Source organism: Pipistrellus hanaki, assembly GCF_964339955.1.
Source record: "Pipistrellus hanaki genome assembly, chromosome: 2".
Classification (NCBI taxonomy): Eukaryota; Metazoa; Chordata; class Mammalia; order Chiroptera; family Vespertilionidae; genus Pipistrellus; species Pipistrellus hanaki.
Window position 1 is genome coordinate 143,170,362 of NC_140504.1, and position 72,089 is coordinate 143,242,450.

The following is a 72,089-nucleotide window of genomic DNA, read 5'->3' on the forward strand; positions in this document are numbered from 1 at the left end:
TGTCATGAGGAAGCTAGCCTATTAGACAGAGGCAACGAGTCATTAAGAAGTCCCTCTCCAAAGAAAATTATTTTTCTATGTGGAAGTCAATGGACACATACCCCGCATCACCAGCGGCTGCCGCTGAGATTATGGTTTTGCTTTACCCGAAGTGGATGATTAAATCACTCAAGCTTGGAGCAGAACAGGAACTTGGAATCTTTACACTGTGCTGTGCTAATCAGGCCAGCAACTCTGCAAGGGACAGCGAGACCTGAACTTCTGTACTGACAGCACTTCGTGGAAGGAAAAAAATGTATGCAGTACCTTAAACTATTCCAGTGCTAATCACTGGTTAGGTCAATCTAAGGGGAAAGCAATATGGGGATACTTGCCTAATACAGGACTTTAATAATGACAAAGATTATTTGCTCATCTTCACCATGCCAACCCCTGCCATGAGCACTTTTTTCTTAGCTCTTACTAAAAATATGAACTAGAAAGAATGAGAAAAAAGCTAAGAGGAAAGGAAGAGTTCATACTGTATCCTAGCATACTGGCTGGTTTAAGTTTTGTTCAAATGCATACACTAGTGAGTGATACCCACAGAGCCAGTAATAGAACATGGGTCCTATGTCATAGTCCAGGGCCCTTCAAATTATAGCAGAAACACAAATACTTAGACTGGCCATCTAGGTTGAGGTCATAAATAGGTCATAAACTCACCTAGCGACTCCACATTAGGTCAAGTTCACAATAAGAATTCCCCAGACACAATTTTCTTGAAATTGGGTATTCTTATCAGTGAACAGGCTTGTTTGTCAACAACATATCTACAATTCTCTTCATCCACTATAGTTCAGTTTCCCAGATATTCTTCCTTATTTAAGTCTGTCCAGAACTCACTGCCCTTCCCATCCATCTGACAAGTAATATATCTTCATATTATTTAATGCTATGAAATATGAATATATTCTTTTCTTCCACTCTCTTTCTTATTTCTTTCCTTTTATTTCTACCATTATGTATAAGGAACTATAATAAATACTGTATTAGTTCAGGCTGCTGTAACAAATTATCACAGGCTGGGTGACTCATAAGCAGCATACATTTTTTCTCTCACAATTCTGGAAGCTGGGACGTCCAAAATCAAGGCACCAATAAATGCCTGGTGTCTGGTGATGGCCTATATCCTGGTTCATAGACAGCTGTATCTTCACATGACAGAAAGAAAGAGGGAGTTCTCTGGTGTATCTTTTTTAGGGCACTAATTCCATTACTCAGGGCTCAGAGTCTAAGCACCTTAACATCTTCAAATATTATCACTTCGGGAATTAGATTTCAAAATGTGAATGCTGGGGTGAAACAAACATGCAGTCCATTCCACTCCTTTTTGTTTGCGTTTGGAAAGCAAACTGCAACCTTAAATTTTAAATTTCTGGATGACCCACAAGTCAGTTCAAAAAATGTAGGATTTGCAATGAGTTTATGATATTCTTATTTATTTGTTTGTTTGTTTGTTTGTTTATTGCTTAATCCCTGCACCTTTTCTTTTTTAAAAATATATTTTATTGATTTTTTACAGAGAGGGAGAGGGATAGAGAGTTAGAAACATCCATCAGCTGCTTTCTGCATACCTCCTCCTGAAGATGTGCCTACAACCAAGGTACCTGCCCTTGACCAGAATCAAACGTGGGACCCTTCAGCCGGCAGGCTGATGCTCTATCCACTGAGCCAAACCAGTTTCGGCATCCCTTCAACTTTTCTTTTTTTAATATAATTTATTTTATTGATTTTTCACAGAGAGGAATTGAGAGGAATAGAGAGTTAGAAACGTCGATGAGAGAGAAACATCGACCAGCTGCCTCCTGCATATCCCCCACTGGGGATGTGCCCGCAACCAAGGTACATGCCCTTGACTGGAATCGAACCTGGGACCTTTCAGTCTGCAGGCTGACGCTCTATCCACTGAGCCAAACCGGTTTTGGCATCCCTTCACCTTTTCAACCTAGCCCCCTACTCACTCCTTTCTGATAGCTGTCAGTCTATGCTCTGTGTGTATGTTTCTATTTTGTTTGTTAGTTTATTTTGTTCATTAGATTTCACATATAAGTGAAATTGTATGGTACTTGTCCTCTAATTTATTTCACTTTGCTTAATACCCTCTAGTTTCATTCATGCTGTCCCAAAAGTTATGATTTCCTTCATTTTTATGGTTAAGTAGTATTCCATTGTGTAAATGTCCCAAAGCTTTTTTACCCTATTGATAGCCATTTGGGCTGATTCCAAATCTTGGCTACCTACAGGAGTAAAAGAGTAACATGCTAATTGACTGTGCCTTCGTGACACCCACCAGCCAATCAGGAGTGAGTATGTAAATTAACCCAACAAAATGGTGAGTTAATTTGCATATATAGGTGCCAAGTGGCTGGGGGTGGGGTGGGACACTTGCATCATTGCTATGGTGACAATGCAGGCATTCTGCACCACTCTAACAGCTCCAGGCCTCTAGGCAGCATGGTAAGGTGGTAAGGTGGCTCCAGGGAAAAGGTGGCTCCAACCAGAGTGAAGGTGGTGCCAGCAGCCAGGGAAAGGAAGGCCCTTTCTTGCATAAATCTTCGTGCATCAGGCCTCTAGTTATAAATAATGCTATACAGGGTGCATATATTCTTCCAAATTAGTATTTCAGGTTTCTTTGGATATATTCCCAGAAGTGAATCACTGGGTCATAAGGCAGGTCCATTTTTAATTTTTTGAGGTAATCCCATATTGCTTTCCACAGTGACTGCACCAATCTGCCTTCGCATCAACAGTGTAGAAAGGTTCCCTTTTCTCCACATCCTTGCCAACACTTATTGTTTGTTGACTAATTGATGATAGCCATTCTGACATGTGTTAGGAGATATCTCATTGTGGTTTTAATTTGCATTCTCTGATGATTGGTGATGCTGAGCATCTTTTCAGATGTCTGTTGACCATCTGTATGTCCACTTTGGAGAACAACACAATTCCTATCAAGATACTAATGGTGTATTTCACAGACCAAATAACCCAAAAATTTATATGGAGCCACAAAAGAACATGAAGAGCCACAACAATCTTGAGAAAGAACAAAGTTAGGGGAATCATACTGCCTGATATCAAACTATAGACATTAATCCACAGTCCCCTAACCTGGTGTAGGGGAATGTTTCTTTATTAGACCTAGAGTTGACTATTAGCTTTTTGTAGTTAGTAACCATCTTTCTAATTTGTCTCAATTTCTAGAACAGTGACAGACATATAATAGATGTTCATTCATCATTAATTCACCTAGTCCCTATTTTTGGAGTGCCTACTCTGTCATGGGCACTGTGCTAGACTCAGAAAACAGAATAATTTAAATACTTTTTTTCTTTAGCTCAAGACCTCTTGAGACTGAGTAAAGTCATATCCTGAGTTTGCTATGAACTTCTCTGATCCTCAAAAGATGGGTGAAAACATCTGATTATGAAAAAAACAAATCTGATTTAGACATGGTAAATTGTTGCCTCCTAATTTTTAAAAAATATTTTTATTGAATTCAGAGAGGAAAGGAGAAAGAAAGAGAGATAGAAACATCAATGATGAGAGAGAATCATTGATTTGCTACCTTCTGCACACCCCTTACTGGGAATTGAACCCACAACATTGTCTTTGATAGCAATCTAACCCGGGACTCTTCAGCTGCAGGCCAATGCTCCATCCACTGAGCTGTTGCCTCCTAATTTTTTGTTGTCAGAATCTGGACCCTAATCTCTAACTATACCCAAGGTAGCCTGATTCCATTACACAGATTTCTGTAGTATTATTTTACTAAATCTATAAGTCACAACACAGAGTTTTAATTCTCCCCTTATTTCTTCCTTCCTGGCACTATTTTCTTTTATTGATGAATAATTTTAATTTAAGAAATTTAAAGGTACTTATTTATATATTTTAAAGTTGCAAAACCTTATTTATAATTATTATACGGATTTAGGTTTTGAACACCTGGAATCAAAATTATAAAGTTTGAAGCCTAGTTATCCTTGCTTTAGTATATGGATATTTTCATTTTCTATGAATAATACCAATGCCTATTATTTTTCAGCTTTCTTCATATTTCAAAATCTACTTAATGAAATATTTTATGATACCCACAGGAGTATGCCTGGTGTTCGTAATTTTTAAAAAATTATTTATTCCCTTTTTATAATAACTTAATCATAGTCTGAAAGGGTTTATATTGCCATATGCTCACTAAATTACTTCAACTTCAAATTTCTTTCTACAAAATTTACTCTTTTTATTTTGGAACTATTAAATACTAGAAAAACAGAGAAGAAAAATACTAAATAAATAAGAAAGAGGTTCTAAAAATGCTTTGTGTTTGTTGATGGTAATGATGCAAATGGTAGAAATAAATGTATATTATCAGCATATACATAACCCAGAGCCCAACTTGGTGTGAAATTTTATTCTTAGGTATTTTTGACATAACATGAAATATGTGGAGGCTGTATGCCACAATGGATAGAAAATAAAATTTAGAGTCAGGCACACCTAATAATAAACAGAGATTCTGGCAAATTCTAGCCTTAAGCCCTAATCCATTTCAAATCACTGACCCCCCTGCTTGAGTTCCTTGTGTCTAGATTAGTAGTAATAATCTTTGAACTTGCAGGATGGTCCTAGGATTACAAGTGAAGTAGCAGATACACAGTAGACACTTGCAAGTTATATTGTTTTTGTCTATTGTCTTTTAAAAAATTAAACTTTTAAAATTTTATCTACCCATTGGGGATCTTTCCTCCTCCCTTTTTTTTTTTTTTTTTTTTTTTTTTTTTTAAATAACTGACTGCTTCTTTGAAAAACAGAAAGGAATTATAATTATGTTATTTTGCACTCCAACCACAGTTATGAATAATATTATTATAAGAAAAACTCCAATGTGATCAATGAGGATTAATTTTTAATAACAAAGGAAAATGTGATATGCCAAGCATTTGCTGAACTTTAGTTGAACAGTCAGGGTCCCAATGGTTAGCAACCTGGAATGGAAAGTGTAGGGTCCTCCAGCCACACTCTACACCTCAATTTAAATCTTGGATAATCAAAGCATTTTGGAGCATGTGAATGTGGAATAACAGATGGTAGTAACTTGACAACTTCGCAGAGAAGGTAAATAGTGATGGCAGCTGATCAATGCCCACCTAAACTTGGAATATAAATAAGATACAAGTAAAAGTGACAAACTTGCACACACTGCTCTTAATTTATGCCACAGAACAGAGATTTTCAATAAAAAAATAAAAAATTCAATAGAATGAACTCTTGATTAACTGCAAGTGCAGAACAAGAAATAGGTGGATTTTTTAAAGTAAAAAGCAATAACTTTGCTCTATGATGTTGAAAATCAGGCACACTCTAAGATAGCATTGTACATCCTCAGATTCTTATGTACTCCCCTCTCAGACTTGAAACCTGGTGCAGTCATATTATTAGTTGCTCAGATTCTATATGTATAGGAGGAAAATAGTCTAAGATTATAATTTATAGAATTTTATTTCCAGCCGGGACTGGTTTGGCTCAATGGATAGAGCGTCGGCTTGGGGACTGAAGGGTCCCAGGTTCGATTCCAGTCAAGGGCATGTACCTTGGTTGTGGGCATATCCCCAGTAGGGGGTGTGCAAGAGGCAGCTGATTGATGACTCTCTCTCATCAATGTTTCTAAATCTCTATCTCTCTCCCTTCCTCTCTGTACAAAATCAATAAAATATATTTAAAAAAAAGAATTTTATTTCCATTTATATTCTTCTCTGACTGAATCTTCATCTACCAATCCATTGTTTTATAACTTTTTAACTCATATTTCCTCTGTGATATGAATTATGGCACTGATTTCAATGTTAGTTGCAATAATTGCCAATAACTAGGATCTTTGGGATCATTGAAAATCTTAAAAACATTAGTCAGAAAAGAGAGGTATAGTCCTCATCCTGCCATAAGTTGTATGACCTCAATAAAGTTATTTAACCTCTTTGAACTTTTTATTAATAAAATGAAAATTGATTTATTAATAAAATGAAAATGAAAAGAAGATCTTTTCTGTAATTCAAAGGTTTTGGTTTTTCTTATAGTTCAAAGATTTTTGGTTTGTAACTTTTTTAAGTCTTACAAGAGAGGTAATAATGGAAGCTACTATTAATGATCTCTAAAACTTAATTAGCACTTACCATATCCAAAGTCTCTTTCAATGTGCTTCACATTGCTAAGCAATTTAATTGTCACAATGAATCCATGTGTATGTCCACTAGCCCTGTTTGATATATGCAGGAATTGAAGCACTGGCAGATTGAGGACTTTAATATATTCACCCAGTAAGGACAGAATTTGAATGTATCTTTCTACAGAGGCCATCTCTTTATATCTACAACTGCTCAAGGAGCAGGATAAAACCTACAGAATACCTCTTCTAGGCGTTGAATGTCTGGGAAAATATAGTTGTGAAGAAATAGGAAGATATCAAAGGATGTTAAATAATAGACATATTCAACTCAATCTACACCTGATGGAACAGACTGGAAAGAGTATGACAAATTGAAAATGTAGAAAAGAAGAGACAGAAAAGCAGTTGGCGGGTGAAGGTATTATGGTCACGCGGTTGAGCAAAAGCTAGGTAGTTCAACTAAAATAGGAAAAATAGAAATGAAATTAACGGGTGAAAATTCCCTAACATTGAAAATGTAGAACATGTCTATAATCTAAGTCATGGTCCACATTTTTTAGCCTTGATAGCAGAGGAAATATACCTGCTATATATACCATTAGAAGATTAGCCAAATTTCATTGAAAAGAGAGATTGGGGGTTAAAGATGTTGAGACAGATTTGGTAAAAAGTTGAGAACTAGTTTCAACTTTTTTCAAACATGGAAAGACATATTTGCAAAGAAGATGGAAGGAATTGAAGAATAAGAATTTAGCTAATGTTGCCGAAACCGGTTTGGCTCAATGGGTAGAGCATCGGCCTGCGGACTGAAAGGTCCCATGTTCGATTCCGGTCAAGGGCATGCACCCTGGTTGTGGGCACATCCCCAGTAGAGGGTGTGCAAGAGGCAGCTGATCGATGATTCTCTCTCATTGATGTTTCTAATTCTCTATCCCTTTCTCTTCCTCTCTGTAAAATAATAATAATAATAATAATAATAATAATAATAATAATAATTTAGCTAATGCAGGAATAAGTCAGTATAATGGCAGTAATGTGACATTGTCTGCCCTTTGCAGGCTCAATGATGGGTTCACAGCTTCAATGGAGGGAGGAGGGTCAGTGGCAGAATTGAGAGAAATATGAACCCAATAAAATGTTCATTTGTCCTGCTTTCACCAAATTTTGTTCTTCTGGTCTGAAGAGAAAATCTCAGACACTAACAAAACAGAGTATCAGGAGGACCTCTGTTCACTTTCATAGCACACAGAGTAAGCTATACAGGCATTGACTTCTCCAAAGGTGGGTTATGAGTAATCCAAACAGTGGCCAAGGACACAAAATGAAGGTGCTAGGTAAGCCTTCCTTAGGCTTTCCAAACGTTTAGACTTCAGAAGTTTAAAATCCTAACATTACAGTGATAGAGATTTTATTATAGCATTCCCACATTTAAGAGAATCCTGAACATTGTCATTTCCTTTCAAGACACCAGTCCTCGTAACATTTACATTTCTGCATAACTTTTACATTTCCTGTACCGAAAGAACAAAAAGCTCCATGCAAAATCCAAAGAACAGGATTCTGTTCTGCCTTTATGGTTAGGTTAAAAAAAAACAAAACAAAAAAAAACCTTCATCTTTTTTTTTTAAAGAAGTTTGCTTATATGTTCACACTATTGTTTGAGTGACATGCTACCCTTGGAGAGATTTTTGTTTTGTTTTGTTTTGTTTTTTTTCTCAGTGTATGGAGACTGGTGGAAAAAAACCAAACCTGTGAATGAAAACTAACACAGTCTGCACCACCTTTTATTCATCCAACTAATGTTTATCACATATTGAACATCTGCTAAGTGTACGCTGCTATGCTGGAAAGAAAAACATGCATAATGACATGTGACATAATCCCTGCCTTTTCTGAGAATTAGAGAGAAACAGACAAAACCAAAATACAAGGAGCACATTAAAAATGCCTTATGTGTAGTATGCATAGCACTTTGGAGAAAGAAAAGATCATTTCTGCCCAGAACCAACTGCTTTACCTCCTCTGGGAGTTCTGTGTTCTTTCACATTTGTGTGTTTTAATAGACTTGCTGTCTTTTTGCATGGAAAAATCCCAAACCACCCATTACATTTGTTTTACCTGGTAGACTTCTTCTACTTCAGTATTTTGCTTAAGAGTAACACTTCCAAAAGGGTCCTAGGCTGGGTTAGGATGAGGATTATCATAGTTTCTTATTATAATATATATTACAGTATAGAACAATTACATACTAGTAATATCTTAAACATTTTGTATTGTATCATGTAGTATTTTCTGTCTTAGTAGGGACAATGTCATAAAATTATTTACTCAGCATTATGCACAAAATCTAAAACATGATAAGCATTTAAAAAAAAAAAAGTCTATATAATGAATAGATAATTTGTTTTATTGGTTCTTCCAGAATGAGTAAGATTTCTACAGAAAGGGGACTCCAAAACACACTAGACAAATTAGAGAAATGAAAAACTAAGATACAATTTCTAAAAAAGGGAAAAAGTAAAGGGAAATAGGAAATATGATTTAAAGGTAGTTTTGCCCTGCTGGCATGGTTCAGTGGTTGAGCATTGATCTATGAATCAGGAGGTCACAGTTTGATTTCCTATCAGGGCACATGCCCAGGTTGCAGGCTCTATCCCCAGTAGGAGGCAGCTAATCAATGATTCTCTCTCATCATTGATGTTTCTATCTCTTTTTCTCTCTCCCTTCCTTTCTGAAATCAATTTTAAAAAAATGCATACTTTTTAAAAAGTGATGAGGATAATGTCACCTGAAGAAAAGTTATTGAATATGGAAACTCAGAAGTTTATTACTGACAAACACTAGAACAATTCACTAGAACAGGAAAAACATGAGACAGATGAGTAGGGTCTTAGGAAGGGCCAGGCAAAGGATATCAGACTGAGACTTAACCCACGGGGAAATTAAATGCCAGCAGAGGGCATTTGCTGGTATGTGGTGCATATTATGGAGGAATTTTATGCAATTCCAGGTCCCATGTATTTGCCGATGAGTGTGTATTCTATGTGTTATCAGGAGTTTTACATTTTGAATATAAAAACTCCCACTCTATTGATAATCTCTTTGTTCTCCATCTTTCATAAGTAAAAAATGAGAAAAGCTGTCATAGTCACATTATTCTACAAATACATAATTTGCCAGGGGAAATAAAAGGAAGGAAGAAGGGAAAGAAGAAAGGGTAAGAGCAAGAGCAAATAAGAGAGAGAAAGAGAGACGGACTGGTTTGTTTCAGTTCACTCTATTTCTTCAAAGAGCCAGGAGCCCAAATCAATTTACAGTTAACCTTTCAATTTTCCTACAATCTGGAAGGAGGAATGCCGTTTTGGCATGCATCTGATAGCTGATTCTGGATGCTTTCCAAACAAAGTCTCAATACAAACCCACTGTCTGCACGCATAATCAGCTTACTACTTGATTTGATATGAAAAACCCTCAAAGTAAAACTACCACTTTGGGGACCCCCTGATTGACTTCAGTAGGAAGCTTTGAGCTATAAAACAGTGCTTCCACTTTAACACTTGGATACTCACCCTGTTGTGAACTGGTTTATTTCCTCCCCAAGCAACCATATCCATATTCACATTTTCTAGATAATTACTTCTGATACCCAGTTCACTCTGTGCTTGGAGACACTGATTAGGATCATGATTTTAGACTTAGAAAGAACTGGATAGAATATATGTCCCAACCTCCTCATTAACAGATGAAAACCCAAGGCTCCAAAAACAAACTCAAGGTTACAAAGCTAGCTAGTCTTTCTGAAAGATCTGGTGTTCACACGTTCTGACTTCCATTCTAAGGCTCTGCCCCAATCATGCTTTTCAATGGCATTGGAAACTGCCAGCCTACTTACCACTCATCTGTATTTCTCTTCTTAGTTTTGACATCAATAATCTGTTTCAGCCATTAGCACATTACTTGGAGGCCTCAGTTTGTCATGTGTAAAATGAGGGACTTGAATTAGGTATCTATAGTTTAGTCTAGCTCCGTGGTCAGCCAACTGCAGCTCATGAGCTATATGCAGCTCTTTGGCCCCTTGAGTGTGGCTCTTCCACAAAATACCATGGTCTGGGCGAGTCTATTTTGAAAAAGTGGCGTTAGAAGAAGTTTAAGTTTAAAAAATTTGGCTCGCAAAAGAAATTTCAGTCGTTGAACTGTTGATATTTGGCTCTGTTGACTAATGAGTTTGCTGACCACTGGTCTAGCTATAAGAACCTAACTCCCCAACTCACATGAAACCAACAGTCTTATTCATAGGTCTGTCCACTTCACATAACAAAAACCCAATCAAGAAAGTATAACTCTAAAAGGTAGTTTTATTAGTGGGATTCAGGGTGACCTCACAGATCCCAAAGTTAATAAGTGCAAAGAGCTTCACCAGGAACTCGTGAGGCAGGATACTAAGAAGCTGGGAAAATTCCTGACAAGTGGAATGGGAAACTGAGACAAAATAATTTAACAAGGCCAAACCATTTGAACAACTTACACATAGCTAATGAATCATAAGATCTTATCTTCCCTAACCAAGGATGCTTAAGAACAAATGGTTTCTAACTCTCCTCCTTAACCAGAGAATAAGTAGTCACCTTTAAACCACCTTGGTCAGGGAGATAGAGAACAGAGTCCCAATTAATGCCATCTATGCCAGCCAAACCCAAGGATGGATAAGTCAGGGGAACAAATAACAAAAGCCTGATTAGAGCTAGAAAGACCCAAGATAAAAGTACAGCAGTAAAATTAACCAGAAAATAATCCAAAACCTCTATATGCTCATTTTGATGCATCAGCTAATTAAAAATGCATCTGGAAAGTTGATGAATAATCAACTGAAATTCTCCCCTATGATTCTCACCCACAGAAAAGAGATAAAAACACTCAAGACAAAGGACGCTGGTGTGGGCTGTCTCTGGAGCACACCCAGGCCTTTCCTCAGTTCTGTCTTTTTACTTTATTTTTCCTGACCTAAACCATAAGGGCTCCCATGAGACTTGCAACCAATGGAGCAGTGGGCAGCAGCAGCAGCTTGTCCTGAGCTAGCCCCAGGAACCTGACCCCAAGGCCTCCCTTTTCTCTTCCCAGTGAGCTAACAGCAGCCCCACCTTGGCTTACTTCTTTCCTATAAAGTTTCCAGGGGCCCAAAGCAGGGCATGTCTAAGCTCTCTCCTGCTGTTTCTTCTACCCTAATACCTCCCTTTGTTTCCCTGTCCCCAGTTTTAATAAATGCCCTCTCAAAATCACCTCGACTCATATATTGTGAAATCCTTCCTGCATAATGTCCAGAACAATTACAGGCCAGCATGAGGCAGATCCCCTTCAGGGCTGGTGACACTAAGACTATAAACTGTGACTATCCCGAGTTTATAATTGATTTCTTCTGTGTCTCAGAGGGGTCCTTGCATTCTTATTCTTGCTAGTCTCTGACTATTAGCTTTATTTCTTTCCCATCGGTTCATTTCCCACTGCTTCCTCAGGCACAGAACATGGCTGTCCAGAGGGGCAGCCTTCTCACTCAATTCAAATACTACCAGAGCTTAACTAGCATCTCTGAATTCCAATTATGAATGACCTACTTCTCAATCAAATCCAGTTGTCCGAGCCCAGGTCAGATGTCAATGCAGGTCCATAAATTGGGGCCAATGTGGGGAAGCCAGAATCCACCCTATCCTGGGAGAAGGACAATTTGGTCCAAGCAGCAATCTCAAGAGGATGCTGTATTTTCAGAGCTACCAGAATCAGTTGCTACCTGATTGGCATAATGGCTCTGTGGCTAAATTAAGAATGCTGTAAGCAGAAAGCCCACTATGAATGCTTGACCAATACTACAGATAACATAGAATTTACTCTACCTAGCTATTTCAGATTGTCTACTTTAAGGATTCCACATCCAGGTCTTTAAAAAGACCCACATGAAGAAGAAAAGCAAATTCAAGGTAACAGTTTAGAATGAAAATAATATGTAAAGCTAAAAAGAACAGCAACAACACAACCTCTCTAGAGAGAAGAGTAAAGCCATAGCAACTGCAGCTAAAGGAATCCCACAGACTAAAAAAGTAGTCTCCAGATACAGATACAGGAAGAAGTGTAGTTATTCCTTTGGGATGGCCTTGGTTTAAAGGGATTAAGTAAATATTTAGGATAAGAAAAGAATCCACTAGGACAAGACAGCAAGGAATTCCATGTGATTTCTCTTTGAACCCGAGGTTTGTTATTATAATGAAACAAGCCCCCCACTGGCACCTTTTCCCTGACTTGTTTCCAATCCTACTGAGATTTCTGCCTTTCAAAAGAAAGGAAGTGGACTATTAGACTCCTGGCAGGGGGTACAGAAAAATCTATGCTGCTCTAGGTTCAACCCAGCAGTGGCGGATTAAGGTGTGATTGAATGGATTGGCAATCATCAGCCCCACACTCAGAAGAGAACCTCCAAATTATATCAGAATCCTCTACAAGGCAGTTTTCTTGGGAGAATTCTCTATTACTCTCATTTCTTACTTTTTTGTTTTTCCATTCACCTCTTTGAATATCACTGGCTAGTTTTACCAATCTGCTACAAGGTTATGTTTCTTCAAATATCTTGTTTTAAACAGTTGTTGAGGAGGGGAGAGAATTATCCTTTATTACATTTGAAGGAAACACCACATTGGGGTGTCCCTATTTTTGTAATTATGCATCTTGAATTGTGTGAATTAATCTACTTACATCAGTTTTAATCAGGCTGGACCAGAGAGCTTTTCTTATGGCCATTTAATCTGCTATTCCGTAAAACAAGAGAATAGCATGTTTCTCTTTCTGTTGTTTTACTTTAGATACTTCCCAAATATTATTTAATAAGTAAAGACAACACCAACATCTTGATTTTGTTTTTACATCTTTAATTGGAAAAAAATAGAAAGGTATCTTCAATATGATCTATATTCATGTGTATATGTATCATATATAAGATATGCTATTACTGTATCTATCCTTTATCAGAGTGTATATCAGTTTATGATATGTCAGAGACAAAGGCAAATTACCTCAGATTCATAGATGTTTAATTAAAACATCCAAATCCATGGATACTGGGCCTAATCAAGATAAAACTTCTCAAGTAAGCTTTTAAGGACTTCTCCTAATTTAGAAGGCTTTATCGGCCTTTTTTTATGCCATTACTAACCACTTGTAAATAAAAGTATGTTTGCTTTTGAATGGGCACTTTCAGTCCTGAATGGCATTTTAAAAAGCAAACGACCCTTTTAAAGCACATTGCCCTTAAGAATACAAGTACAAATGGAATGTTGTCACTTCCGTAATTATACCTCCCACCCATGGATTGACATTAGCCACTTTCAGTGTCCCCACGGTCATGGCTAGCATGTACAAATGAACCCATTTCTGATAAGCATGTCTTATCTATGCAAGAATTTGGGAGCGGTTACCAAGATGTAAATACTTCCAAACTCTTTGGCTTATTTTTCTCTGACTTCAGATAAGCAAGGCAATGGTCCCAGTCTCTAGTGAAAAATAGTTTGCTGACTTTTTCTGCTTTTCTAAATTATCAAGTTCATGTTTTCAAACAAGCACTATAAAAACCTAAATAATATCTCTAAATCCCAATTGCAATTTTTTTTTTCTAATCAAATCTGATTGACACCAACCTAGCCAGATTTCTACTGGGTTTAATGAGCTGGGGCCAGTAGGGCAAGGCCAGAATCTCTCCACTGGCAGAAAAGGGCAATCTGTTCTAAGTAGATCTAATTAGGGCTTGGATCTCTAGAGATCCCTCTAATTATGATTGGTTTGTGTCATTCCACACTGCAGCACTTTCTTTCCTCTAACATTAAAAAGAAGAAGTTTTAAAGCAGTGTTTTTCATACTATTCTTTGCATTCCCACATTCCAATTTTGGAAATTGGAGAATGTAAAGAGTTCTCAGTTTTAATGAAGAGTTACAGAGAACAAAATAAAAATCAAATAGCTAGCAAAACAGCAGAAAGAAAAAGTTTTAAAAGGCACACTTAATAGTAATTCAACTACTATATGGCTACCAAAAAAGGAGCAATTACAAATCACCAAATCAAGATGCCCTGAATATGAAGCATCTTTCTTCAGAAAAGCAGGAGTCTCGTGTACACGTACAGAATAGGAGATTTACAAGTTATCGTGGGTTGTGTGGCAACCAAACCTCTTAGGGGAACATGGAACTGGGGTCTTCTGTGTTCTAGTAACATAGGAATTTTGCTTAAAGATATCAAATTTTGGTAACCCATCACAATTCAACACTTTGTTAGTCAATAACCAAATTTCCTTTGGAATAAAACTATATAAGCCCTAGCCTAGTTTGGCTCAGTGGATAGATCGTTGGCCTGCAGACCAAAGGATCCTGGGCATGATTCCTACCAAGGGCACAATCCTCAATTGGGGATGTGCAGGAGGCAACCAATCAATGATTCTCATCATTGATGTTTCTATCTCTCTCTCCCTCTTCTTTCCCCTCTGAAACCAATAAAAATATATTTTTAAAGAAGTGTATGAAATTGCAAGCAAAATGACTAAATGCGGGATTTACTATTTTATTTTTCTAAGCAGTTGGGAAGAAAACAGTGGCCCATCACTGGTTCAAGGATGCAAAGGCAAGAAACATTGCTAATTTCATTTCTAACAATTGAGACCTAACTCAGGTCTCAGTTAGATTGCTTGAGTGTTAGATTTTGTGGGGCTCATTCCTCCACCCTTTAATAGGAAAGAAAAACCAGAAAGCATAATTACAAATGTTTTTTGTCTGTCTTTCAAAGTCTCTTCTTTTCTTCATATTTCTTCTCCCCCCTTTACCAAGCATTGATGAATATAGAAGGTAAAAATTGTGATTGCTTATTAATTTATTGTGTCATATGAAAGTTCTTAGGAATGGCCTTATCTTGTTGGCATGGAGCATGATATCCAATTTGTGTAGCTTTGGCTTTTTGTTTGTTTTGTTCCTTATTTTATTATTTAAATATATTTCTACTGATTTCAGAGAGAAAGGGAGAGGGAAATAGAAACATCAATGATGAGAGTCATTGATTGGCTGCCTCCTGCACACCTCCTACTGGGGATCCAGCCTGCAACCCAGGTATGTGCCCTGATCAGGAATAGAACTGTGACCTCTTGATTCATAAGTCACTGCTCAAACACTGAGCCATACCAGCCAGGCTCCATCTTTGCATTAAGCTGCTAAATGTCAGGAAGTGCCTTTGCCTGGGCCTGCAAAATTAGACTGCTTTTGAATTTTCTAGATTTTTGCTAGAAATGATTAGAAGTAAAATTTGCACATCTTACACAACCCATGACGTTAGTCCTAAGTAAAACCTCCTGAAATTCAATCCATTATCAGATGTGGTACTACTCCCCAAAGTTAAGGTGCAATCTATAAAGGCTTCTGGATTTCTACCAATACCTAAGGTGATGAGAATGTGCTAGACAAGCGCTATTTTCTTGATGTAGTTTGATTTTCGTCTCAATCCTTAACTTAAATTGGGGAAAGACACACATTTACAAATCAACCTGGGGGGAAAATAATTGCTGGGGACTGAAGAACAAAAATATCAACCAGTGATTTAACTGCTCTTAAAGAATCACTCATTGCATTAAACAGTTATTTTAAACAGTATCCCACTAAGTGTAACTAACTTTTGCTTTTATATGTTACCTTGAGGGTTAAGAATGTTCTCAGGAATCGCATTAATCAATGATCAATAACAAATAAAGATCAATTTTCAATTATGGAGTTGTAAAATTAAAACTGTTGTGGTTTTTCACTATGGAATTAAACCAATAGTAAATTAAAATTACATGCAGAAAAACAATCATCTTACATGTAAATTTTCAGAAAGTAATCCATTATTTCTGCTTTTGGGTAATGTTTGGACTTTTGGGTAATGTTTGGACTGTGTGTTTGAAAAGTTGCTATAGAACCAAAATTAAATCTCTCTCTCTCTCTCTCTCTTTCCCCCCTCTCTTTTTTTCTCTCTCTCTCTCTCTCTCCTACCATGTATTGAGTGTTTACTATTTGTTAGACATTATATTTCACAATTAACAGAATATCTAGTTTAACTCTCACAAGACCCCTTTAGTTAATTATTATTATCCTGACTTTAAAAATTAGAAAATCAATACATAAACAGGTAGGATCACAATCTCTTAGCATATGGAAAAATTGGAATTAAAATCTATGTCCTTCTGGCTCTAAAAGTGTTTTCTTAACTACAGAACAGCTTTTCTCAAGAGCGACAAAAGAAAATCCCTTGCCTTTGCCTGCAGAAAAATAAAGAAGTCTTCAAGGCTAAAGACTTACATTTTAAATTTATGTAGAGAGGAGAACCTACATTTCCTTTCCCTTAAAGGAGGTTTGGGGGCATGACATGAAACTGACAACCAGAGAAGAAGTAAATATTGATGACATCCCGGGTGGTTGAATAGGCTTCTAATTTTTTATTACTATTCAGGAAGTGTCACTCAAACTAGGTTCCTTTATTGCAGTGGTGCTGTGGATCCCTGTCATCAATTTTTTGTTTGTACAATTTTTCCTCTCATATTGTCAAGTATCTCATGGTTTTATTAGTGGCTTGCCTGTAATTAGATTCCTGGTACAGACGCACACTCATCTTTCCAGTCAGAAAATCATAAAGACTATCACTCGTCTTCGGCTATTCCAGTGAATTGAGTTTGGGATATAAGATATGTTAGTAGTAATTTCATTTGTGAGTTGCACAATACCCAGTGACAATGGACTCTGCTCTCCTGATGTTTCCACAGCCTCCCCTCATTTGGGATTTTGTTCCATCTGAACATATGTTTCTATGTGATCATCTCTCTCATGTTTTGGGAACCTTAAAAATAAAAAAGTAAAAAAGATAGTGCTGCTATTTCATTTGAATCTTCATTATTCTCGAGTACCTCAAAGTGTTCCTTTCATCTTTTTTGAAATTCCTAGTATCAGGAGAAAGATTTAATTTTAAATAAAGCATCCTTCCTATATAAAAAAAAAAAAAAAAATCCCCAGATACTTAGCCAGTTTTGCTCAGTGGATAGAGTGTCAATCTCTAGACTTGAAGGGTCCTGGGTTCCATTCTGGTCAAGAGCACTTACCTCTATTGCAGGCTCCATCCCTGGCCCTGGTTGGGGCGCATGCAGGCAGCAACCAATTGATGTGTCTTGCTTACATGGATGTTTTTCTCTGTATCTCGCTTTCACTCCCTCTAAAAATCAATGTAAAAATATCATTGGCTAAGGATTAACAACAGCAACAAAAATCCCCAGAGACCACTTATTTTTATATTTTTTCTGAAATCGACAGGTTAATGACATTTGTTTATTTTTATTAGTAGCTCAGCTGGCTGATTGTACACTGTAAAGAGCAGTTCTCCATGATGCCTGCTTATTTTCTTCATTATACCCAAACTAAGCTTTCAAATGATATAACTTCTATTTAGATAATTTAAAAATATCTGCCAGTGAATCTGATACGGTCACATTTATGAACTCTCCCTGTCCCCGGGGACTGGCAAACACAAAGGGCAAAGAGCCTGGATAAACATTTTACAAGAAAGGCCAATAGCACCAATACAACCTATCAGATCATGAAGTGACCGTCTTTGACCTATGTAAGAAAACACAGAGGTCCTTTTTTTCAGTCTGTTCAGAGACTCACAATTCATGACACATGTGCACTTCAGAACAGAGGAAGGTAAAAAGATGCTCAGATATTAATGGAAATATCTCATTTCCTTTAGATTAATTAGAAAGGGTTTTAGGAGAAAACTAATAATGTTCCACAGGGAAGAGAGGCCATTAATGTCAAGGAATATGTAGTAGCAATTATCCTACTTTATTGACAACCTGTTTTCCTACTGAAAACAAGTATACATAAAATACATAAATTGTCATAAAATAAATATATGTAAAATTCATGAAAACCAGAAAACAGATTGTCAATATAATGATAATATTAACAATAAAAATAATTTAGTATTATAATTGAACACAGCCCTAATGAAACTCTCCTCATTTTGACCTTCACCTAAACAACTTCTAATTCCCTTTTATTGAGAAATATAGATTAGAAATTGGTGTAAAGGTACAATCAACCAGACAAATTCTGGGTGTTTATTATTTCATAAAAGAAGAAGTATCAACATGATTCCTGCAGGTGAATGTACGAACTTTGAGCTAATAACAGTGTAGTCCTAGCCTACATTTGCTCTGGGTGCTCACTGACCCCTTTTACTTAAAAATGGAATAATCCCAAGAAATCTGGATTTTCCAGTGCATGACCTGGAATTTCCTTTGCAATATTGGAGGGTTACTGGTTGGATACCAGAGTTTCAGACTACAGCATAGCAGTGCTGTGCATTTGAACACTGATATTGACTGGAGTAGCACCCAGAGGTCAAGCACAGGATTAAATCTAAATACATTTTGCTGAATTAAAGACCTGCTCTGAACTGAACTCAAATGTAGATACTAATTACCAAATTTTAAAAAAAATATTTTATTGATTTTTTACAGAGAGGAAGGGAGAGGGATAGAGAGTTAGAAACATTGATGAGAGAGAATCATCGATCAGCTGCCTCTTGCACACACACCCCCCCCCCCCACTGGGGATGTGCCCGCAACCAAGGTACATGCCCTTGACCAGAATCTAACCTGGGACCTTTCAGTTCCCAAGCCGACACTCTATCCACGGAGCCAAACCGGTTTTGGCCTAATTACCAAATATTTATTGAGTAACTTTAGTGTAATGCACACTTTCTGACTATTGGGGGTGAGGGAAAATGATGTGTTTTTAAGTTTTAGGAAACATAAACTATTTATACAAGATAAATAGCATGAGGTGTAGTGTGCAAAACCCTGACCATTGAAGTTAAATTCCAACTGGGTTATAAATTTTTTTACTTCTTTGATTTCTCAGGTTTTTCTTTCTATATAAAATGGGAGTGGGAAAAAATCCACTTCCTAAGGTTATTCAGATGACTAAAAGAGTTTGTTCATGAGGCTTCTGGCACATGGTGAGCACTCTATTGACTCTAGCCATTAAATACATTCAGTATACTAGATTGTACTTGATAAAGATGAGCTTTTTCTCCTAAAACCATGCACCAATTTGAAAATGCAAAGATAATGCTTCAGAAAATAAGAATTATAGGAAGACATTGAAAATTAGATCAATAGCCAGGACAGGCTCAGTGGATAGAGCGTCGGCCTGTGGACTGAAAGGTCCCAGGTTTGATTCCGGTCAAGGGCATGTACCTTGGTTGCGGGCACATCCTCAGTAGGGGGTGTGCAAGAGGCAGCTGGTCGATGTTTCTCTTTCATCGACGTTTCTAACTCTCTGTCCCTCTCAATTCCTCTCTGTGTAAAATCAATAAAATATATATTTTTTTTAAAAAAAGAAAGAAAATTAGATGAATAACATAGGCTTCACAGGTAACACAGGGCTTAACTATGCATATGGGAGAAGACATAATAGGAAAGGAAATGTATAGAAGAGGAAATTATTTGAATGTTTGAAGAAGAATACAAGAAAAATAATTAGTCAAACTAGAGGTAAAATACTATTATGTGGAGTAGAGATTAGAGAAGGAGGGGTTGGAAAAATTTCTAGTTTTTCACATAAATAATGGATGACATTTTAATTAAGTAGAAAATTTAAGGACAAGTGCTCTGAAGTGCTTAATAAAATAATAAAAAGGAAGCTTTTCAGCAAAGAAGGTTGCCTAAGTTATTTCAAGTTGTATTTTGATCATCTGTACCTATTAAGTAAATGTTTGTTGCTGTGGCAAGCAGGACTCCAAAGCTCAGTGGATTAGTATAATAAACTTTCTTTTTCTCCACATAAATCACATGTTCCTAGTTAGTGAGCAGCCTTGTATATTGTCAGTCATTGAAGCCCTACTCTTTCTATATCATAATTTTGTCCTCCTCTAGATCCACAGGGCACTTTTTATTTATCAAAAGAAAAGGAAAAGGAGGAGGATTACCACAAGAGATTTAAATTGGTTATGTGTAGAAGGAGTGTTCATCATTTTTTGGCCAGAATTCAATCACATGCGCCTTATCCAATTGAATGAGGGGCTGGAAAAATAAAATTTTTTCATTTAAAAAAAAAATCCATAGTAATCTGCCATAACATCTAAGATGTTGGTCTGTTCAGGCTGGAATTCACAGTACTCAGATTTTGATAAACATTTTACTGGGGGGGGGGGGGGGGCAAAAGTAGGTTTACAGTTGTAAGTATGTAAAAACAGTTATTACTATATTGTTATTTATTAATTTTTTCATTATTTTTCATATGAACACTGTAACCTACTTTTGTCTCACCCTTATATGAGAAAGATGAAAAATGATCTACATATTATTAATCATGGTATCTTTTCTATTTAGAATTGATTTATCAATCTCAGGAGAAAACTCTAGTTTTCATTTTTTTATCAAGTAGACATAAATTAAAATAAATGATTAGTTGGATTCTAAACTATCTAAAATTTAAGATGTTTAAATTATCTAGGCCTACCTAAATTTCTTGATATAGGGAACTATTTCAATCTTTCATTTCCTTACATATAACCATTCCAAATAGTCATATTCTCTTTGAAAATTTCACATGTTAATTACTAAAAGAATATTTGTTGCTAAATACCTATATCATGAAGTATCCAAATATAGGATATTACAATTTTAAATCCAGATTTAGAATATTATAAAATTTTAAAATGCACCTGAAGATAAATTTCAAAAGTAGTACATAACAAAGTATAGCATGTAAACCAGTTTATAAAAAATATAACAAACAATGAAGTGCACAATAAAATTTCTCTCTATTAGTGTAAATAGTGCACCTAGTATCCAATGATGCTGCCATGGGCTCAATTGTGTTCCCTTCAAAACTCCCGTGTTAGAGCCCTAGCCCTTCATACCTCAGAATGCAACTGTGTTTGGAGATGGGGCCTGTGAGATTTGATGTTGTTAAAATGAGCTGCTAGGATGGGCCCTAATCCAATCTGACTGGGGTCCTTATAAAAAGTGGAAATTTGGACACAAAAGAAGGTTTGGAATACATGAACACAGTGAGAAAGCAGCCATCTGTAAGCCAAGAACTGAGGCCTCAGAAGAAAACAAACATGCAGATACCTTTACCTTGGACTTCCAGGCCCTCAAATTGTGAGAAAGTAAATGTCTGTTGTTTAAGGCATCCAGTCTGTGGTACTTTGTTATGGCCACCCAAGTAGACTAAGACAGATGCCTATGAGATGACAGATCTGATTTTAAATTTGATGGTCCTAAGGGCAAATAGTCACCACAGTTTTTACTAAAATAAAGACCTAAAGTATTACAATCAGGCCAGCAAACTGAGTATTACCAAAGGGAATACAACAATCCATTTGCTTAATCCTTCAAAATTGTGGAAGATCACCAAATTTACATATTTTGCAAGTTGCTTATAGCCTAATTACCTGGTATGCAGAATGCAATTTCTTATAGTAAAAGTAATAGCAGGACTTTATTAGTAGCAAAAGGTTACATTTACCAGAAGGATATAAAATATTAATTTGTATTTACCTAAAAGCATGTCTTCAAAATTTAGCAAAATTTGACATAAATGAAAAAAGAAATAAAAATACACAATTATAAAAGGAGGTTTTGATACCCCTCCCTGAACACTTGAAAAGACAAGCAGGCAGAAATCAGTGAGCATGTAGAAATCTGCGCAGCATGATTCATAAATTATATCATTGTTGTATGTGGAACATTGCATCCTACAACTGCAGAGCATTTTCAAAACTGACAAAATAAGTACAATGAGCAGAAACATGAGCGTGTTGAACAAATTTCAAAGGTTTGACATTACACATAATTTGTTTTTGGAATACAATAGTATTAAGCTAGAAATCAATAACAAAAGGTTAACTAAAGCATTCCCAATAATTTGGAATTTAAGCACTCCACTTCTAAATAATTCACAGGTAAAGAAGAAATTGCAATGAAAATTAGAAATATTTTTCACTAAATGAAAATGAAAACAAATTTAAAACTTAACTATACATATTAAAAGTGAAGAAGGCTGATAAAAATCATGTATGTCTACATAGTAAGAAGTTATGTAAAATGATAATAAAAAAGAAAAAAAAGGTGGGGTGGAGAATAAAGAAAAAAGGTGGAAATTAAGCAAATAGAAAACAACTCAAAAAAGATAATTAAGCCAAATGATGTCCTTTGAAAAGACTAGTAAGAGTAGAAAAACCCTAGCAAGAAAGGAAGAAAAAATATGAACAAATAAAGATAAATAACAAATATTAAAAATAAAAAATCCATATAGGATTTATAGAGATTAAAAAGATAAGCTATTATGAACAAGTATAAGTTAATATACATGAAAATTTAAATGAAGAGATAACTGTAAAAACATAACTTATGAGAAAAAATAGAAATCTGATTAGTCTTACATGTATTAAGGACACTACACTTGAAATATCACTTCATTAGACATGAGAAAAGTACAAATTAAACCCAAATTAGCACTATGCATATACATCATAACTGTTAAAATTAAAAAGATAGAAAATAAGCGTTGCCTTTCTATGAAGCTACTGGACCTTCCAAGTGCCTCTGGGAATATACGTTGGTGCAGCCACTTTGCCACATGAAAAAATAAGAATCAATCTCACACATCAAGTTTAATAAAAGAAGCATGAGACAAAGCAGTTCATACTCTGTGATTCCATTTATGTTGTGTTAAAAATAAGTACAATGAGTTTGTCGCTTTCAGCTCAGAAGAGAGGGTAGGCTGGCTAGGAGGGGATATGGAAGGGACTTTTAGGACTCAAGTGATGTTCACTTTATTGATCTGGTTAGTCTGTAAATGAGTATGTTCACTTTTATCAAGCTAATTTCTTATGTTGTGTACTTCAATAAAATGTCCATAAAAATAATAATATCAGATGCAGTAGTTATTTCATATATATTGAGTTTCCTTACAAAATTCTCTGGACCCTTTATAATACAACAAATAAGTGGCAATTATCTGGAGAGAATTGGTCATTGTGAATTTATAAACAGTTGAAGCAGTGAAATATCCAGAACAACCAAATGGCACCTCAGAATTTCATCAGAAGAAAGGTTATTTATTCCAAGATTATTCTAGAACATATGACTGTGCAGACTTTGATTCCTCTGAAATACCCGGAGAATAGAATTCATGAATTTAAAAGAATCAATTGGAGATGTTGTTGTTCTCCTTAGTTAATGAGGAAGTGTTAATATTGCATCTCACACTTAGATTTTATCAACTGAACAGATGAAAATACACTGGGAAAGACTCTAAAAAGGCTTCAGGAAACATACATACAATAATTTACAGCACTGCCACTTTCTCAGTCTCAGAGCTTAACCTCCATCACTTTCAGTCTCAAGCTCTGCTCTCATTTATCTGTCTAGACTGGAGGTAAGTCTTGAATAACCCAGTCTAATAATGAATAGTAACTACATCCTCCTTGTTAGTAAATAGGCATATGAAAAATTATCCTGTCTAATTTTTACCGAGGAGAGTGCTTCGTGGAAAGAGACAGGGAGGATTGAGCTTTTATTTTTCCCCTCTGACTGTCGTGCCCTGAGGTGCTACAAGCAGCTTTCTCTATGCAGGGAGATCATCTATAATATATTTCTGAGAGAAAGAATAGTGTTATTGTTGAAAGATAACATTAATCTGCCATTGAGTCACCTTGCCATCATTTACTACAAAAACGTAAATCTTTTAATTGTTAAACCCAGTGATGCTCATAGTATGATTCCCAGAGTAGCAGCGTCTATATCACTTGGGAACTTGTTAGAAATGCAAATTCCCAGCAACTAACACAAACCCACTGAATCAGAAACTCTGGGCAAGCCAACTAGATGGCCCCTTACCACTGGTTTAAGTGATCTTGAGTTAGATTTTCTGTTCCTTCCTATTTGATACAATACAACTAGGAAGTAAGATAAAAGTAAATTGACTATTAGAAAAGTGAAATCAAGAAAACTTGTGAAGAGCAAAGGCGAAGATAAAGTTAGATAAATTTTCTTATATGTGGGTTATATCTTACATATACACAAAGGAATAAGATTGAGTTTAGTTCTCAGAGTCTATGCTACATACCGTTAGCACCTCTGAGTCTGATGGCAGGTTCATAGCAGGTAAGTTCAGGGTCTCAGTATCCTTGTTGCTGATCCTTTATATTAGTTAAGATTCATTATATTGATATTTGTTGCGGCCCTATAACATAAAACGGTGAAGAAACAAAGGACTTATAGTCCTGCTTCATGCTCCTCTTAGAAATCACTGAAAAAAATGAGTATAGCTGAAGAAATAGAATTACGTTTATCTTTCCAAAATCATAGGGCCATCTAACCATAAACCTCAATATTTGCTGAAGAACTGCTACAGGTAGGAAAAAGAGCAGACAGGTGTGGAAAACAGTAAATGAGAAAGTCAGTAGTTATCAAACAAAGACAGCAGAAAATAGTTATCCTTAAATAAGGAGTGTACTCAAGGAGCCAAAGCAGTTTAAAACAAAAGAAATGAACATATGGCACCGCGGTATATCAGGAATTCCACAAGGAAACCCACACATATATTTGGCATATATATTTGGAGAGATTTGGGGCAGATTGAAGGAAAGAAACTTGGGATTTTGGAGTCTTCTATAGCTATTGACCTTTATTGGCTCCAGAGGAAATAAATCTCTCACATGCTCAACATAGCATCTTGAGTTTCCTTGTGTACCAAGGTGAATTCCTACTAGCCCAGAGGACTGCCATAATCTCTTTCTCACACAAACTTCCTGCAAAAAGCCACGCCTGGAAGAACTCCACTTACTCAAACAATAAAACGGAACCAGTACAGGATCTTTCCTGAAGCATTAGAAAGTAATAAATGAGGGCTGGAAACAACAACTATAAAGAACCCCAAAGCAGTTGCAATGCCAAACATTTTTTTTAAATTAATAAAATTGCCAGAGTTCAAAGCAAATAAATAGGGCTTAAGAAAAATATATGATAGGTCTAGAGAAATAAGATCAGAGAGAGCTCAGGAAACAAATAGAAGAAATTATTGTTGAACTTTTCTGAAAGCAATGTCAAGGAAAATATTCTGTTAAAAAGACAAAACAAGTAAATAAAGGTCAAGATTGAGAAAAATACACAATACGCATAGAAAAGATGAGTTTTAAAAGCAGTAGCTACAGGCCCTGGTGGGTAGTTCAATTGGTTAGAACATTGTCCTGATACACCAAGGTTGCTGGTTCAATCCTCACTCAGTGCACATAGAAGAATCAACCACTAAATGCATAAATAAATGAAACAATAAATTGACTTTTCTCTCTCTCTCTCTCTCTCTCTCTCTCTCTCTCTCTCTCTCTCTCTCTCTCGCCCTAAAATCCTATATAATAAAGAGGTAAAATGCAAATTGACTCTCATGCCCTCACACATGATGGCCACCCTCATGTGGTCAAAGATGGCCACCACAAGATGGCCAGCAGGGGAGGGTAGTTGTGGGTGATGGAGCTGGCAGCAGAGGGCGGTTATGGGTGACCAGGCCTGCAGGGGAGGGCAGTTAGGAGCAACCAGGCCTGCAGGGGAGGCAGTTGGGGAGACCAAGCCAGCAAAAGAGGACAGTTGGGGGCATCCAGACCTTCAGGGGAGGGCAGTTGGTTGCAACCAGGCTGGCAGGGTAGGGCAGTGTGGGCAATTGGGCCAGCAGGGGAGCAGTTAGGCATTGATTAGGTTGGCAGGGGAGTGATTGAGGGGTGATCAGGTAGGCAGGCAGGTAAGCTGTTGGGAGCCAGCAGTCCTGGATTATGAGAGGGATGTCTGGCAGTCAGACATCCCCTGAGGGATCCCAGATTGGAGAGGGTGCAGGCTGGTCTGGGGACACTACCCTCCCTCCCCCAGTGCATGAATTTTGTGCACTGGGCCTCTAGTCAATCAATAAAAATAAATAAAAGCAGTGGCAACAATTGGAATGGAAAATTATTTTATGTAATTCAAGAATATTTTCTAGAAATAAGACTAACCTGCAGAGTAAAACTTGTCCAGGAAAACATGGATATAGAATGATCAACACTAAAACATAGATCATTAGAGTTGCTGGTCTTCTAGAAATAAGACAAAATAAAAATATGGGCTTCAATGCCCTATCTGATTTGGCTCAGTGAATAGAGCATCAGCCTGCGGATTGAAGGGTCCCAGGTTTGATTCCAGTCAAGGGCACATGCCTGGGTTGCGGGCTTTATCCCCCAGGAAGGATATGCAGGAGGTAGCCAATCAATGACTCTCTCTCATCAATGATGTTTCTGTCTCTCTACCCCTCTCCTTTCCTCTCTGAATTAAAATTAAAAATATATATATATATGGGCCTCAAGACAAAAAGACAAAGTCACCAACAGAATGAAGATTCTAGTATTGGAGACTTTTGTTTAGCATTCTTCAATGGTGAAAGAGATTGGTAAATTCCTACAATATTTTCAGGGAAATAAAGTATAACACAGAAACTTTCTAATCAGGATACTAAGGATACAAACAAAGGCAGAAGATAGGCATTCTTACATGTGCAGTAATGCCAACTCCTATGAGCCCTTCTAAGGAAATGAGTGGAGCCAGTGAAAAGTTTAATAGAGAAACTAAGGGAAAATGATTAATTAGGACATTGAGTTAATTCAATTGCAAGAATAAGACCAAATATCTCATTAATTATGGTTTTTAAAAAAAAGTCACAAACCACAATAATAAAGAAAAATAAATTAAAACATAATTAGAAGCAAGGAATTGTCCAAAAACTATTAAAGGATTTAAGAGATTTCCACTGACTAAATTTGGAGAAATTTGAACTATACAAATAAAATAATTTTAATAGATTGTGACACATTCATTTTCTTTTTTAAATTCATGAATCCCACCCTCTGGGGGTTGGGGGTGGAAATGCCAAGGAGAATGGGCTCAGGAAACAAGTTACAGAAGCAAAAGAAGAGCCCTTGGAGCTTAGAAGAAAGAGAGGCAAGAAAAAGGCACCTCCTCTTCTTCCTCCTTCTACGTCATTATCACCTGATGCAAACCATTGTGAGGAACACAGATAAAACATTTAGCATTATTTCTAGAAATGTTGAACATAAATTTACTCATGAGAAAACAACCCTACAAACCCAGGCTGAATGACATTCTACCAATATTTTTCTGAATTATTAAAAAATGTCAATATCATGTAATTTAAAAGAGAAGAAATTGAGAAAGCTATTGTAGATGTGATGGATTCTCAGTGGGGGAAATAGCTATTAAAGGCATTATTAGGACAATAGAAAATTAGAATATGGATTGCATATTAAACAATTGTACAGTATCAATGTCACCTCCCTTGAGAGTGAAAATATCATTATGGCTATGCAGTAGAATGTCATTAGTTTTGGAAAATAAATGCTGAAGCATTTCAGGGTGATACATCAAATATACATATATGTAAAGATGCACATATAAAGATAAATGTGGCAAATGGATGGGTGAATTTAAATAATACTTATATGGCTGTTCATTTTATATTTCCTTTATCTCTTCAAAGGTAACCATAAGACTAGAATGGCCCTTTAAAATTGCCCCTAGCTGTTGAGGAGACCAGACCTTTATGTCCCTCCACCCACATTTGGAGTCACCCACCCTGAAAAAGCCTGGGCATGGACAGGCCTCTCTCCAACTGAGGCAATCCTGGAAGGAGACTCCTGAATGTTTTCTGTCTACAACACTCTCAGCAGTTAGGCCAACGAGCATCCTTTATAGGGGCATCAGGGCAGCACACCACAGTGGATTCTTCAAGATTCATAAAGAAACTTCAGAAGTTATTGCCAGGGGGCATTATTTTCCCAGCCAAAAAACAAAACAAAACAAAAAACCACAAAAAACAGGAAGGCGGATCCTCTGCACTGATAAGACTCTTGATAATGCAGCACATTCTCTATCGGTATTGTTATTGCTGCCAAGGATTTACTTCTGATGCTATCCATTTAAATCAAGTCATGTGTATGTGACTCTAAAGAAAATAGATTTTTCTCATCCTGAAATTATGTGCCCAGTTTAGCTGAAAGAACTGTGGTGCTGCATAATCTTAACTGAAACATAGTAGAGTCATTTTCTTCTGAGACAGTCAGGGTTAGCCTTCAGTGCCCTTGCTCATATAAGGAAACATCTTTAACTACTATCAGCATATTTCATTAAGTTCACATCTGCCCTTCAAGGTGCAAAAGGGCTTTCATCTTTAAGAAGGCAACAACTAATTTGAAATGAAGCTGCATGAAAGGCACTGATTAAGCTGCAAGAATGGCACAGCCATTGCAGGGAAGGCATTGTAAAGGCTCTAGAAACTACTTAGAAGTCCACAAATAGAAACCTGAAACTGGACACTTTTACATGAGACATTTTAAAGGTGCAAAGGCCTTTTTGTTACAATTCTAACATTCATAAGGTGTGTGTTTTTTCATGGGTCATAAGAATAGGGTGAATAAATTCTAGTTTGTGTATGATAGTCACAATTGAAAATGTTCAGTCATTTTGTTCCCATACCATAAACTATTACTTCATCCTGGAAATTCCAAATTTGAGATTCAGAAGACAGCCATCAGTCAGTATCTGCAACCTGAAAACTAATTAACTTATCATTGTAGGTAATATAAGGAAACTGTAAGATGATGGTAAGTGCACAAAGATCCAGTGTCAGACTATGTCTCCAGTATTTACTTAGGAAAACAGCTTAACGCCAGACACAAAATAGCTTTACAATATGAATTTCTTGTGTAGAAGTCAATGTTTCCCTAATACTTTAGGAAATATAAAAATAATGCTTCTGATTAAAATTCTCTTTATGTTCTGAGCATTATAATGGGCAGAATTTAGTAAAGAAGACCTTACTTAACTATTAATGTTTTGTTCTCTGCCAAATAAAAATTTGCCTAGTTTTTTTTTTGAAAACATTGACCGTCTTCACTTAACAAAATATGATTTCTAAAAATCAAAAAGCACATTTGCTGCAGAAGACCAAAGATAAACCAAGCGACACCTTAAAGAAGAGGAGGAACACTGTTTAACACACTGATGGACTCAGAGTGAAGGAACATGCAGAGGGCTTTCCTTTATATCTCCCTGTGGTCTTTGTCCCGCAAGTATGGATTATGCTTCTGGTCCTTTTCGTGGGCCTTGCAAGAAGGCCCCCAGGTGTTGGGGGTCTCCAGACCTTATCTGATAGTCTGGCCTGGCGCCAGCATTAATAACCCTCCCTCCGGGGCAGTGCACTGTTCACAGTAACAGGTTCTGCAAAACCGGTATCTGGGAAGGAGGTAATGACTTAATTGTATTGGGTCGGCAGCTAAGTAATTGCGGATTTTTTAAAGAAAATCAAAGACAATTTTTTCATGGAACTAAATAACTTTATTCTGTAATGTATTGCCCATTTTGATCAATGACCTTTTGCCATCTTTCAGGCAGCATCATAATCCCACATTCAAAAAACTTCTGTTTTTTATTAGCAAAAAACTGAATCAGGTACGATTTGACATCATCATCATTATTGAAATTTTTACCATTCAAGGAGTTTTGTAAAGATCGAAACAAAAAGTAATCAGATGGTGCAAGGTCAGGACTATATGGTGGATGTGGCAAAACATCCCAACCAAGCTCCATTAATTTTTGCCGAGTGACCAAAGATGTGTGTGGCCTTGCATTGTCATGATGGAATACACCTTTTCGATTTGTCAATTCGGGCCACTTTTCTTCAACTGCATTGTTTAATTTCGTTAGTTGTTCAATGTAGACATCAGAATTGATCGTTCGGTTGGGTGGTAAGAGTTCAAAGTAGACAATTCCTTTGTAATCCCACCAAACTGATAACAAAACCTTCTTTTGGTGAATATCAGCTTTTGATGTTGTTTGAGTTGGTTCACCTGGCCTGCTCCACGATCTTTTCCGCTTGATATTGTTGTAAACAACCCATTTTTCATCGCCAGTTATCAGTCGTTTTAAAAATGGATCATTTTCATTACGTTTCTTTAGCAAATCGCAGCTGCTAATGCGTTGCGTTAACTGTGATTCTTTCAGTTCGTGAGGAACCCATGTATCGAGTTTTTGAACATAGCCAAGTTGTTTTAAGTGATTTTCAATGCATGTATGTGATACATGAAGCTTCTCTGCAATCTCACGTGTTGTACTGTGACAGTCCGAATTGATTATTGCTTTGATTAGGGCGTCATCAACTTCAATTGGACGACCAGAGCGTCTTTCATCTTTGAGTGAAAAATCACCAGAACGAAATTTGGCAAACCAATTTTGACACTGCCGTTCTTTTAAGGCTTCGTCACCATAAACAGCACATAACTTTTTATGAGCTTGCGATGCGTTTTTCCCTTTGCGGAAATAAAAAAGCAAAATATGACGAAAATGTTCCTTTTGATTTTCCATATTTCAACGAACGCCAAACAAAAACTACAAAACAGATCAAAAAACTTTTTTTACTGATTAACAGCTGAATAGCCAACTATCAAATACAAAATGTGTTTTACATTTGTACTACGTCTGCAAACCTAAAAATTCAACTGAAGCCATATATGTGTGAAACCCGCAATTACTTAGTTGCCGACCCAATAGATGATCAGAAATGCACACTGAGCTTGCTGGGATAGATTCAGATCACTAGCCCCCAAATATCAGGGGTACATAGGAATTAGCCTTTTTTAGCCTTCTCACATGGAATGTCTTCTTCATATCTGGTCCCGTGAGTTTGTGTGGCATTTTCTGGTCTTGTGACCCACGTAGAAGATGCAGTATCTACATTTGCTTTTTTCCTTTTCTTTCTGAAAACCCCATAGGAGTAGGGGAAAGCTTTCTAATTATTTTGCAGCCTGATGTTAATGTACATCAGATCATACTTAGAAGTTGTCAAACTAAAACAATTTTCCCAGTTTACCTTAAAGTGGCAACTTACATGAATTGGATAAATGTGTCTGCAGGAGGACAGAATGAACCATTCTTGGATATGCATACCACAAAACAGGTTGCAAAAGCTATCAAAGGGTTACTATTTGTGAGATAGTTATAGTTTTAACCATATATTCTAGATCTACTGAGGTTGACAAAACAGCCCTAGGGCAATAGAATATATCCCTTTTTACTTCTCAATTTACTTGGCACTGCCTTGACAGGTCAGGAAAGATGAGTTGTTTGAATTTGAATACAAATGTCTGTTTTCTAACAATTAAATCTGCTCCTCTCTCCCTCCCACCTCCACCCTCCTTAAAATGTTTCCCAATATGGTACTTGTTCTGCTGTGTTTGATTTTATTTTGAAATATGTTTTTTGTAGTTTCTGTCTTGTTTTGTTTTTCTCCTTGAGATATTCATTTTGAATCTCTGTGTGGGGAAACAGAAGTGTTGTCTCTAAATGAGAAGCATATGCAAGAGACTCAGACAGGGTTGAATTTCAAGGATCTGCTGGTTCTAGTGTCATGAAATGTTAACAGATTTAATAGATGAAATTCTTAAGGAAGCATTCAAATCACAACATTTTCTATCAGCATTTGATAATAATCCAGCATCTATGATTTATCAAAGTACTGAGTACAATGGTGAGCCCCCAAAGAAAAAATCATGACATTCTTAGGCCAATATAGTAAAGTATGCATTTCCAGTTTATGAGTATTTCTCAACTTTAAAATTGTGTGTTTTTTTTTTGTTTTGTTTTTTTTGAAGCTAATGCATGGCAAATATAAAAAGTAATGGACAATAAAAACATTCATTCATTACTTGAAAATAGTTCTCATTAAAGTGATTGTATGTTTATTTGACTGTTCTCTCTTTGCAGGTTTAGAAAGAAAAACTAATAAGAAAATTATATGGGCTTTTCTTTATCCAAATGTTCTAAATAGGAGCACAATAAATGTTATTTAATAGTTCAACCACAGCACTAAATAGATTTTTTAAATACATTTTTTAAAAAGTTTTTCCCATTTTATGTGTCAACACCATGACATTTCCTTAAAGACAAGCATGTAATGCAGATAATGTACAAGTGTTGGGTAATATGATTTACTTAAATAATGATGCTAATTCTGGAAATCAGCAATCAACGGGTAGTGGATGCCTTGAATACTTACCACAAGGGTTCACTTTTTATTAACTAAAACCTGATAGATCCTCCCTTCCTTCAGTTGATGGACAGACATAAACCCCACCTGTGGCCAGACATTCATGAGCTCTGAACCACCAATCAGCACCTGCCAAGTATCCTAAGCACCCGATTTCTAAGTCCCTACATCCCTAAATCACCAATCAGTGTGTACTAAGTGCCCCACCCCCTATCCTCAAAAGTGCTTGTACGCCCGTTGCTCGCTCTCTTCCGCTCCTCAGCTCCTCTCCGTGGAAGCAGCTGACAGGGGTACCCTTCCCTCCAATAAAGCCTGTGTGTGTCCTGCCATCCGGATCCCTGGTCTACCTTCTCTATTTAATCTATCAAAACCAACCTCCCTCTGCCTCCTTCCTGCCTCAATTAAGATCTTCTGAATTCTTGAATATACAAGGCTGGAAAGGTCGAGTCATGAACAGAGATTTGGAAGCAAAAGCAATTCAAAGAGATTCCTAGGACTATTTTTATTTCAGGCCTGTTGGGTCCAGTACCAAATGGCTGGTAATCTCAGTCCCAGCCATTCTTACACTATTGTGAGGCAAGATCTGGAGCACAGAATAGCTGCCTTCAACAAGCAGGTGATAAAAGTCCAAGTTATAATGGCTTGCTCCAGAAACTGTCACAAGCAAAGGGACTGCACCATCCCAGTCCTATCTCACAGGGAAATGATTTTATAGCACTTTTTTTTTTTTTTAGGCACATTCACAAAGTGCCATATGCTCTGAAAGAACAGGGCCCATTTAAGTTCTGTTCACTTCTGTTATCTGCATTCATTGCACTTAGTACAGTGCTTGAAACAGTACATAGATGCTTAAAAAATGGGAGGACCAACACTCAGGAATCATGTTACCAGCTGTTTGGGACTCTTCCTTCCTCTGATAGTCCTACAAATTCCCTGAAACCAACCATACAACCAAGGTAAAGATTCACAAATATATATATAATTTAGTGTGTGTGTATGGGTAGGTGTGTTTGTGTGTCTACTAAGAATGGGACACAGCAGTGATTAATAGCCCAGCCAAAAATATGAATTAGGATATCCTGATAATGCTTTAAGATAATAGCTGATAAAGTTATACAACTTGAAATCAAAAGCACAAAACAACATTTAAAAAGTCAAAAATTTCCAAATTTGAATGTATTATTGGAGTCATTTAAAATTTTAAAGCTCCTTAGCTAGTTAATAGAGATTTAGGTTTTAATCTTAGTACTAATTGGAAAACTTTGAAAATTATTGCAACCAAAATAATAATTAGATTTTAAAAGACCTTAAGCTGAAAATCAAATCGTAGACTAAAATTTAAATCAAAGAGAATAAAAATATTCAAGTAGAATGAAAATATGTTTGTAATGCAATTTATTTGACAAATCACAATACAAATATAATTTGATGTTTATTTGGAGCATTGAATCAAATTTACAATTATTTGAATTATATTCCTTATATCTACTAACAAGAATAAATTTCTCTTTCTTCTTATTTCTCAACTCATACCGTAAATGGCAATGCTTCCTGCCTTTCTATTTGTATTAATTCTACCTGTCTATATTATTCCTCTAGATTTATAGAGGTGTGTTTTTTGTTCTCTCATCATATTAATTAGATAATTTCATTTACTCTCACAGCTCTAACTCTTAACTTGCCCATATTCCAAAATAATTTCAAACTAATCTCATCCAAGACCTATTTTCTGAGAATCAGGCTTATATATCTACTTAGACATCTCTATTTGTCTTAAACTCTGCATGTCAAAACTGATCACATCATCTCCTGCTTAATCCCTAAATCACAATACCTTGCCTAAATTTCTTATCTCATTATCTACTAAGTTACTCCAAATAGCACAAAGTCAACATCAACCACTTTCCCTTACTCTCTATACACAATTTAATCATCAAGTTCTACCTTCTAATATTTTCCCTAATTTAGCCATTCTGATTCAGGTCATCATAATCCCTAGTTTGGCTGACTGCCACACTTTGTTAAGCAGTCGGTTTACCTCTGATCTTACCTCTGCCACTGACTCCTCCTCCATCATTCTTTACTCTACAGAATCAAGATGATCCTTATAAAGAGTGAGTTTGATCACTGTAGCCAACAGAATTCTTCAATGGCTCCCAGGTGCTCTAAGATTTATTCATTTAGATGCATTATCTGACATTCAAGCATTTTACAATCTTTCCCATTCCTTTACTTCATTAATTAAACTTAAGCAATATTGAACTGCTGAAGTAAGACCATTACTCTCTGTTATAGACGAAATTGTGCCCTCCTCCAATTCCTATGTTGCATCCCTAACCTAGGATGGGACTGTAGATAAGTCCATTAATGAGATAATTAGGCAAAATGAGGTCATAAGGGTGAGGTCCTTATCCCATAGAATTTATTTATTTATTTATTTATTTATTTATTTATTTATTTATTTATTTTTTTTTAACAAGAGGAGGAGATACTAAGCATGCACAAAAACAGAGGTAAAGTCAAGTGGGAACACATCTAGAAGGTAATCATCTGCAAACCAAAGGTAGAGGCCTCACAGAAGCCAACCATAACAACACCTAGATCTTGTACTTCCAGCCTCCCAAACTGTGAAAAAATAAATTTTTGTTGTGTAAGTCACTTAGTGTGTGGTATTTTTATGGCTACTCTAGCAGACCAATATACCCTCCTTCTATTCAAAGTCTAGAAATAGCCCACTTCTCCTTTTCTGTATCCTGTCTTCATCCCCCACAATGGACAATTCCCAGTAATCTTTTCTGCTGCATTGAAACTATTAATATATCTAACAATCTCAACTCCTCCTCTAATCTAACCAATGCTAGACTAGTTGCTCCTCATAGATGACAGACACTATAGTCACTTATTTTATTTAAACTAGAGGCCCGGTGCATGGATTCATGCACTGGTGGGTCCCTTGGCCTGGCCTATGCCTTCTTACAATCTAGGACCCCTCGAGGTATATTGGACTTCCGGTTTTGGCCCAATCCCTGAAGGCCAGGATGAGGGACCCCACCAGTGCACAAATTCATGCACCAGGCCTCTAGTATACATATAAAATCTTTGGTTAAAAATCCCTTCCTGCCCTCCCCTTTGCCCCCTTCCCTCTGAGAGTCATCAGTCTGTTCCATGTTTCCATGCCTGTGCATTAAGCATCTTCCCCCTGGTAGTTAGTGCATGTCACAGCTACTGGTCAAATGGTCAGGCAGTCACTTAGGCTTAAATATACATATATATATATATATATATATATATATATATATATATATATATATATATACACATACATACTAGAGGCCCTGTGTATAAAATTCATGCATGGGAAAGGGTCCCCTCAACTCTGCCTGTACTCTCTCTAATCTGGGTCCCCTCAAAACCTCTAGCTCCTAACCGCTCACCTGCCTGACAACCTGTTCCCCTAACTGCTCTCCCCTGCCTACCTGTTTGCCCTAACTGCTCTCCTCTACTGGTCTGATCCCCCATCTGCTCTCCCCTGCCTACCTGATTGCCTCTAACCTCCTCTGCCTTGGCCCCACCCACATGGCTTTGTAAGAAAGGATATCAGGAAGGACATTCAGAAGATGTTTAGTCTAATTAGCATATTAACCTTTTATTTGTATAGATGCCACCTTGTCCTAAAAATACAGGTTGTTTCCAGGTTTTCCTATTGTGGAAGGGGAGCCCACAGTAGCATCCTGGGTTCTGACCAAGGTTTATGTGCTTGTGCTTTATCCCAACAGATGTGATTCCTAGAAGAAGACTCTTGAATATAGCTTGAACATTTCTATTGAATTTGCCAAATCATCCTCCAAAAATGTTGAACCACTTTAAACTCCCACCAGCAACCATGCATGTGCCCTCCATCCCACTTTGATGCCAATGTCATTGATTTCTCCCTAGAAGCTTCTCTCCCATCAGCCAAGACTGCTTGGTACTTGAGCAAACCTCATTGTTCAGCTGGGGACTTGATTTCCTGAGATATAATTATGGAGGTGGAGAAACAGTTTTCCTCTACCTTTCAGAGTTCTTAGTGGAGGCCCTTGTAATGAAAGATCACCAAGAGAAAAACAAAAATTAATTAACATGTGTACCTATGTGTGAGATCCTGGGGGGAAATGAGTAACTCCCCAAGTTGGTTTAGAATGCAGATTTAAATATTTTTTTTCCTAGGGAAAGGGGATGGGATATGTAGGCCTCTTAGAGGAGAGTAAATGATTTTTAGGAAAGATGAATGGGAGTAGGGAGAAATAGTTTGTAACAAAGTTTGGGTGTGATGTCAGCTTCTACTCTCCTGTCCTGTGACAGGAGTCAGTCTCTTCTGCCTGATGACACTTCTCCAGTCAAGGGGACCTCTGACATTTAAGTTCCTTTCGGGGGGTCTGATTTTAGGAGGTCAGAAGACTTCAGTGAAATTCTCTGCACGCATTTGCTGTTTTCAGGCATCTGCAGGTCAAGATCATCAATATAACCACACAGCATATGCTGGGGTGGCATGTTCTCTGACCTTCAGAATAACCCCCAAAAAAGCTTGTTTCCTCTCTTAGATGATTTGCCATAGAAGCGTTATTCCCTGGAGACAGTATTCTGACCAGATCTTCCTGGGAGTGGTCATAACATACCCTGTGTTTGTAGAAAGGTGTGGGCCACATCGCTAAACAAACCCTGGGCAGATTTCTCATCCCGTGGAAAGGGAGATAAAGTTATGGTAGTTTATCTCCCTTTACACAGGTTTCTTGGGAGTTTGTGTCTCTGCTGCCCAACCCTTCACCCCCCGCCCCCAACCAGTAGCCCCAGTGCCTTGGCCACCAGCCTTGGTGCTGCTGGGTGAAAGGGTTGTGGGCTTGTGTCTCATATCTGGACCCCCAGCCCCAGGTCTGTGGAGGCTGGGCTCGGTACTGCTGGATGCCAGCCTCCCTGCTGGTTTGTGTCTCCCATCCACTTTGGCAGCCCCAGCACCACATGGCCTCTATGGGCCTCGCCATCTTGGTTGGGTTGATTTGCATATTCACTCCTATTGGCTGGTAGCATAACGAAGGTACGGTCAATTTGCATGTTTCTCTTTTATTAGATAAGATACACGGTCTAGATTTAAAATTTCACCAAAGTGCAAATTATTTGCAAGCAGGGGATATATCTTATAGATTCTTTTATTACCAGAACCTATGATGGGTACTCAAGTTACATGTGTTAAACAAATGAATGAACGGTACCTAGTACATAGTAGATGTTCAATGAATGATAAATAAAAGAAATACAAGTTATGTCAAAAAGCTTTCACTGAAATTGAGAAAAACTTTAAGTAACTATAACTAAAGAGCTAAGAGTACCTGCAAAAGTTTAGTATAGAAGCAAGTCCAGAGAAAACCTAGCACTTCAGTTTGATGTCTAGACAAATGGGTAGCACAGGATACATACACAATAACAAGAAACAAGGCAAAGAACAGATCAGATAGCACATTTGGAATAGACTGAGACGTAAGTAACTGTTCTACATCAAATAGCCTTATACATTTGTACAAGAGTGCAAATTACATTTCTTTGGTTTCTTTTTTCTCCACATACACCTTGAGGAAAAATTGTTATAAAATAAACCTTTTAAGATTTCATGAGATATTTCATGTTTGGTCCTTCTAATGGTTCTATTATGTCTCTTCAAAGGGGCACTTTTCTACCAGAGCAAACTTGAAAGAACATTTATTCCAAAAGCAATTTCCTTCCCCCGTTATTTTCTGTATTCCTTTGGCAGTGTTTTTCGACAGTTTTACTTAAATAGAGCTTATTTGGTCCCAAACCAGTTTCTCTTGCTGCTTGAACCTGTAGTCAAGTCTCAGACCTTTGTGTGTGACCCTGATCTGCTACAATGGAAATGATTGCAATCACATACGTGCGTATTTGCCTGCAAATGAGTTCAAATATTTATAAAGAGAGAAATAAAGGAAATGTTTAGAAAATATATTTAAAAATGCATTTTGTTTCTTTCTCTTAATTCATTCAAGAAAGTAAACAAGTACCCATATTGAACTTTTTATGTTTGCAGGAAAGCGTTAAAAAGAAAGAGATGATGATGATGATGATGGGTCCTTATAAATATATAATATTATAATGTTTGCAAGAGGCTGGCTTACAATATAGGAAAGAAATAAGGATTAATTTTAATATACATATTTTACAAATAAGAAAACAGACTCAAATCCTAGCTGGTTTGTCTCACTGGAGAGAGCATCAGCCTGCGGACTGAAATGTCCTGGGTTTGGTTCCTGTCAAGGGTATATGCCTGGGTTGTGGGCTGGATCCCCAGTAGGGGGCATACAGGAGGCAGCCTATCAATGATTCCCTCTCATCATTGATGTTTCTATCTCTCTCTTCCTCTTCCTTCCTCTCTGAAGTCAATAAAAATATATTTTAAAAATAGACTAAAAAAATAATTTACTTTAAATTGTTAAGTTTTCAACTAGCAGAGACATTGTAGAAATGACTCGTGTCAGTTCCTTTGTTTTGCAACATGAGATGATGTAGAGAACTTGACTGGGTAGGCAGTCGGGCTCTTTACCACAGTTTGTAAGAGTGGAGAGTAACCAGGTGGCCCAACTACTGGTATCTCTAGGTGTTAACAAAAGGAACCTATCTAGAAAGTTCAAACAGCAGTTAACAAAGAGAATTTGCAGAAGATTAAGTTTTTCCAGGGTCTTTTGGGATCACTTGGGACCCTCCTCCCTAGCTGTCAACGTGTCTCCTGCTTCTGAAGCTCCTGGGATGTCTGCCTCCAGGAGAGCACCTGTGCAGTAGGATTTTCCGTTCTTACTGGAGATTTCAAAAATAAAACTCCTAGGAAAGAAAATGAGCTCTTTATTAGAAAAATGTTGTGTATCAGAAGGCCTTTTGATTGCAGCTAACTTCCGCCAGCATCCATGGAATACTTCTATGTATTCACAAAAGGATTTAAAAGTATGCCACACATAACCTTAGAGAAATGATGTGACTTTTTAAAATTGTGTATCTATTTCCCATACGGGGAGCTATACAACAAGCTTATTTCTGTTTTCACTGAATTCCAACACTGTTCCTTTCTCAGCCGCTGCGTTCTCTCTGATCTCTCCCTCATATCCTAACCACAACTTCAGAGCTTACCTCCAACCTTAAGAGTCTTCCTCACAATCAGGCAGAGTGTTCCATCCCTAGCAGCAAAAGCAATCCCTGCAGCCCCTTCCTGGTACCTCTCGAAGCTATTTAGGTTCCTCTCTGCGGCTTAAAAATCATTTCCCTTCCTACCCAACCACTTCTGCCAGCCCAGCTTGGATCTCCTCAGGTAATAAGTCATTACCACTCTGTTCTCTAAACACACACTTCTTGTTTCTCTCATCAGAGCCCACCTGCCACGTGGACATGGATTCTGGGAAGGAAACGAGCATCTGCACACTTCCAGCTCCAAGGTAATACTACCCTGTTTCCCCGAAAATAAGACAGTGTCTTATATTAATTTTTGCTCCCAAAGATGCGCTAGGTCTTATTTTCAGGGATGTCTTATGTTTCCATGAAGAAGAATACGGTACACATTTATTGTTAAATGAAAATAAAGGAAATTTATTACCCTTATACCGTACGGTAGTACGGTAGTTGTCAACACAAACCAGACAAACTGTGAATCCTACAGTATCAAGAATTTACTCATTTATTCAATGACAATCATGCCATCATCTTCTGGAACATCATCATAACAATCCAATTCCTGAATTTCCTGGTGAATTTTTTGTGACTCCATTTCTTTCAGAATCAGTGGACCAAATCTCTCATGTTTAGGCTAGGGGGGCCTTATTTTCTGGGGGATGCCTTATATTTCACTCAGAAGGAAACCTGTAAGTAGGTCTTATTTTTGGAGGATGTTTTATTTTGGGGGAAACACGGTATCTTTATGAAAGGACAACACAGGTGCTTTTGCTTTTCTCTGCAAGATTCCGGATCCTCTATCACTGTTCCCCAGAGTCAACCCCAGCTTTTTTGAAACTCCTTCCTCCATTCACCCTTCTTCCTCATCCTCCCTTCCCCCTTTCCTGTCTTCAGCCCTTCCCCACAGTGCTGCCAGTGTTTGCCTTCTGGCTGGTGCTTTAAGCTGCAGTCCCCAGGTGTTTCAAGCTGAAATTCCTGGGGTCCAAAACACTTACAGTTCGGCACATGTTTTCCCAGTCAAAGGGAAGAAACTCTTCCTTTATTGCTAATGGGCGTTCCTCCGTAATATGCCTCATGGCACCCCTGGATGTGTGGGGAGACTGGCCTTGCCAGAATAGTTCTTTTTTACGGCTCTTGTTGCTTTGACAGCTTTGATTTTATGGCAACTTTAATCATGTGTGTCCTATTTCTTCACCTCTGGCATTTTGCAAATATTCCAGTTCTCTATCACCGGAATCATAACTGCCTGCAACAAATTGTGATTCATCAAACTGTGTCTGCCACCCCCCCCCCGCCCTGCCCCCCATGTCCTTCTACTCTGTCCACAGGGGAAACCCCAGAGGAAACTGCATCAAGCAAACAAGGCGATGTTAAATGATCACGAGTGAGAAAATCTATTCATTAAAAATGGGAGGGGAGAGGGGAGGGGAAGAAAGAAAAATTACGTGTATAAGTTAATGCAGCCCCAAGACACCACGGGCAGTAACTTACTGCCCGCTGACACTTTAAACAGGCTTTATGGGTCTGTTTACTCTATTCATGGCTATTCATGGGGGGAAAAAAATTGCTATGAAGTGTAACAACACCATGTACACGTGTTATCTTAAAGATACGGGGAGTCAATAAATCATACCTGAGCATTAACAATATTTTATTTCTCTTTCTTGTATGTTTATAGAATAATGGAAGTGGAAATGAAAAAGCGCTGGAGATGGGAGAGATTGTACAGGTTATCCATTCAGTCTTGCTCTGACAGAGGCTCAGTCTAGAGCAATACATCTTCGGTTTTGTCACCGGGAAATTAGTGCATTTTCTGTGTCACAGCTTTCAACCACTTTTCTTTGCAGTTTATTTCTGAATAGCAGAGTTCTTAGTCGCTAGTTCTTTTCCATTAAAACCAGAACTAAAATTTGACTTTGCTCATTTTCTCATCCTTTTTCTCATTCTAATTCTCTGGGCACTAGGGAAAAAATTCTTCTGCTGTGAACCTTTATGCTGTTTTTAAATTGCTTGGATGAATCCCTGGTTCCTAGTCCTCATTCAAGATAAATTCAGTGGCTGGTTCTCCTTCTTTCCTAAGGAAATTTGCATTGCCTATCTATGCTGGCCCTAGGAAATGTATAGATTGCTCTCCCCAAGCCAACTGTGTGTGCTGTTTCCCCAAGAGGGTGAAATTAGGACAATGTCCAGATCTTTGCTAAAGGAACTGCCTCCTCCCCACCACCCTCTTTCCAGCGCTCTCAAAACTGGGGAGAGATCTGCCCATGAGCCCCTGCGTCTTTCCCTTCACCCTAGCAGCCATTTCTGCCAACGGAACATCTATATTTCTGATTAATTGGTCCCCCTTTGCACTTAAATCTTACTTAGCTGTAAGCCCTATTTCTGTTCTAAGACAGTATGGTCCTTTTTTATGATTCTCCTTTCCTTGCAATATTGCATTGTTTTCAAATTTCACTAAAGTGCTCTTTACTCCCTTTTATAGATCATTAAAGATTTTTTTTTATTGTGACTGAAGGTAATACTGCAGTTTACTAACTACCTCTCCAAATTGATCAATTCATGGCCATTTAAAAATATTGTGATTCTTTGTTTACCAAAGCCAAGCCAGTTTTCAGGTGGTTGGCTTTGAGACTACCCCCGCCCACCCCGCAAAAAAAAAAAAAAAAAAAAAAAAAAAAAGGATAACAAAATACATATGATGCTACAAAATATTTTATAGAACTCATTATCCTGATTGGTGTCTAAGAAATGTTTTAAAATTTAGAATTTTTGACATAGATGCAGAAAGACATAGATTGTAAGGGTCAATAGTTTACTCTTTTTTCTTTTTTTTAACCTCCAGATCTGGCATAAATATGTTCAATAAATACAGAATTGAACGTATATTTTTATATAACTCATTATTTGTTTAGAGACAAATAATTTTAAGTGTGTTAATTTTGCTATACAAAACACTTAGTTTTAACTTCACAAACATGAAATTAAGGGTTAGGAGATGTCTATGTAGATGTCCCGAAATGGTGCTTTGCAATTTACACATATCAAGTCTAAACCTTGCAAGATCCTGCAAGTCAAAAAAGTATTCTAATGTACAGGAAGGTAACTTGCTTAAAATCACACACAAAAAAGTTAAGGAATAGACAGAGTTAGAATATAGGTATATCTCCCCAACATATGGGAAGGTATGCAGACTATAGATAGAATATAGGAAAGACCAGAGCTGGGAGTCAAATGTTGGAAGTGCAGGTATGCAGCTGATACAGAAGCATGAACTATCAGGGTGACATTGGGAGCATGAGAAATGAAAGAAAGGTGTGAAGGGGCACTGCAGTGACTACCGTAGGAGAAACACATAGAAGCCTGGTCATGAAGACCTTGTTTTTTATTTGCTGCCAACAATGGTTTCACATCTATCCTAACTCATTGGGAAACCAAATCATTATAGAGCTTTAAGCAGAGGGACCCCTCTGGCTTTTAGCGTCAAGAACTGATTTGAAGAGAATTAGAACAGACAAGGAATAGTGTTAAGAAGGATTCTTCAATACACTAGGTAAAGAATTAGCCTGTTAACCGGGGAGTTCCCTTTTTAATTACGCAACGTACAACGGGCGCATACTCTTTCACTAGTACGTGCCAGTACGTCACCCCCAGTGGACATAATTTTATATTATTATTTTTTTAATTTATACTTAATTAAAATAAATGAAATATATATTTTTTCGTTTATTTATATATAAAGCACAAAGGAAAATACAAAATTACAAACAAATAGAAAAGAATACCAACAAAAAAATGGAAACATCTAATTAAAAAATTATAAATTTTACAAACAATTATAAAGATTACAAAAAATATATACCGTCCTTCTCAGGGCGCAACATATATTTCAAGGACGTATTCATACATCCTACCCGTTCCCAATATTGTTTACGTTTGACGTATTTATAAGTCCCGCTCGGTTAACAAGTTAGGAGTCCTTGAACTAAGATAAAGGCAGTGAGAGCAGAAGTAGTAAGTAATGATGGTTTTTTGTTTGTTTGTTTGTTTGTTTGTTTGTTTGTTTAAGTAATATGAAATGTATTCATGGAGGAGAGACAAGAAAAAGGGAGACTAGCTCACTGGTAACTGAGTATATGATATGCCCTCTATTGAGGTTGAAATGTAGACCCCAGAAACTATTACAGAAGCAAACATGTATGGATGGGGCTGAGTACACTGAAGAAAAAGGAGAGATGAGCTGAATGATATTGCTTGGAAATTGTTACATTAAATTTGGTGCATATTGAGTTTGATTGATGTATCTAGTCTAGGAGAATGTTGATGGTTGTAAGATCATGGGGTTGGATGAGATTGTTCAGTAAAAATATGAAAAGTTGTGTGGTCAAATGTGAGAGTTTTCCAAAATATACCCAAGACCTACCATACATACTAAAACTTCAGTAGTTCTGAGGTAGTTAAGGTTAATAAAAACCAACCAACCTACAGACAAAAAGACTGACCAAGCTAATGAAACACATATGTAGGCCCTCTTCTGGATGGATAAAGCCTCAAAATATCTATGTTATCACAGTTTCACATTTTTTAAATAAATAGTGTGTTACAAACTGTGGGTCACGATAAAATCAATTGAATACTTATAAAATCAATTGAATAGGTTGCAATAAATGTTTTAGTGAAATTTAGCAAAATAGAAAATATCAGAGCTAATAGCACATAGGAGAATAAATTCTGTTTTTTTTAAAATACTTTCATATCTGTTTTTAAATATGTATTGTATAAGTATATGCATAGTGTGTATATGCATGTACTGATTGTTAATAAAGTTAACTTTTTCTTTCACAGTCAAAATATTCTAAAGTCATTGTTGTAGATGACAAAAAATTAAGACAAAAATTAGAATTCATTTTTGAATGTCAAAGTGGTCAAATTTTATGAAAACAAAACAAATCAAAGCCTGAGCCAGATATTAAGAGACATGATTCTTTTTCTAGGTTCATTACTTATACATTGTTGGTTCCTGTGCAAGTCAAGATCTCTAAATGGCTTTATTATTTCTAAACGGAGTATATAATAGCACTTGTAAACCACCTCATTGACAGCAATTTAATAATACCACTTATGTCAAGTGCTTTGAAATCTGAAATAGACTATATTAAAAAATCACATGAATTTGTGTAACTTTTGAAAAACATGACAGTTATTTGAAACAACTCTTCTTCAACTCATGAATTTCATTGCAAAGCTTCCTTCTTCCTATTAAGGTAACAATTTTAAATTATATTTTATCATTTCCAATAAAACTTCATATATATAATAAATTTGGATCCCAAGGGAAGTCTATGAGATAGACATAGCTATATCCACATATTTAAAATGAGGAAATCAGACTCACAAAGGTTAAATGATTTACTCAAGGTAACACCATAATAAAATCATGATTGCTTTAGTTTATATACAATTTGCAAATTAACCAAGTTATATGAAGCTGATAATCTCATGACATTTTACCTCATCACCCATTGAAGCCAATATTGTATGTACATATTCTAAATAACCCTATTTTCTATAAAAATAATTTCCTTTCATTTTTTTGTTCAACTCTATTTTACCCATATATTTCTACCTTAAGGAATATAATTCTACTCTTAGCTCAAGAACAGGTCCTGAATAATTTAATTCTATCAAGGTTCAAACATTCTCTTATGAATGATTGGCTTACAAATGAGCATATGACCTATTCTGGCCAATGAGACCTAAGAAAAGGGTCTCCTGAGCCAAAAGCGAGGGGCTTAAAGATAAAAGAAAACCCCACAATGAAGATACTGCCATTTTATTCCTTTGGATATTGACACATCTGGATGTGACTACTAGATCTGTTGATTTGAGGACCAAGACAATCCCCAAAATTGTGGTAACAATAAAATAAACCTTAATCTCTGAAGATATTCTTGAATTGCTGAAACTACTCAACCTTAGGGTTATCCTATATATGAAATATTTATTGCAAAATAATAAACTTTCTCTAAAGTTAAACATTTTGAATTTTGATTTTTGATACTTGCAGCCAAACACATCCAATCCAGTAAAAATCTTCATTACATTTGGACTATAGGTTAAACTTTTGAGACTAAGTATCTTGTTTTCTCTTAACTGATTTTTTTGATTTCCTATTTTATCAATAATTTTAAAATATTTTCATTTTAACTATGTTTTAGATTAAATAGTTAATCTAAAATACTATTTTATATACATTAGTGTGTTTTTTTTTAATTATGGGACTATTTTCTAAGACTTTAAAATATATTTGAAGAGTCCAATGTTTTATAAACAATTAGGACTATATTGGATAAATAATGACATCAAATATATTTTTAAATCCCCATACTAATAATATCTCCCAAGTGTTTAATTTAGAAAATCTTTAGTTGACTCACTTAATACTTTTTAAACTACTATATACTATATTTATAACACAATATCTTAGAAAGGGATATAATAAGCTAGCCAATGGACACGAGGGAGTCAAGAATAACCTTGGGATAGCACCTAATATCATCTAAAATTTTATTCAAAATGTATTATTTCCAGAGTCATTATTTGTATATATTTCTCGGGTAGATTACCCACAGCTTTTATCAGTCAAAATGTTTCTTAATATATTTTTATTGATTTCAGAGAGGGAAAGAGAGATAGAAACGTCAATGATGAGAATCATTGATCAGCTGCTTCCTGCATGCCCCACACTAGGGATCAAGCCCACAACCCAATCATGTGCCCTTGACCAGAATCGAAGCCAGGACCCTTCAGTAGGCAGGCCAATGCTCTATCCACTGAGCCAAACCAGCTAGGGCAATCAAAATGTTTAAGCATCACTGTTTATAATAAAAATCCCATTCCTGCTCAGCCAGTGTGGCTCAGTGGTTGAGTGTGAACCTATGAACCAGGAGTTAATGGTTTGATTCCCAGTCAGGGCATATGCACAAGTTTCTGGCTCAATCCCCAGTAAGGAGGTGTGCAGGAGGCAGCCAATCAATGATTCTCTCTCATCATTGATGTTTTTATTTCTCTCTCTCTCTCCTTTCCTCTCTCTAAAATCAATAAAAATATATATTTTTAAATCCTATAGCTTTAATATTCTGGATTCAGATTAACACAAGCTAACACTTTATTAAATAAAGAATTATTTGATCTCTAATATGTTACTTCATATAAGCATAGCTCATGTTGTTGTTTATATACAAGGCTACACCACTTGGTGGAAGATGAAAAATACTAAAAGCATTCTATATTTTTCCAGAAAGCAAGACATAAATTAGGCAATTGGATTTTTAGTTCTGCACCATTTCATCCATAGCAATATAGAGTGGTTTAATTTTCTTTCCAATACTCAATAAAATAAGCTCATAAAAAATGTAGGAAAAACTTTTAGAATAGTACAGTATTCATAAAGTTATACTACTAAACTTTGGAAGACAGCTTAACATATTTATCATACTGTCTACCATTCTGGGTATATCTCTGAAAACCCCACCCCACCCTCTACTCCATCCACTGATAGGTGATAACTATAAAGGAGTATTCTCTCTAGAATTGAAACTTTCATTTTTTGTGCCTCTGAACATACCATTTTCCTCTTCCATAATGTTTTCTCTTCTCACATTCATTTGTTGCCTGGCATATGACCCAATACTCAATACTTATTCCAGGGTTACCTCCTCTCAGAAGAACCTCCTGAAAAGAGTATGATACTCCCTCCTTTTTTCTCTCAATGAACTCAGGCACTCATCCTACAAATACTTATTCAATGCCAAAAATATTTATTCAATGCATTTAAGCACTGGTGCCAGGGCCAGCCTGATGGTTGAACCAGGCTGAGGTACAAAGATGGGAATTGATAAAAGAAAGAAAGACAGGAAAGCAGGATCAGGAGTTCTACAGGTCATTGAGAGACTGCAGAGACTTTATTAATGCTTTTTATACACAAAACACTGAATAGGAGATCTGTCAAGAGGAATGTATTCTTTGTTCCTCTTAATCTCTAAGGGAGAGACAGAGCAGAAGGACACATTCTCAGTACAGCAAATCTTAGTAAATAGTTACAGACTTCTTGGTAAACCATGAAAGGTTGCTCTTATCCTACAAAAGTTGCTCTCATTCTATTGATAATAGCCATCTAAACAAGTCTGGGAAAACTGTGTGGGTCGGGGACCAGCCTTGTTAGTCCCTTCCGGTACAAGGACCAAGTCAGCTTACACCCAGTCTCCAAAACACTGGGGATACAGCAATAATCTAAACTATACTCCTGCTCTCATGGAAATAATATTCTAGTTAGAGTAAATACATAATAAATAAAGAAATATATATATTAGAGTGCTAGTGCCCTACCCCTGCCCTAAACTGGCAGTCCTACGTGCCTTTTACAATTTGGGATCACTGGCTCCTAACTGCTCACCTGCCTGCCTACCTGACCACCCCTAACTGCTCCCCTGCCAGTGTAGTCAACCCCTGCCAGCCTGGTCATACATCACTGGCCCACCCTGCTGGTCTGGTTGCTCCCAACTGCCCCCCCATGGCCTGGTTGTCCCACACAGCCTGATGCTCAGTCATTTAGTGGCTCCTCACTGCCCCCCCTGCTAGCCTGGTTGCCCCCAACTGCCCTCCCTGTGGGCCTGGTTGCCCCACACAGCCTACTGTTCAGTCAATTGGTCGCCCCTCACTAACCCCCTGCGGGCCTGGTCTCTCAACTGAGCCGGCTCAGTTGTTTAGTCATCCATCACTAACCACCCTTCCAGCCTGGTCATCCCACACAGCCTGTTCAGTCATCCATTAGGTTGTTTTTGATGCCATGGTCACTTAGCTATGGTCACCCCTCCCCCCCCCCCCCCCACACACACACACACACACTACTGGTTTAGGCCCAATCTGCAGGCCTTAAACCTGCAGTTTAATATATATATTTTCCAGTGCATGAATTTGTGCATGGGTGGGGTCCAGCCAGCCTGGCCAGGGGGAGGGGACATGGGAGGTTGACCAGCCTGCCTGCTGGTCGAATTCCTCATCAAGGGGACAATTTGCATATTAGCCTTTTATTATATAGAATATACACAGAGTGGCCTGATTATTATGTAGTAAGTTCTCTAAAGAAAAAGAAAAATTCAAGGTAAGCAATGATTGTTGGGCGTGGAAGACAAATATTATAGATATTAGGTCTAGTAATAATTAATATCGTTTTCTAATACTTTTTTAAATCGAATTTATTTAAACAATACAACAAAATTTAATCAACAATATAGTTGCCGTTGTTTTCTACTACTTGTGCCCAACGCTTTTGAAGCATTTTAATCCCTCTGTTGTGAAATTCTTGTGATTTTGATGCAAAAAATTCGGTCAATGCATTTTTGAGGCATTCTTCATTATTAAATTTTTTTCCAAGAAGAAAGTTTTGCAAAGAACGAAACAAATGGTAATTGGAAGGGGCAATATCAGGAGAATATGCAGGTTGAGGGAAAACTTCCCATTCCAACTGGCGCAGTTTTTCAGCAGTGATTCTTGCAGTATGCGGCCATGCGTTATCGTGGTGAAGAATTATGCCCTTCCGATTAATCAGCGTGGGTTCTTTTTCTCTTAAAGCTTGGGCTAACCTTTCCAATTGGGCACTATACACTGCACTTGTAATGGTTTGGTTAGATGGCAAAAGTTCATAATGAAGAATTCCTTTAAAATTCCACCAAACACACAACATCACTTTTTTCGCATGCAAATCAGGTTTTGGCGTGGGCTGCGGAGCCTCATTTTTGTCCAACCATTGAGGCTGCCTTTTCAAATTAACATACAACACCCATTCTTCATCTCCGGTAACAATTTGCTCTAAAAACGGCAAACGGTTTTGACGAGAGAGGAACGAACTGCAAATTGTGACTCTTTGATTACAGTTGTTGTCGGTCAACTCATGAGGAACCCATTTTCCAAACTTTTGGACTTTGCCAAGTGCACGCAATTGATTGGAAATTGTTTTTTGTGAACAATTTAAAGTTGTCGCAAGCTCTTGTTGGGTAATTTGAGGATTTTGCACCAAAAGAGCTTGAAGAGCTTCTTGATCAAAATTGGACACACGGCCTCGACCACTCTTCTCATCTAACGAAAAATTTCCCTCGCGAAATTTCTCAAACCACGCTGGCATTTTCTGGCGCTAACTGCATCTTGACCAAGAGCACTACAGATGTTTTTTGCAGCCTCACTTGCTTTTCTTCCTAATTGGAACTCGTAAAGCATGCAGTGCCGAATATGCTCTTCATCCGCCATCTTCTTAGCCCTAGTTTTGCAACAAAAACCAAACCAAACACAAACTTTTTCAAGCAAAATTTGTTCATTGCACTTCACACGTTCTGTAGATACCACGTGTTTGAAGGTTATGTCAATACAAGTCAACGCCAAGCAAGATTTTAAACGAATGTTTAAAAACGACATTAATTATTACTAGACCCGATATGATGAGGAGAGAAATACTCCATGACAGTGTCATATTTGAACAAAATTTGAAATTAAGTGAGGGAGATTGTACTACTTAGAGGAAGAATATTAAGGGAAGATAAAATAGCAAATTCACAAGCTTGGAGGTAGGAGTCTACTTAGAATATTTAAAGAAAGGAAAAGAAACAGAGGGAGTGGGGGAGGGATGAGAGAAATGAGAGATGAGGTCATAAAAGTTGCCTGGTGCCAACTCTGGCTCTTGTAAGCTCTGGCAAGGACTTGTGGCTTTGATTTTAGTAAGATGAAAGTATTGGGAAATTATGAGCAAGATGTGACTTGACTTTATTTCTACTAGAATTTCTAAAAGCTCACTCTAGGTGATCTGAGTAGAGTATATGGATTGTCAGTGAGGAAATAGGGAGACCTAGAAAAGGCTACCATGGTACAGTGTCCCAGGTAAAAACTAATAGCTGCTGATAGCTTGTCCTGGGATGACTGCAGAGACAGGGAAGTGAAAACTATGAACATTTACAAATCTTTTGAAGAATTTTTCTATAGAAGAGAGCAGGAAAATGTTTAATATACTGGAGAGGCTGGTGAGGTCAATAGATAATTATTATTAAAACTAGAGGCCTGGTGCACAAAATTTGTGCACGGGGGGTGGGGGGTGGGGGTTGGGTGGGTGTGGGGGGATGGTGGTGTCTCTTAGCCTAACTTGCATCCTCATCAATCTGGGACCCCTCGAGGGTTGTCTGACTGCCCTTTTAGACCTGATCCACTGATCCACTGGACATCCCTCTCACAATTCAGGACTGCTGCTTCTCAACTGCTTGCCTGCCTGCCTTCCTAATTGCCCCTAACCACTTTTGCCTGCCAGCCTGATCACCTCCTAACTCCTCTGCCAGCCTGATTGATGTCTAATTGCTCCACTGCCAGCCTGATTGCCCCCAGCTTCCCTCCTCTGCCGACCTGCTCACCCCTAACTGCCCTCCCCTGAAGGGTTGATCACCCCCAAGTGCCTTCCCTTTCAGGCCTTGTGCCTTTCAACTGCCCTCCCTTGCTTGCCTGATCACCCACAACTTTCCTCCCTTGCAGGCCTAGTCCCTCCCAACTGCCCTCCCCTGCTGGCCTTCATGTGGTGGCCATCTTATGTCCACATGGGGGCAGCCATCTTTGACCACATGGGGGTAGCCATATTGTGTGTCGGACTGATGGTCAATCTGCATATTACTCTTTTATTAGATAGGATAGAAGCCTGGTGCATGGGTGGGGGCCAGCTAGTTTGCCCTGAAGAGTGTCCCAGATCAGGGTGGGGGTTCCCTTGGGGCATGGGGCAACCTGGGTGAGGGGCCTGTGGTGGTTTGCAGGCCAGCCACACCCCCCCCCCCCCCCCAAACCAAGTGGAGGCCTGGTATCTGGAATTTATTTATCTTCTACAATTGAAACTTTGTAGCCTGGAGTGGAGCCAAGCTTTCTGCTTGCTTCGTGGCTGCTGCCATTTCTGTTTGGATTTGTTTACCTTCTATAATTGAAACTTTGTACCTTCAGTGGAGGCTTAGGCCAGCTAGAGCAGGCGGAAAGCTTGGCTTCTGCCATTGCCTGGGAAACCCAGGTCTTCCTCCTGCTCTCTGTGGCCGAAGCCATCTTGGTTGGGGTTACTTTGCATACTCACTCTGATTAGCTGATGAACATGGCTGGTGGGCATAGCTTGTGGGTGTAGCGGAGGTATGGTCAATTTGTATATTACTCTTTTATTAGATAAGATATAAATAATGTTACCCCGATGGAAAAGATCTATGAAAATGTTGATGATGTAGATTTGAGAGGGGCCACTCATGTTTGAATCTTGCTCTGGAATGCCTAATAGGAGAAATGTAGATTAAATTCTTAAGCGTGGATTGTAAATAAAGTTTTAAAATTAGGTTTCTGGCATCTACCTTGGAGATTGAGATCTCATAAGAGAGGAAATCCTTACACATATGAAATATATTCAGGAGATGCTGGGAAATCAATATTATAATCAATATAAACTACAGGAATTTACATATTTGCTCTCATATTCCCACACTTTTCAGAATACACAATAAAAATAAGTCTGCATTAAACTGTGTTGACTAAATGAATGAATGGGTAACTACTTTTTATGCACACCAATTTGTTGTTGTTTTGTTTTGACACTTGGTGCCACCTTAAATTGTACAAATAACATAAACTGAACCAGGGTATTAAAGCATTAAATTAGGGTAGTTTAGAGCATTAAAATGTTACTTTCAATCTCTGGGATTGTTTTATATAATAAGACCCTTTGGTGGTCTGGAACTGATTCTGAACTCCTTTTCATTTCAACACAACTGCCCCAAGAAGGTGCTAGATCTTGGGTAATGTTTGAGACTATAGAACAGTGAATATTCATTCATGAAACAGATATTTATTGTGCCATTAATATGAATAGATACTTCTACATATTGGCCATCTAATAATGAAAAAAGGCAAAAATATTTGCTGATGGAAATTACTATTCTAGAAAAAGGGAATGTTTTCAATATTGCAACTACCTTTAATGATTACAAAATCAAAACATGATTATGATATGATAGAAAAATGCAAGAAGAAAGCCAACGCAACTCTTGTGCTTTTTGATACACATTCCTGCAGTTTATTTCTAAGAACACAAATATAAATATTTTATTACAAAATCAGAATGTTATTAAACATATAATTTTCTATTTTTTATTCACTTGACATTAGCTAAAGAATATTTTATTGTATCATATTGCAGTTTAAAATGTATACAGAGTATTTTGTCATAAGAGAGTGCCATAACCAGATCCCTTTTGTTGACCATTTAGACAGTTTCCAACTTTTCATTATAAACAATGCTGCAATGAACATCCTTATACCTACCTATTTGCACATTTATCTGATTGTTTCTCTCGAATTATTTCATAAATCTAAATTGCCAGGTCAAAGAGTAAGCAAATTTTAAAATTGAAAATATATATGCTAAACTCCCCTCTAGAAAAAAAAATTACCAATTTCATTCTCCACTGCAGCATGTATGAGAGTGTCTATTTCCTACACCTTAACAGATTCCATCTTTTAAAAAAATATATTTATCAACTTCTGATGATTTAGCCAGTGATTCTCACAATAGGGAGAAAGGTAGGTGGACAGCTGTCAGTAGATGATAAATCAACTGATTTTTTTGATATCTAACATTTATCCACAGATTAATGTGCCCAGTGTGATTCCTACCTGTTTCATGCTGATAGGAATGCTTACAAAACTTCTGAAGGAAGAAAGGAAGAGAGCAAATGTGTCTGTATAACCCACTCTTGACACTATTACCAATCCATCTTTTCATTAATAAACACAATTACAGTGAAAAATATATTTGAATAATGTTGGTACTAACATATACAATTTAGTTTTACAGATATGTTTGTCCCTGCTACACACAGCTATCAAAGGCAAGTGGAAATTTATATTTGATTATATACTATGCATCATTAAGTTATAAACATTGAACAATTGAGAAAGCATATCTCATCTCTTGGAATGTTCTCATCCTATGCAGACATAACTTGTAAAATCCAAAGAAGAGATGATACTTAGGTGGATAGTCATTTTTCTTAGAAGTTTGTCTCACTTCCCAATTTGTATTAGTTAATACTTATTCGATGTACACTGACTGACAGAAACATCACAAACATTAGCTCTCTCAACCCAAATAATCATGTTAGGATTAATCTCCCCATTTTAGTATTATGATCCAAATAAAATGACTAATGTTATAGCCAATAAGTGGTAGATTCTGGGCTTGAAATCAGCTTTATCGCATTTCAAAGCCCATATGTAATTTTAAGCCTTATGTCAAACTTTTACATGGGATGTGGCCAATTACCACTTAACACCAGGGTTAAGAGGAAGCTACACTGAGACAACCTCAGAAGTCCCTTGCCTCTAATTCAGAATTATTGCCCCTGCCCCAATGCAGCAAACTCTGTTATACAAAATCCATGGACATTTGGAGAGCGAAGCTGAGCCTGTGTGAACTAGGAAAAACAGGTATCTCTTTATTGCTATTATCAGTGCTGGCAGGAGCCCCTTCCCCCTCTCTGTTTGGCCTAAACTCAATAGACTTGAACTCTCTCAATCCCAGTGGATATGCTCATCACCAGAGCAAAGGTTAGAAAGCTCTTAACCTCAATCACAAGTGATATTTACTGCATCTTATTCTAGTAAATCCACAGAACAGGTGCTAGTTAGGATCTGTACCCAGGCTCCTGGTCAGTTCCTCTTATTTCCTGTTAACTCTGCCCTGCTGCCTGGCTTGAACTTGTACTCATTGAATTATCCTGCTTAGACTCTAATATCTGCTTTTCGCTTCCACTCTGTCCTCAGCCTTTGCCACCCATCTCCTCAAGACCATACTTTCTCCAGTTGTCTAACCTGGCCACCACTGCTGGCACGCTAACTCTGCCTTTGTTTTTAGCAGAGCCAGACCTTTATCTTTTCCTTAGACAATGGCATTCACTGAACTTCCTCAGGATTCAGACTGAGATTTTTCTGAATGAGACTATGGTACTAAATACATTTATATAAATGTCCTGCTTTAGCCTTCATAACAATTCTAAGGACTAGCCAGGACCGGTTTGGCTCAATGGATAGAGCGTCGGCTTGGGGACTGAAGGGTCCCGGGTTCAATTCCGGTCAAGGGCATGTACCTTGGTTGCAGGCATATCCCCAGTAGGGGGTGTGCAAGAGGCAGCTGATCGATGACTCTCTCTCATCGATGTTTCTAACTCTCTATCTCTCTCCCTTCCTCTCTGTATAAAATCAGTAAAAATATATTAAAAAAAAACAACAAACAATTCTAAGGACTAAATTCTTATTTTACACTTGAGAAAACCAAGACACAGGCAGATTAAATGACTTGTCTAGTTTTTACATAATGGATGTAAGATTTGAATCCAGGTCTCCTAAATCCAAACCAATGTTATTCCACCTTATAATATTGAGATGAAACCACTCAGATCAAACCTAAGCAACTTTTGAAATAGAGGTGGTTCCTTTTCCATATCTGGATTTAGTCATTTTCAGCTGAACAAAAAATTCCCATATCCTGCCCTTTGTGGGTCCCTCACCCACAGCACCAGGCTAAACAATAGTTCCTGGAAATTGGACAGGAAGCTGCCACCTTGCACCTATGAAGCACAGGAAGCAAATAGACACCAATGCCTAGAAATAGATGGAGGAGTTAACCGACCTGTGCAAAACTTAAAATGCACAGAGAATTCATGAAAGTGTAAAAAGTATCTTTCTGCTTTACACCCCACATGGTCCCCTCAGCAATATACATCATTCCAACATGGGTCCCATGCAAAGGTGTCCCAATTAGTAAGAGACCTTAGGCATCTCAACATGTAAAATAACGTTCAAAAGGATTGTGATTATATAACATGCCACATTTTCCCCAAAAAAGGGAGAAAAATTCTGCTTTATAGTTCTCATTTAATTGCCCTCATAGATTAATATGGAAAGAGAATGATACTATCTCCAATCTCTAACCTTTTGATCTGCTCCATAGCAGGATTTATTTCATTTTCTCAAAACCGGTAAAAGAATAAAACAAGGTGACTAAGGCTAATGTCACCCCCTTTGCAGTTTCCCCTGACTCGACAGACTTTTTATTGCTAAGCTGATTCATGTAAGATTTTTATTTAGTAAATTACAGTAGTACTACTGCTGATTGTTACAGAATTTCTTAACAAAATGCCCTTTTGTTTAGGTTAAACAATATTTTTCTTAAATAAATTGCAAGTTATGTTAACTGATTACAATTAGAATTCTAGTTTGCACTAAGATATTGTGACCACTATAGCAATACACACATAAGTGTTGAAATTGACACAGTTAGTCTACAACAAAGGAAGAGTCAATTTCTAAAACAGTTCTTATGCCATGCAGAATATTATTGGAAAGTCTATTAGGCTTTCAGGAGACATTCTGCTGTATTATGAATACCAATACTATTGATATTTATAATGTCATGAATTATGGTATTCAAGTTTGTACAAATTGTATAATCTCAAATTTGCACAAACTGCATAATCAGTCAAACCACTGCAGGGGTTACTTAGAAAGCAAATATGACAGCATTTATCATATTGATTCTTATCTATAAACAAAAACTTGTCCTTCCTCTCTACAACATTTTCCTAAATGTCATTCAGTATTAACCTGAGAAACAGAAAAATAACATTTTCAGAAGTGGGATTAGCATTTAGGTTGTTGCTAGGCATTTTAAGATGTAAAGGATGTAGCCTTTAGTCTTTGTCAGGAGGAACAGGGCTGAAGGGGACTTTACCAATACTCATGCTTATCTTAGTCTAGAGAATATACTGTATCATACTTCTTTCCTCTAGCATCAAAGAATGGTCACTTGCTTACTTTTTTTTGTCTGATTGAGTAATACTTCCTATAAATTTGAATGAATGGAAAATGCTATACCTCCAGAATGATAGATTTTTTTTTAAGTTGGATGGACCTTGGTGATTAGTGAATCTACATGTGATACACCAAGTCTCAGAAAGGCCAGAGGTAGATTAATTCCACTACCTTTCTTTCACTACAATCATGATTTTCTTAATCTTACTAGGAATCTATTAAAGATGTCTTTAAAGAAGAAAACTAGAGCAATAAATCATGCACATTGTCAATTATTGTTCAAATAAGAGGACTTAAAATTTTAAAATTTCTATTATCACTGTTATTTGTTGGAATTTACATGTGACAAAAGAGAAAGTGTTTTTTTCTGCTATCTGTCTACAGGTCTTTACACCAGTAGAGCTACCCAAGTCAAAGTATTAGACTAATTAGATTTGCAAGAAATGGGTATATTTTAAATAGCCCAAAAGTATATTATAGCATGTGTACATTTTTCTTCTTTTCTCATTCCACATTTCTGTTTGTTATTCAAAGCTGCCAGAGGTCTCATCAAGAAGATGTTAGAATTCTCTCATAATTGTTTTACAACATAGCTCCAATCCATAATAACCAATCTTAGTAATATTTTCCATTCCCAAATCCAGTCAGAACACTGCTTCTTTATTATCCTTAAGAAATTAATCATAAAAAATGCTTTATGTCTGGATGGTTCTTTGTTCTCTCATCTTTCCCTTCAAAGGAAGTTTTTTCTCTTCCTCTCTTAATTTACTCCATTTACCTGTACTATAGAAATTATTTCTTCCTACTTTCTATGCTAATTTAATCCCACAGGCCTCCTCCTAGTTTCTTCAATTAACCTCTACATATTGACTCTTATGCTTTTGTTTTCAACAGTATCAGGTAACTCTAATTTTAAATAAATTTCTAGCAATTATGTTTTGTTAATTTAGCAATAACTCTTTTTAGTAATTCAAATTACATTTTCTCACTGATCTTAGCCTATTTTTTTTCTGGAGATTCTTTTCTGCATTGATTTCAGTGATGATAAACAAACAAGTTTTTTTTTCCCTTATTGTTCTCTCTTTGATTGAATTTTTATCTCTTATATTACTCAGTTTGTTTCTTGGGACTCTGCCCTCAGTTCTTTATTCTTCTTTTTGAGTTTTTTAGTCATTTAAATTACTATTTTCAACCAGCCTTTCTATATGAATAATTCCTGTGTTATTCATAGAAAGCCAACCTCTAAATTTTTAGATAGTTTATGCAATGATTCCATCAGGTATTTCTGGTCAGCTGCCTCTCTGAGCCAGCTCTCCTACAATTGGTTCATTCCATCCATGAAGACCTTAGAATCCTTCGCTAGATCCTCCATGTTCTGGCTAATAAGTAAGGGGGTGGGGAGAGAGACAGTATAAAGTATTAAGCAGCAATTTTGCATTTCTGTTTGGTTGTTTGGATATTGCTATTATTTCTGCTATTTTAGACCTCGCTTGGAATTTGCACCCATCATTCTGTCTTCATTGCATTGGCCCATCAAGTGTTATTGTTGCTCCCAAGGGAAAGGAAGGCTGTGTGGAGTTAAGATCTATCATGGAGAAAAGGGAAAAGCATTCTAATAAATACATGACCACCAACAATGTCTCCAGCTCTACTTTTTACCTGAGCAAGCTCTCTATTCACTGATGCTGCAGGATAGCCAAGCATATATTTTTTAATATATATATTTTATTGATTTTGTACAGAGAGGAAGGGAGAGAGATAGAGAGTTAGAAACATCGATGAGAGAGAGTCATCAATCAGCTGCCTCTTGCACACCCCCTACTGGGGATATGCCCACAACCAAGGTACATGCCCTTGACCTGAATCGAACCTGGGACCCTTCAGTCCCCAAGCCGACGCTCTATCCATTGAGCCAAACTGGTTTCAGCCAAGCATAATTTTTTATCTTCAGCCCACTTCATTCAAAATTGACTTAATCATATATTTATAAGCTTCATCCAATTCAAATTTTATTGTTTTTATGATCTTTAATAAATATTTCTTCAGAGCCTTAAACCATGCTTTGCTCATAGAAATTCCTGAGTGCTTATAAAAAAGGTAAGTATTAAAGGAAACAATAAAGCATGAAAGAAGAAGAGATGTATATTAGGCAGCCAGGGAATACCTCACTAGGAAGATGACATATGGACAGAATTGAAGAAAGTCAAGACGAAAATTATTTTGATATCTAGGGAAGAACATGCAAGGCAGAGAAAACCTCAGGTACAAAAGTGTTGAAGCAGGAGTTTGCTTAGTGTGCTGAGGGAACTAAGGAAGTCATTGTGGCTAGGTAAAACACATGAGAAGTGAGAATCATATTAGCTAAAACTAAAGGGAGGAATAAGAGAGATAAATAAAGTGATATTTGAGGCTTTGGGGCACAATAATAAGTTTTTTATTGTCATTTACACAAGTTTGTCTGGCTGTGATACTGAAAATAGTTTGAAATGAACGAGGCAAGAAACCATTTATGTAGCCAATGCAACATATCAGAAAGAAGATACTTGTAACTTTGGCCAGAAAAGGAGTAAGGGAATGGTAAAAAAAGTGGTCAGATTTGAGGTTTATTAAAATTAGAGTCAAGTGATTTTGCTGTCAGGTTAGATGTGGTTGTGAGAGGAGTGGGGGAGAATGAGTCAAGGATTACTCAAAAACTTGAGCCTAAGGAACTAAAAAATAGAATTACAATGAAATTGTATGAGAACTATTAAAAGAAGAGTATGTTGATGAGGAAGATTAGAAATGTAGATTTGGATATATTAAATGCAATGGGACAGTTTTCCCTCCAAACTGATATATAAACTACACAGTTGAGTCTAGAGTTAAAAGGGACAGCCAAAATTATATACTTAGGAGTTATCAGTGATAGATAGCAATTGGAGCCACAGCAGTAGATAAGATTTTCGAGGAAGTGAGCATAGTTTAATCAAAGAGAGAGAATATATGCAAGGACTCATCCCTGGCCTGCTCAAAGATTTACAATAGATACCAGCAATTAATATAGGAGACTGAAAGAAGCATTCAATGAAGTTGAAGGAAGACCAATGGAATGGGATGTCTTGGAAGTTAAGTGGGAAATGCATTTCAAGAAGGAGGAAGTATTCAACATCTTCAAGTGATCAACTGCCTCAAATGGTCAACTTTTTCAAATAGGTTAATTACAAAGAGATCCAAGAATTATGAGTTACACTTAAAGGACTTTGGTGAACCTGAAACAAATGAGTTTTAATAAAGGCAAGGAGCAAAATCTTGGAATCAAAATAACAATGTAAAAAGAATTAGAGTAAATACAATTTTTCAATGAGTTTTGCTATAGAAACAAAGATATGAGGTGATAGAGTTAAGTAAATAAAGAAAAGTTAGATTTTTATAAGAAAAAATATTTTTATGCTAATGGGAAAAGTCCAATAGAGGGGGGGAAAAATGATAGAGCTAGAAAGCAGTAACATTTATTTCCAGTTGAATCCTAGAGCCAGTTCTTTACCTTTGAATTACACTTCCTGTTGTTCCTGTCTACAAATTAATTTACTTAGTCTAATCATCAAAAATCCAAATTATATCTTTCCCTGGTTTTTCTGTTACTGATTTTACTAACACCCTCAGTTGTTTGTCAAGAAATTGGAATTTTGTAAATCTTTTCCTAGAACATTACTTGTACTCATCCTACATGAAGACTAGATTTCCCCTGATGATGCCACTTCTCCAGAACCTTAGGAAAGTGGGGAAGGCTCACTTTGATCAATGTGACCCCTTTGACAATCACTTTGACTACATTATTGTCATTATAAGCTTATCTTATCTTTTTTTCTCTTGTTGTTCTGCCACACTTACCTCCAGCACAACACCTGCTAATTGGCCTCATAATGAAGGTTACAAACTCAGGTGAACTTCACTTTAGTAAGAAATCATTTAATGTATTCCAATTTAACAATATATTGTTGATAGTCTGAGGTGGATGCTCAAATCTCTGTTTCCTATTTTTGTGTCCCCCTCCCATCCTAAGATTATTTGCTTCACTCATTATACATTTTTTGAGAACATGCTGCATGATTAATTCTCTGCTTGGTCCTAGTTATACAAAAGGCCTGGACTTCAAATATTTCTTAATCTCTCAAAAGGAAAAGAATAGGATTAAAAGAATAAATCAAAGAGCAATAATGAAGCAGAGAAGGATATAAACAGAATCAAACAAACAAAAACATCCTCTAATACAATTTGATACATATTTTAACAAAGGTATTAAACAAATTAAGTAAACACAGAAGAATAACTGCAAAGGAGTATCAGAAAAAGTCTGACAGAAAAGGTGGTATTTGAGATGAGAATTAAAGAATAACCAGAAAATTTTCAAGAAGATATTGGACAAAAGTTAATTCTATGCAGAGAGACTTAATCTAGAGCAAGATAATGAGGCATAAGATCATGGCTTTCTCATGAAATAACCACTGAATTCAGTGTTCCTGGAATGTAAGGACAAGCTGAAGAGTTTAGACAACTTTTCAATTTGAGAACCATGAGAAGGTTTTACAAAGAATGAGCAGAAACATGGATATATCTGTTTAAAAAATATAACTGAGAGTTATGGGGAATATAGACTAAAAAAAGGAAGAGACATAATAGTTAAGTGGAAACTATGACAATAATCTAAAAAAATAAATGATAAAGGTCTCTAGAGCCATGTTGTCAGTAAAAAAAGGGAGTGGGCTTGGTAAATTTTTGTGAAAATACTAGAGGCCCAGTGCACAAAATTTGTGCACAGGGGTGTGTGTCCCTCAACCCAACCTGCACCCTCTCCAACCTGAGACCCCTCAGGGGATGTCTGACTGCTGGGCCTAAACAGACAGTTGAACATCCCTTTCACAATCTAGGACTGCTGGCTCCCAACTTCTCACCTGCCTTTCTGATTTCCCCTAACCACTTCTGCCTGCCAGCCTGATCACCCCTTAACCACTCCCCTGCCAGCCTGATCATTCCCAACTGCTCTCCCCTGACAGTCCAGTCACCCCTAAATGACCTCCCTGCATATTCCTTTTTTATTAGATAGGGTTTTTTCTTTAACATATTGGATAGCCCTAACCAGTTTGGCTCAGTGGATGGAGCGATGGCCTGCAGACTCAAGGGTCCCAGGTTCAATTCTGGTCAAGGCCATGTACCTTGGTTGGGGGCACATACCCAGTGGGGACTGTGCAGAAGGTAGCTGATTGATATTTCTCTCTCATAGATGTTTCTAGCTCTCTATCCCTTTACCTTCCTCTCTGTAAAAAATAGATAAAATGTATATTAAAAAAGAAACATTTAAGATTCCTCCATATCTGCCTGGCTGGTGTGACTCAGTGGCTGAGACCCCAGGCTGGGGCTGGGCTGGGATGGGATCACTCGTTGGGGAGTGAATTTGTTTTTGTGTTTTATAAAGGGTCAGGAGGGCCTCTGAGTAGCATTATGCCAAGCCACTTACTCTGCTGGGACTCAGGAAGGGTTTAGAGGACTGGGCGCTGCCATCTTGTGGCTATGGGGACTGCCATTTTGTCACAGAGTGATGGTTAATTTGCATATTACTCTTTTATTAGATAGGATAATTGAAAAGATTTACCGATGAAATGGATTTAGATAGCTTAAAGGAAGGGGCATTAAGCTTGATTCCATACTTCTAGCTGGACAACTCATTGGTGTTTATTGGTGCTTCAATTAAGATAATGAAAACAGGAAGCTTTGAAATAGGAAAAAACAAAACAAAACAGGAAAGCAACAAACAGGTTGAGTTTGTGATGCCTGTAAAATCAATCTGAGTACATTTGTCCAGTGAACATTTGGAAATTCAGTTTTGAAGCTTTTGAGAGATAATGGGGCTAGAGATATTTATGTATATGCCATCAGGATATAGGTGCAAGTTCAAGTTGCAGCAGTGGACTAAATCCTCTGAGAGAGTGTCAAGCAAGCAAAAGAGGACACCATAAAAAAGATATACACTTTGAAGGTTGCTAGGGTTGTATCCAGAATATAGTCTCTTTACCATCTATACTTGCCTTCTATTTCCTCAATCTTATTAACCAATAAAATCTGACAAGGCTTAGCTCCTAAACTTAAATCTTAAAAAGTACTAAACCTCTGCTTTTTCCTCCCAGTTTTCTTTTCCTTCTTTCTTTTTAAAAATTTATATTTTCAAAGAATGGCTGATGATTACCTCAAGTTTCTCTTCTATCACAGCTGGCAGAAATGTTCAAGTTGTGACATATTACAGAATTTCTTTAACACCATTTAATTCGAAGATTCTGTGATTTGAGTTCATTATCACCCATCTTGGTTTTTCTCATGGATACAAGTACTTTATTCTCAGAAGTTAGCTGTGCCATGTGGTTACATTTATCAAGTGATTCTTCCTTATTCCAGCACACTCAACTTTCATATTGCCTCATGTCTCAAATGTCCAGTACATTGTGTAGGTTTTATACTATAAGTTTTAGGATAAATCCACCTATCTTACAAGATACATCCTCATAAAAACAACTTAAAAAAATACAAAGGTTACACCCTTGAATAAAGTATACAATGATTACACCAAGTTATAGTATAGCTTGAGTCAACAATAAATTGTGAGTTGAAGCAAAGAGAAAATACTGCTATCTTGAACTTGGATATTTTTAGACTTATTTGAACATATCCAGGCAAGGAACTATTTTTTATTAATGGATTAGGAAGTATCTGTAATATGTCTGAGAGTGGCCAGAGAAAATGGAAAATAAGAGTACACATTTTGTGCCCCACTCATATATTTAAGCTTCTCTCTATACATTTTTAACTTATACCATCAGCATTTAATAAATAGATAACTCATTTTAAAATTGTAAAGTTACAGGGTTATAATTTTTATAATTTCTCCTCACTGATGCTTGATGTATTACATTTAAAGTGTGTAGTAAAACACATTCCAAGGATTTCTGCGCCTAGCAAAATATGTAGAAATTTCTTCGTCGGTGACTAAAATTCTGGCCTATTTGATATTGAATAAAATACAACTGTGGAGTGAGGTAAGCAATAAAATTGTTCTTATGTATATGCACTCTCAAGGATTTTTAAACTCTTTACATATTTTGAGAATTTAAAAAATATTTTTGTATATGGAATTGGGTTTTGAGTTGCTACTAATCCTCAATCAAAATAATTTTGTATCACTAGCAGATTTTACAATTCATCCTTCTCTCTCTCCCTCCATCCTGCTTTCCTCCTCCACCCAGATCATAAATATACTGAACCACTTTACTCATGGTATAGTTTTCAGGGTATCCATTTACCCTTCCTCTATGAGGCCCATAGAGTCTTATTCTTTGTTTTTCCTTCCATAAGTGGTTTTTAGTCCCAACAATATCTTTACTCACTCATCTTTTATGATTTAATCTTTTAAAGGCTCTAAGAAAACTCTATTAAAGTTTTCCATCATATCCTATAATTTTTTGGAATTAAAATTTTCAAAACCACCATGCCAGTTAGTGAAACAAAATTATTTTAGAGATCTGTTCCCCTTTACTTGTGAGTGGTTAGTCACAGCCACATTTAATAACCAAATTCTGCTTGTGGCACTGTGATTTTGCCAGCATATCCACGAGTGTAGGGAGGTGAATCAATATTCAGTTGACTATTGCAGAACACAGACTCCATGAAGACACAAGGCTACTTCTGTACTATTTTCAGGATCAGTAATTTCAGTATTATGTGATCTGAAATTCCTTCCTGCCAGAATCCTGCCTTCCCTTCCAGAAGATACTGTTTCTCTGCCCACACTAAACGACAACATTCTCTTCCTTCACCAACAGCTGTACATCTTTCAATTCCTGTGTTGGATGTCACAGGCCTCTACCTCGTGCCTCCCACTCTTCCTGTCTTTGCCTGGTGAATATGGAGGAGAATGTAACTCTCTTAGTCATTCATAAGGGCTCAAGTGACAAATGAATTTTTCTACCCCTGCTGCTCTCTAAACTTTGGGAAGTATCAAGTGAACCATTAGCCATTTCATGATATTCAACTTGGGTGACCATGCTGGGAACAGTTGCAACTTAATGTCTTTTTAAATGTATGGTTATGGGCTATTTTGTATCTAGTTCTATTACATTTTTCTACCATATTTTCATTTTATTATGCCGTTAATAATTTATTTTTTATTATCACATTATAATAATTGTTATATTTCCATTATTATGTTATTTCTTTTTATAATAGTTGTAAAATGAATAAAATCTTTGACACCATCTAGGGAGGTCAGCAGGATCCCCCAAGTGCCCTCTGCATACTGGTCATTATGCATACCTCATTCAGGTCCTATGTGGGCATCTCCTGCACAAGTAATAGTGGACAATGGGCTACTCAATCATTCACTATTTTTTTAATCTGAAAATCATGCATAATATATACACCTAGTGATCGGATGATGATGTTTAAAGAAGGAAGACATTCTTTCTTGCAACAAAAAAGTCCATCATTCCTAGAAAACAAAGACATATGAGGAAACAAAATACTCAAAGATATTATTAAATATTTAAGTGACATCTAAATAAGCTTAAAACATATTGTAGTAGGCAGAGAGAAGTTTGACTTTTATAAACAGGAGAAAACAATGTCAATTAAAAATAGAAATGAAATAAAAATATCCTAAAACCTGATTTTATACTTATTTGAGAATAGACTTTCTAAACTTGAGGCAGTACCCTATTTTTAAAAGGCCTTGATTAACAATAGTTCCTTTATTTTTTCTATTTCTGTCTTTAAATAGTCTTAATTATTTTGTTATGTAGAAAATTGCTCATATCTACAGCAAATGCTCAATCATTTGTGATGTTCATGAGGACAGAGACCATGTTGAACTCACTATTGAGTGATATCCAGTATCCAGAATATCAGAGATTCTCCAAAAATATTTTCTGAATAAATCAATAAATAAGATATACATGTGTATGTATGTGATGTCATGTGTGTGCTGTGTTAAAATATATCACTGGTTAACACAAATATCAGATTACATATGTGGTACTATACTTCAAAAAATTAGTATTTGGACAACCTTTGTGGAATTTTACCTCAGTTTATTATATTGATGTTATTTGGCATTATACAAGCAAAAATATACTAGAATGTCAAATTTTGTTTTAACTTGAATATCAGGCCCACAAATGGTCCAGGTTATAGACCCATTTAGTAACACATTGTTATTCACAACATTGTTTTAAAATGTAGTCTTGGTTTTGTTTTTGTTTGTTTTTTTAAATATGTTTTTATTGACTTCAGAGAAGAAGGGAGAGGAAGGGAAAGATAGAACCATCAATGATGAGAGAGAATCATTGATTAGCTGCCTCCTGCACGCCCCGTACTGGAAATCGAGCCCGCAACCTGGGCATGTGCTCTTGACCAGAATAGAACCTGAGATCCTCAGTCTGCAGGTAGACTATCTACTGAGCCAAACTGGCTAGGACTGTGGTCTTGTTTCTTTTATTGAAAATATCTAGGACAATAAGTGCCAGTTATTTGTCACCCAAAAAATCTGTTTTAACATTTATCTTTCCTTGAGAACACATTCAGATCAAAGAAAAACTTTTATAAAACTCTCTATAAAAATGGGAAATATAATAAGTTTAATTTTTGCTTTTTAACAGTACATGTCAGTCTGTGTCAGATATCTTTCTGATCCACTCCTCGTGTCCTATTGGCTACAAATTGATGAACTACCCACACTAATTAGCAAATAAAATACACATCTAATGGGACTCCTAAAAGTTATGCTATAGTATAATACAGCTCTTTGAATTTTAACAAAGAAAAAAGAAAATAGTATGTCAGTCTAATAATTGATCATTATGTCACCTACCTTTCCTTATACAAAACCATGCTTGTAAAGTGTTTGCTAAAGGCCATTTCATTTTCCTCAGATGTGAACACCAGATCTAATTAGAGAGAAATTTTAATTTCTAATAAACTTTCTTTTTATGTTTTATTTTCTTTAATGCCTTTCTACTTAGGTATTGAATTCAATCTTTGAAATTTTAAGTAATAAAAACAGTAAAGCAATAGTAACTTCCATTTATAACTTACTAAAATAACCTATCCTTTATCTAATGTGTGGTTTAGTGATATACATGTGTAGTTAAACAAATATATACTGTGCATGAAACTTTACTATAATTCTATCCTGGAGATGAATGCCTGAGAGTATCTTATTTATAAAGTGTATTGATAATCAGCTACTCTCTAAACAAGAGATCAGGAAAGGAAATAAATGTATGTCAAATTCCAAAATAGATATTATATTGTTAGCCAGGTTCCAGTTTATATATTAAGACATAAAAATAAATGCACTTACAGATTAGAATCCCACCCACTCAGGCACCTAGTAACTAGACCAGTGAAACCTGGAAACCAGAGTGTTCTCTACTGAGATATGTATTATTTAAATGTGCTTTGATTTTGTTATAAATTGGAAACTTTCTAGATGAAAGATAGGATCTCACATTAATATAGAGAAATAAGATCAAGAGCGTAGAATCCAAGTGAAGAGGCAGTGTATCCCTCCACGCACCCTACCTAGAGACAGTATGTTCAAATCCGTAATTAGAGAAGAGTTTAAAAGGGAGATATTTATAAAGATCTTGGGCAAGTAACAGTGGGCAGTGACTCCTCGGTCTGATGGGAAATGGAAAGGAGGCATTCAACTGAATGAGGTGACAGAACTATGTGGAGAAGACCACCTAACCTGATGTAGCCAGCTCTTGGTGTCCCTATAAGTCCTGTAAATTCTTCATACTCACTGTTTTCCCTTTCTCTATTGCTCAAATACATCCAGAAGCCAGTAAGCACGGGCCACAGATGCAGTCCATTATTAAAGCAGAGAATAGTAGAGAATGGGGAAAATGAACCTAGAGGCACCAACAGAAGATAGTGAGCATAGCAGGGAACTGAAAAGAGAATCTAGCGTAGCTGGTATGGCTCAAAGGTTGAGTGTCAATGCATGAACCAGGAGGTCACAGTTTGACTCTTGGTCAGGGTACATGCTCAGGTTGTGGGCTTGATCACCAGTAGGGGACATGCAGGAGACAGGCAACCAATGATTCTCATCATTTGGTTTTTAGCTCTCTCTCCCTCTCCCTTTCTTTTTCTGAAATCAATAAAAATATATTTAAAAAAAACATTAAATAAAAGAAAAGAGAATCTATTAGAGGACCACGAAAACAGACAAAGGAAATGTTCCATGTTCAAGAAAAAGCAGTAGCTTATCAACTAAGTAGACAAGAAAAATAAATAAATCATCATGCTATCAACTGGATGTCATATCCAAAGGAATAGAGGAAGAAACAGGTGAACAGAGGGAATTAATGATTATAGCACAGCTACTGTGTACTAAACACTGTTTTAGGTAGTGTTTTTGTGTGTGATATGTTTTAGTTCGTCCTGCCAGTGAGGAAGTTATGATTTTAGCAATTTTGAAGGTGTAGAAACTGTGACTCATAAGGAAACCTGCTCACCTGGTACCACTACAAGTGCATTGGTATATTAGCATTCCATCTCTGCCAAACAGTGCACCCACCAAAGCGAAGGGATCCAACCTTCACTTTAGGGTAATCTAGTCTGGTAATGAATCATGGCCTCATGATTTTTCTGGCCAGGAGAAATCAATAAAAACATGTGCCAATTTCCAGCAACTTCCACAGCGCCTTTTCTCACCAGGATCTCTGGAGTCAATGCGTATAACACTGTGCTGCTCTGTCTGCCAAGTCACCTTCTACTAAGTCTCTCATTCTTTCCCTGCAAAGAGAGCCAGAGAAAGTAAGTCAGACACATGGTCTTACATTGCGTATGAAATCCATTAGGCAATCCTACTTGAACCTAAAAAGTACCCTGTTTCCCTGAAAATAAGACAGTTTCTTATATTAATTTTTGCTCCCAAAGATGCGCTAGGTCTTATTTTCAGGGGATGTCTTATTTTTCCATGAAGAAGAATACAGTACACATTTATTATTAAATGGAAATAAAGGAAATTTATTACCTGTATACAGTACGGTAGTACAGTAGTTGTCAACACAAACCAGACAAATTGTGAATCCTACAGTATCAAGAATTTACTCATTTATTCAATGACGATCATGCCATCATCTTCTGGAACATCATCATAACAATCCAGTTCCTGAATTTCCTGGTGAATTTCTTGTGACTCCATTTCTTTCAGAATCAGTGGACCAAATCTCTCATGTTTAGCCTAGGGGGCCTTATTTTCGGGGGGGATGCCTTATATAATATTTCACTCAGAAGGAAACATGTAAGTAGGTCTTATTTTCAGAGGATGTCTTATTTTCGAAGAAACACAGTAATAATTTGACTTTTCTTCTAAGTTAAAGTCAGCTGTTACAACCTCACTCTCATTCAAAGCTATTTTCAGCAAATTTACACTGTAGCCATGGTAGCATATATTTGTCTTATCAAATCCCTTTTATTGACAAAATCAATTTTATATTCTTTTGCTCTGGCTTTACTGTTTTTCTTAGAGCTCCCCGCTATGTGACCACAACACACTCTTCGGATTAGATAGCAGCTCACATTTAGAGAGGGGCGTGCCTGGAGTAGCATCAGGACATGGTCTATCTCATGGAATCGTTCCAACGGCTCTAGGAGGTAGGTACTATTATTAGTCCCATTTCAGAGCTAAGCAACTGAGAGGGAGATTAAGCAGTTTGCCATCGTCCCACAGCAGGAAGTGCTCAAGATAAACTTTAAACTCAGGAATTTTGCTTCCATGGCCTGTAGGTTGCCTCTCTGTTTCCAATAAAGCTCTGTTTCTCACTCCCTTCCTTGTCTCCCAAACAGCTGGCAGAGACATGTTCTAGTTGCCTTCTGTGCCCTTTCTCAGTTAGTCACATTTTCTTATTCTTCCTAATTTATTTATTTATTCCTTTCCCTTGTCATCTTTTCTGGTTAGACACAGCACTGATTCCCCCTATGCTTTGGACAATATTAAAGCATTTTCCAACACAACCAAAGTGTCTGCAACTTTTCCAACCAGGCCAATTAGGCAGCGGACATTATCAGGCCATCAACTTGTGTTCAGATTTGTCAGCGTAGCAACATCACATTCAGCAAAATTGTACACACAGACAAATAGCTGATCACTACTTCATGAAGGATTTTCATCACTTCTGTTCAGGTAGTCGCCACTCAGGGAAATAGTGAGTAGTAAATGTACCAACTCTAATGACCATGCTAGTGACATGAAATTAAAACCAAAAATATTTGAGGTTTAAAGTACTAAAGAGACTTGTTTTAATATGAAAAAAAAAAAAAACTTCCTTACTAATAATTAAAGAATCCTGTGTGAAATATGATTCCTAACAGCAAAAATATTTTATTTGAATTTTCTGTATAGTGATGTTTTCAATATACTAATGTTTGAAATAGTGACTAACCCAACTCAGATGTGAGGAAAGGTGGCATCAGAAATAGTAGGCAAGCCCTGGTCATCTAGCTAAGTTGGCTGGAGCATCCTGCCAGTATGCCAGGGTTATGAGGGTTATGAATTGGATCCCTGGTCAAGGTGCATACATGACCTTTGCAAGCAGTAAATGTGTGGGTTGGTGGAATAGGGGATCTCTCTCTCTCTCTCTCTCCCCCCTTTCCTTTTTATCTGGAATCTATCAATCAATAAAAATCTTTTTAAACGCCAAGCAAAAGAAAATGAAGGTTTTCCAGCATTCTCTAGGTAAGACATTTAAATGTTAGTAGTTTCACTTTGGTATATATGGTACACAAAGCTTCCATATGTTGTATTTTCTTTACATGCATGATACTATAACAAGGCTTTTTCTCTCTATGACACTGATTAGAATTATTGTTTTGGGTTCTGTAGTTTTGATTCTGCATTGTCGTCTCTTTCCTCTAACATAGCATAAAATCATTGTTTTTGCTCATTTCCTATGTTTTAGCATATGTAATTGGATAGGTGCTCACAGAACTGCGGGACAGCTGGAGTTACTATGAAGTTGGCGACAAAAATTTTGCAGCCAGCCTGACATTGATTTAAAACGCATTTCACACTGATGAAAGCTGGTGGATTCGCAGTCCCTGAGACTGAAGTCCTCTGGTTCTCCACTGAACAAAGAGCACCTGGGGACCTGCCGTGCCCCATAAACCTGCTTCAGCTGTGAGGTGACATTCACCATAAAGAGGCATGTTGGAGAGGTGCAGCTGAAAGAACTGGATTATTGGAAAGCCACACTTCTCTCAGATGTGAAAAGAGTAATTGGATTGTTCCTGTTGTTATGATATAATAGGCAGTTAGACAGACCTGAGCAGACCAGAAACAATAAGCCAGGTATGGAAAGACACCAAGGTGGAAAGTCACAGGTGCCTAGCAATAGACAATCAAGTGTAAGGTGGGACCTGGCCCCCCGGCCCCAGGTGACCTTTCATTCTGTAGCATATCCCCGGTTATTCAGTTTGCACCCCTCAATCTTTCACATTACTGATCATACAGTTTGGATCCTTTCCTGACCTGTCCTCCCATGGCATGCAATAGACCTTCTTAGAGGAAAAACAAAGGGGCCAGAGAACAGCCTCCTGTGACTCCCTTGTACAAAACTCCCTTAAGCATTAAGGGCTAGAGATAACATCTAGGCTTCAGTTGTACTTCAGCTCTAGGCCCAGAAAAGCAACAAGGCCAGGCAGGGAGATGCCAAGACTGCCATCAGGACCAACTGCAATGACTAATGACCCCTGTTCAGACACCAATCATCAGAGACCACAACCCTGAAAGGACACACCTGGAAAGCTGGTGAATATTCTATTGGGATCCTTCCCTGAGACCTCCAGATAAACAGGATTTTCTCTCTCTCTCTCTCTCTCTCTCTCTCTCTCTCTCTCTCTCTCTCTCTCTCTCTCTCTCTCTCTCTCCTGTGCCTTTCATCCTCTCTTTTTTTCAAGGTGCACACCTTTGTTTTCTTTCTCCTAAGCAGAGGCAGATTTCAAAATATGTTTGTTTGTGCTCATTTACACAGTGAATGTGCATTCTAGCCATTTCCTGTCTCTTTCCTACACAACTTCAATTAAAAAAAAAAAGAGCAAGAAGAAGACAACTAGTCCTTGTTTTCTTGGAAAAATACATGTTTTAATACTAAGCTATAAAGAATCAATTCAGTCAAAAGGCTTTTGAAATATGCTATAACAAATCTGATTCTCTATCATTCAGAAATATTCTCACACTGTGGTTATGCTATTGGCTTACAAACAGATTTTTCCAGTTACATAGACCTCATATGAAAATAAAACTGGAAAAATATAGTTCCCTAAAGTTGTCATATTACCCAACAGATTTAAACCAGTTCTAATGGAATGGATGGTGAATGATAAGCAGAGAGAGAGAGAAAAAAAAGAGAGACATAAAGTGTGTGCTCCTTTGGATTCTGACCAATACCAGGACTTAGTATTTTGGAGCATTTGGATTTGTGTGCCATTTTATCTTGCTTTTCTTCTTTCTCTCACTTTTAATTCCCTCTGATTC